At 41.6% G+C, this 60,721-nt stretch overlaps 2 pseudogenes across 2 annotated transcripts; both read right to left on the bottom strand.

The window, feature by feature from the left end:
- Positions 1-7,700: 7,700 nt before the first annotated feature.
- On the bottom strand, positions 7,701-36,228 carry LOC309633821 (F-box/WD repeat-containing protein 12-like; annotated as a pseudogene). Its single transcript has 6 exons — positions 36,052-36,228; positions 33,434-33,543; positions 25,417-25,580; positions 24,851-24,967; positions 22,117-22,322; positions 7,701-7,835 (listed from the first exon to the last, which is right to left on the bottom strand). The product of its transcript is annotated as an F-box/WD repeat-containing protein 12-like (transcript).
- Positions 36,229-37,489: 1,261 nt separating this feature from the next.
- On the bottom strand, positions 37,490-46,901 carry LOC309632880 (cyclin-dependent kinase 20-like; annotated as a pseudogene). The gene is made up of 9 exons (XR_014249579.1): positions 46,383-46,901; positions 45,918-46,072; positions 43,606-43,794; positions 43,239-43,360; positions 42,986-43,048; positions 42,127-42,250; positions 41,525-41,680; positions 39,656-40,053; positions 37,490-38,042 (listed from the first exon to the last, which is right to left on the bottom strand). The product of XR_014249579.1 is annotated as a cyclin-dependent kinase 20-like (transcript).
- Positions 46,902-60,721: the final 13,820 nt, after the last annotated feature.

Below are 60,721 nucleotides of genomic sequence, written 5' to 3'. Positions count from 1 at the left end.
GCTGAAGAGGAACCTGTCCTTTTGTTTCTTCTGCAGTAGTGGACTCTCACTTTTCCAACTCCATCCTGAAATCACATCTGCGAAACCCTTCAGAGAAGAATTTGTAAAATGTTAGCCAACAGAAAAGGTATTATAGTAATTCACTTCTCACTGTAGTAATACTTCCAATCTGAAATCAGTTCTAAGAGGTCTCACAGGAGAACCATTAAACTGCTACCAGTCAGTTGTTCATTGGGCATTTCTATGAAGTCGAATTTCTAGGAATTGGAGATGCGGTGAAATGAACTATGGTACTACAGCTATCATTATCTCATGACCGTTATAAATAAAATCAACTTAAATGTGCCTTTACTAGTGTGAAACGTAGAAAAGTTGGCATTTTAAACGAAAGTATGTAACTTTCTGACAACAGTCATATCTGACTAAACAAAGTGCTCTATTTCCAGACCATACCAAATGCAAGGTTTACATCTTATTGCTGGAGTAGAAGGAATGAGCATCTGTATTATCATCTCTCATTCTTATGGGAGAAGGCAGGTCTCTAGTCGACCTTTTCTCCTCCCCCCCATCTCAGGATCAAAAATTAAGTTTCCCTGTAGTTGTCACTGTCAATGCTGGCGAGAGTCATTTCAGTAAAATATAACCTTATTTTATTAAATGTTGAAAAAAGTAGCCCTGTGAAGAGAGCCAGAATCCATTCCACAAAATTTCTGCTTCTTCTGGTCTACTCATGAATTTCTTCCCTTGCCCAAGTAAGTCAAGAAATTCTTATGAAATTGCCCTGACACTAACAGAAGGAAAACTGGAAAATTCACAAATATGTGCACACTAACAACACACTCTTAAACAACGAATGGGCCAAAGAAAAGATTGCAAGAGAAGTTAGAAAATACCTTAAGACAAATGAAAACAAAAACATAAACATGCTATACCAAAACTTAATGGGATGCAGTGAGATAAGTTCAGAGGGAAATTTATAGCTTTAAATGCCTACATTAAAAAATATCTCAAATCAGTCACCTAACTTTGCACCGTAAAGCACTAGAAAAAGAAGAGCAAACTAAACACAAAACTAGTACAAGGAAGGAAATAATAAATATTAGGGTGGAGATAAATAGAGAATAGAAAAACAAGAGGGAAAATAAATGAACCAAATTTATTTTAAAAGAGCAACAAAATTGACAAACCTTTAGCTAGAGTGACCAAAAAAGAGAAAAACTCAAATTACTAAAATCAGAAATGAAAGTGAGGAAATTACTACGGACCTTAGTACTAACGATAGCACTGAATTGTACTCTTAAAAATGGTTAACATGATGAATTTCATTTCATGTAAATTTTACCTTAGTAAAAAAGCCTGTATTTGCGTGGATTCATACCTGGACTCTCTGTTCTGTTCCATTGATCTACGTGTCTATCATCTCACCATTACCACACTGTCTTAATAACTGTGACTTTACAGTAAGTCTTAAAGTCAAATTTTTTTCTTTTCAAATTTATTTTGGCTACTCTAATTCCTATGACTTTCTATAAAGAGTTTAAAGTTAACTTGTCAATATATACAGTGAGTGATGCTGGGATTTGCATTGGAATTGTGTTAATCTATAGATCATTTTTTAAAGAATTGACATTTTAACTATATTGAGTCTTTCAATCCATGAGCATGATATATCTCTCCATTTATTTAGATTTTTTAGACATCCTTTGATTTCTTTCATTAGCTTTTTTTAGTTTTAAGTGTACAGCTCCTGCACATTTGTTAGATTTATATCAAAGTATTTCCTTTTTTAAAAAGAAGCTATTGTAAATGGTATTTAAAAAACAGATTTGGTTTCCTATTTTTCATTAATATTATATAAATTACATTTTAATTTTTGTGCATTGACCTTTTATTATGCAACTTTGCTACATTTACTTATTCATTCCAGTAGCTTTTAAAATAGATTCTGGAGATTTCTACTTTAACAATCATGTCATCCTTTCCAATCTCTAAGCTTTTTTCCCCTTGCTTTATCACACTGGCTTGTCAACCAACCTATGGTGTTGAATAGGAGTGGTAAAAATATATAATCTTTGCTTTGTTCTTGATCGTGGGGTAAAACATTAAATCTTTCACTACTAACTATGATGTTAGCTACAGAATTTTTTTGTAGATGCTTTCTATTCCTAATTTACTAGAGTTTTAATGTTGAATGGATGTTGAATTTTTCAAGTTCTTTTTCTGTATCAATTGATATAATCATGTGGTTTTAATTATTTTAGTCCAGGGGTCAGCATACTGTGACTCACAGGCCAAATCCTGCCCATTGACTGTTTCTTTAGAGGCCACAAGCCAAAAAATGATTTTTTCACATGTTTAAAGTATTGTAAAAAGAAGAAGAATATGCTATAAAAACTGTATGTCACCCACAAAGCCTAAACTATTTACTATCTGGTTCTTTACTGAAAAACAATTGCCAAATCATCCTTTAGTTGATTAATATAGTGGATTGCATCAATGATCTCTGTCTGTTTAAGTAGCTTTGCATCACAAGAAAACCCCCACTTGGTTGTGATGTATTATTCCTTTTATAAATTTCTGGATTTAATTTGCTATAATTTTATTAGAAAATTTTATGTCTATTTTCATAAGGGATATTGATTTGTAACTTTCTTACAAGGCCTTTTAAGGCTAATACTAGCCTCAGAAATGAGTTAGGAATCTCTCCTTTTCTATCTTTTAATTTGAAAATATTTTCTTAAGAAGCTCTATTTATTTTATATTCATAGGAAAATTGAGGAGACAGTATAAAAGTTACCCCCTGCCCCAACACACACACAGCTTCCCCCACTACCAATGTCTCATACCAGAGAGTACATTTGCAGGTTATTTGATAATCAACCTACATTGACACATCATTATCACCAAAAGTTCATCAAGGTTCACCCTGTGGGTTTTGACAAATGCATAATGACATGTATCACCATTATAGTATCATACAGAACAGGTACACTGCCCTAGAAATCCTGTGTGCTCTACAAATTTATTTATTCCTCCCTCCTTCTGAACCCCTGGAAACCACTGTTCTTTTTTACTGTCTGCATAATTTTACCTTATCTAGAATTTCATATATTGGAACCATACAGTGCGTAGCCATTTCAGATTGTCTTCTTTCACTTAGTAATAGGCATTTAAGTTTCTTCTATGTCTTTTCATGGCTTGAAAGCTCACTTCTTTTTAGTGCTGAATAATATTCCATTGCCTGGATGTTTCACAGTTTATTTATTTATTCACTTAATGAAGGACAACTTGGTTGCTTTTAAGTTTTTGCAATTATGAATAAAGATGCTATAAACATCCACGTGCAGGTTCATAACTTTTCAATTCCTTTGGGTAAATGCCAAGTAGTGCAATTGCTGGATCATATGGTCGGAGTATGTTTAGCTTTGTAAGAAAGTGCTTAACTGTCTTCCAAAGTGGTGGTACCATTTTGCATTCCCACTAGCAATGAATGAGAGTTCCTCTTGCTCCACATCCTTGTCAGCATTTGGTGTTGTCAGTGTTACAGATTTTGGCCATTCTGATAGGTGTGTAGTGGTATCTTACTATTGTTTTAATTTGCAATTTCCTAATGACATATAATGTTGAGCATTTTTTGTATGCTATTTTGTTATCTCTTTATCTTCCTCAATGATGTATCTGTTCAGGTTTTTTGCCCATGTTTAAATCAGGATGTTCATTTTCTTATTATTTAATTTTAAGAGTTCTTTGTATATTGTGAATTACAGTCCTTCATTGGATAAATCTTTTGCAAATATTTTCTCGCAGTCTGTGGCTGTTTTCTTATTCTCTTGACAGTGTCTTTCACAGAGCAGAAGGTTTTTCTTTTTTTTAATTTTTATGAGTCCACCTTATCAATTATTTCTTTCACAGACCATACCTTTGGTGTTGTATCTGAAAAGTTATCACCATACCAAAAGCCATCTAGAATTTTTCTGTGTTAACTCCTAGGAGTTTTATAATTTTGCATTTTATATTAAGGTCTATCATCCATTTTCAATTAATTTTTTTGAAAGGTCTGTCTCTAGATTCTTATGTTTTTTAATATGTGGCTGTCTAGTTGTTCCAGCACCATTTGTTGAAGAGAGTGTCTTTTCTCCATTTTACCGTTGTATTTCATCAAGATCAGTGATATTTTCACAGAAATATAGTGATATTTATGTGAGTCTCTTTCTGGGCTCTTTATTCTGTTCCAATGGTCTATTTAACTGTTCTACCACCAACACCACACTTGGTTACTATAGCTTTATTGTAAGTCTTGAAGTCAGGCAGTGTCAGTCCTTCTGCTTTGTTCTTCTCCTTCAATACTGGCTATTCTGGGTCTTTTGCCACTCCAGATATACTTTAGAATCACTTAGTTGACATCCACAAAATAACATGCTGGCATTTTAATAGGGATTGCATTGAATCTATAAATCAAGTTATGAAGAACCAACGTCTTGACAAAATTGAGTTTTCCCATCCATGAACATGAAATATCTCTATACTTATTTAGTTCTTTTTTAAATTTGTTTCATCAGAATTTTGTAGTTTTCCTCATATAGATCTTGTACGTATTTTGTTAGATTTACACCTAAGTATTTGTGTTAATGTAAATGGCAATATGTTTTTAATTTAAAATTCTACTTGTTTATTGCTGGGATAAGGAAAGTGTTAACCTTTTGTACATTAACCTTACATCTTCCAAATTTGCTGTAATAACTTATTAGTTCCAGAAATTTTGTTGTTAATTCTTTTGTTTTCTATATAGACAATCATGTCATCCATGAACAAAGATAGTTTTATTTCTTCTTTTACACTCTGTATAACTTTTATTTCCCTTTTTTGGTATTATTGAGTTATCTAGAACTTCTGGTATGATGTTGAAAAGGAGTGGTGAGAGAGGACATCTGCCTTGTTCCTGCTTTTAGTGGAAAAACTTAGTTTCTCATCATTAAGTATAATGTTAGCTATCGATTTTGTATAGATGGTCTTTATCAATTTGAGAGAGTTCCCCTCTATTCCTAGCTTGCTAAGAGTTTTTATCAAGAATGAGTATTGGATTTTGTCAAATACTTTTTCTGTATCTATTGATATGATCATGTGATTTTTCTTCTTTAGACTGTTGATGTGATAGATTATATTAATGGATTTCCAAATGATAAACCAACCTTGCATACCTGGGATAAATCTCACATGGTCATGGTGTATAATTCTTTTCATACATTTTTGGTTTTGATTTGCTAATGTTTTGTTGAGGATTTTTGCATTTGTGTTCATGAGAGATATTGGTCTGTAGTTTTCTTTTAAAGACTATCTGGTTTTGGTTTTAGGGTAATGCTGGCCTCATATAATGAGTTAGGAGGTTTCCCCTCTGTGTCTATCTTCTGGAAGAGATTGTATAAAATTGGCATAATTTCTTCCTTAAATGTTTGAATTCACCAGTGAACCTATCTGAGCCTGCTGCTTTCTGTTTTGGAAGGTTATTAATTGTTGATTCAATTTATTTAATAGATACAGGCCTATTCAGCATCTCTTTCTTCTTGTGTGAGTTTTGGCAGATGTGTCTTTCAAGGAATTACTCCATTTAATCTCGGTTATCAAATTTGTGGCCATAGTGTTGTTCATAGTATTCCTTGATTATCCTTCTACTATCCATGGGATCTGTAGTAATGTCCCTCCTTTATTTTGGATGTTACTAATTTGTATTTTCTCTCTTTTTTTCTTAGTTAGCCTGGCTAGAGGCTCATCAGCTCTATTGATCTTTTCAGAGAACTAGTTTTTTTTTTTTTAAATTGAAGTATAATTGACCTACAACACTATGTTAGTTCCAGGTGTACAACATAGTGATTCAATATTTCTATACATTAGAAAATGTTACTATGATAAATCTAGTTACAGTACATTACTATACAAAGATATTACAGTATTACTGATTATATTCCACATGCTGTACATTTCATCCTCACAACTCATTTATATTGCAGCTGGAAGTTTACACCTCTTAATCTCCTTCACCTATTTTACTCAACCCCCCCACCCCCTACCTTATGGCAACCACTATTTCTTCTCTGTATCTAAGAGACTGTTTCTATTTTGTTCATTTGTTCATTTGCTTTGTTTTTTACATTCCACATATAAGTTAAAATCATACATCATTTTTCTTTCTCTGCCTGACTTATTTCACTTAGCATAATAACCTCTAGGTCAATCCATGTTGTCACATCAAAATCACAAAAGATCTCATTCTTTTTTACGGCTGAGTAATATTCCACTGTGTATAATATACCACATCTTTATCCATTTATCTATTGATGGACACTTAGGTTGTTTCCATATCTTGCCTCTCGTAAGTAGTGCTGCAATAAACATAGGGATGCATATATTTTTTCTAATTAATGTTTTTGTTTTCTTTGGAAAAATACCCGAAGTGGAATTGCTGGATCATATAGTAGTTCTATTTTTAACTTTTTGAGGAACCTCCATATTGTTTTCCATAGTGGCTACACCAATTTGTACCACCAACAGTGCACAAGGGTTCCCTTTTCTCTACATCCTTACCAACACTTGTTATTTCTTGTCTTTTTGTAATAGCCATTCTGACAGGTGTGAGGTGATATCTCATTGTGGTTTTGATTTGCATTCCCCTGATATTTAGTAATGCTGAACATCTTTTCATGTGTCTGTTGGCCATATGTATGTCTTTGGAAAAATGTCTATTTAGGTCCTCTGCAAATTTTTCAATTGGTATTGGGTTATATGAGTTCTTTTGGGTTATATGAGTTCTTTGTATACTTTGGGTATTAACCCCTTATTGGATATCATTTGCAAATACCTTCTCCTATTCAGCATGCTGTTTTTTTCATTTTGTTAAAAGTTTCCTTTGCTATACAAAAGCTTTTTGGTTTGATGTAGTCCCATTTGTTTATTTTTGCTTTTGTTTCCCTTGCCTGAAGACACATATCCAAAAAAATATTGCTAAGACCAATGTCAAAGAGTGTACTGACTATGTTTTTCTAGATGTTTTATGTTTTCAGGTCTTACGTTTGAGGCTTTAATCCATTTTGAGTTTTTTGGTTTTTTTTTTTTTTTATGGTGTGAGAAAGTAGTCCAGTTTGATTCTTTTTTGTGGAGCTGTCCAGTTTATCCAACACCAATTAGTGAAGACACTATCTTTTCCCCATTGTATATTTTTGCCTACTTTGGCATAGAGGAATTGCCCATATAAGTGTGGGTTTAATTCTGGGCTCTCTATTCTGTTCTAACGATTTATGTATCTATTTTTGTGCCAGTACCATACTGTTTTGATGACTGTAGCTTTGTAGTATAGTTTAAGATCAGGGAGCATGATACCTCCAGCTTTGTTCTTCTTTGTCAAGATTGTTTTGATTATTCTGTGTCTTCTGTGTTTTCATACACATTTTAGAATAATTTATTGCAGTTCTGTGAAAAATGCTGTTGGTATTTTGAAAGGGATTGCACTGAATCTGCAGATTGCCTTGGGTAGTATGGTCATTTTTACCAATATTAATTCTTCCAATTCATGAACACAGTGTATCTTTCCACACAAAAGACCCAAATAGTCAAAACAGCCTTGATAAGAAAACAAAAGTTGGAGGTATCACGGTCCCTGATTTCAAACTATACGAAAAATATATATCATATATATATATATATCATCATCAAAATAGTATGGTAAAGATGGATCTTTTCAATAAGTGGTGCTGGGTCAATTGAATATCCATATGAAAAAATAAGTGTGACCTGACACTTACCTCATACCATACATAAAAATCAATTCCATATGGATTGCATACCTAAATGTGAAGAAAAAACAATTAGGCTTCTAGAAGAAAATCTATGAGAACCACTTCATGACACACATCCAAAAGCTGAAATCTAAAACATGGAAAAAGCAAGTGTTGGTATGAATGTGGACCAACAGTAAATCTCATACACTCTTACTGGGAGCATAAATTGGTCCAACCACTTTGGAATACTGCTTGGCAGAGTCTACTAAAGCCAAACACATGCATATCCTATGACCCAGCAATTCTGCTCCTAGGTATATATCTATCAGAAATATGCACATTTATTTACCAAAAGACATGTACTAGAATATTCATAGCACTAATCATAATAGTCCCAAGCTGGAAACTAAATACCTGTTAAAACTGTTGTGGATAAATGAGTTGAGACACAATAAAGTACTATGCAGCAATGAGAATCAATTACCTATAACTACATGTAGTATGGATGAATCTGACAAATAGAATACAAAGGAAAATAAAACTACAGTTGACCCTTGAACAACATGGGAGTTAAGCCATGTATAACTTATAGTCAACTCTCCATATCCCTGGTTCCTCTGCATCTGCAGATTCAACCAACCACCGACTGTGTAGTACTATACTATTTACTATTGAAAAATACCCACATATAAGTGAACCCACAGTTCAAAGCAGTGTTGTTCAAGCGTCAACTATATAATATACCACATAACATACTATATGATTTCACGCATGCAAAGTACCAAAAAAAGCAACATTAATCTATGTTCTCAGATGTCAGGATAGTGGTTACTCAGAGAAGTTTGAGACTACAAGGAAGCTGAGAGGGCTTTGGGGGTTCTGGCATTGTTCTCTTTCTTGATTAGAATGCTGGTATCATGAGTATGACCAGATAGTGATATTTCTTTGGGCTTTATGCATGCAATATTGCACTTTTCTGTATGTACACTATTTGTCAATAGAAAGTTTTAAAAATGTTTTCACATCATGGATGTGTCATAATGTATTCAAACATTTCTGTACTTATTGGTCATTCCATTTGTTTCAGATTTTTTCTTCTACAAATAATGTAAAATAAACATCTCCATACATATTTTATACATATTGGTCCCTTTTTTTTAAAACATCTTTATTGGAGTATAATAGCTTTACAGTGGTGTGTTAGTTTCTGCTTTATAACAAAGTGAATCAGTTATACATATACATATGTCCCCATATCTCTTCCCTCTTGCATCTCCCTCCCTCCTACCCTCCCTATCCCACCCCTCTAGGTGGTCACAAAGCACCGAGCTGATCTCCCTGTGCTATGCGGCTGCTTCCCACTAGCTATCTATTTTACGTTTGGTAGTGTTTATATGTCCATGCCACTCTCTCACTTTGTCCCAGCTTACCCTTCCCCCTCCCCGTATCCTCAAGTCCATTCTCTAGTAGGTCTGTGTCTTTATTCCCTTTTAAAGAAATAAATTCTTCGTATATTAAGTGGTTTAAGTCTCCACACTAATATACAATATACGTGACATTTCTTCCAGAAAAGCTGTAAAAACTCAGATTTTCATTTTCACTAGCAATGTTTATATTTTTCCTCTTATATGCTCATTAGAATTTTTTCATGTCTTTTTTCAGTGTGTATATTGAGTTCTTATCCTCATTTATAATAGATTAAGTCATTTTGCTTTCCTATATGTTGCAAATACTTTTCCTAATATAGGTACTCTACATTGAATTTGTTTATAGTAGACTTCTGATAAAATTTATGGTGATTTAAAATATGTCCACAAATACTCTGATACCATTCCCTTGAAGAGATGGAGTTTAATTCCTCTATCTTCATCATGGACTGGACTTTAATGACTTCCTTTTAATGAATAGAATGTGGCAAATTGACAATGTTTGACTTCTGATACTAGGTTATGAAAGGCATTGCTCTCTTCTCTTTCTCTCTTGAATCATTCACTCTGGAGGAAGTCAGCTGTCATGTGGTAAGGAAACTCAAGCAGCCCTGTGAAGTGGCCCACATGGTAAGGAGCTGAGGCCCCCAACCAACAGACATGTGTGTGAACTTTCATGGAAGTGGATCCTCCGGCCCCAGTCAAGCCATATGACTACAGCCCTGGCCAATGGCTTGACCCCAAGGCCACCCGGCTAAGACACTCACAAAGGCCTGGCCTTCAGAAAATGTGTGAGATAATAAGTATTTGCCTACTTAAACTGTTGAATTTTGTGGTAAATCTTTTTACAACATATAAGTAATATATAATTTAAAAATTTTTATTGTTAAACACAATGTATGTGCAAAAGCAAACAAAACATAGATGTACAATTTAACAAAGTATTATAAAGCAAACACTAATGTAATTACTACTCAGCTTAAGAAATTAAAAATTGCAGGTCCCCAAAAAGAATATGAGTGTTCTTTCATGATCAAAACCCTCTTGCTCCAGTTTATGTGCAATCACAATCTTGATTGTCATAGTGATCATTTCTCTGCTTTGCTTTATGATTTTATCTCCTATGTTTACATCTCTAAACAATACAAGTTAGTTTTGCTTATTTCTGAGTTGCATATAAATGGAATCTATGGAATCACAGATTTACTTTTTTATGCCTTCTTCTGTTCAACCTTTTGTAAGATTCATCAATGTTGTTGTATGGAGCTCTAGTTTGTTTACTTGCATTTCTGTAGAATATTTCCATTGTATGACTCTACTGCAGCATATTTATCCATTTTACTATTTATGAATACTTGGGTTGTTTCTAATTTGGGACTACTATGCTTGCTTTTATGAACAATCTTGTTCATACTGTCATGGTTCATGTGTGCATGAGCTTCTCAAAGTTATATATTCCTAGGGGTGGTGATAGGAATATCACCACTTTACCATTTAATAACAACTTGTTTTCCAAAGGGACGGATTAATATGCACTGCCTCCAGTGCTGAATGAGTTCTTGTTGTGACATATCCTCAACAACACTCATAATTCTAAAGGTTTTTAATGTTTGCCAGTCTGAGGGGATAGAGTGGTATCTCACCATAGTTTAATATGCACTTCCTTGAATAATAATGATTTTAAGTAAATTTTCATATCTTTTTGGCCATTTTTATTTTCTCTATTATGAAGCACCACCTATTTTCTATACATTGCCTGCCTTCCTATTGAATCAGAGATTTAAAATTATATGTTTAAATTTAAAAAAATATATATGTATATACATTTTAATGCTTTATTGTTTATAACTTTAGAAAATATTCTCTGACACTCATTACTTTATCTTTCAATTTTTAAATAGTGTTTTAATGTACAGAACTTTTACATTTTAATGTAGTTAAATTATAAATCTATTCCTTATGGGTAGTTATTTTCTGACTGCTTTAACCAATTTTATACCACAAAGTATATATATTTTTATATATAAAAAATATATATATTATATAATATATTTATATATATATAATTATAATATAAATGTATTTATTTTATATTTATTATATAAATAACATAATTATGATATATTTTATATTTATAAATATATCTAACTCTAATATATTATATATATAATACATACATATATAATTATATTACTCGAGATATATCATGTTCTTGGACTGGAAGAATCAACACTGTGAAAATGACTCTACTACCCAAAGCAATCTACAGAGTCAATGCAATCCTTATCAAACTACCACTGGCATTTTTCACAGAACTAGAACAAAAAAATCTCACAATTTGTATGGAGACTCAAAAGACCCTGAATAGCCAAAGCAATCTTGGGAAAGAAAAACGGAGCTGGAGGAATCAGGCTCCCTGACTTCAGACTATACTACAAAGCTACAGTAATCAAGACAGTATGGTACTGGCACAAAAACAGAAATATAGATCAATGGAACAGGATAGACAGCCCAGAGATAAACCCAGGCACATATGGTCACCTTATCTTTGATAAAGGAGGCAAGCATATACAGTGGAGAAAAGACAGCCTCTTCAATAAGTGGTGCTGGGAAAAATGGACAGCTACATGTAAAAGCATGAAATTAGAATGCTCCCTAACACCATACATGAAAATAAACTGAAAATGGATTAAAGACCTAAATGGAAGGCCAGATACTATGAAACTCTTAGAGGAAAACATAGGCAGAACACTCCATGACATAAATCACAGCAAGATCCTTTTTGACCCACCTCCTAGAGAAATGGAAATAAAAACAAAAATAAACAAATGGGACCTAATTAAAGTTAAAAGCTTTTGCACAGCAAAGGAAACCATAAACAAGACCAAAAGACAACCCTCAGAATGGGAGAAAATATTTTCAAATGAAGCAACTGACAAAGGATTGATTAATCTCCAAAATTTACAAGCAGCTCATGCAGCTCAATATCAAAAAAACAAACAACCCAATCCAAGAATGGTCAGAGACCTAAATAGACATTTCTCCAAAGAAGATACACAGATTGCCAACAAACACATGAAAGAATGCTCAACATCATTAATTATTAGAGAAATGCAAATCAAAACGACAATGAGATATCATCTCACACCGGTCACAATGGCCATCATCAAAAAATCTACAAACAATAAATGCTGGAGAGGGTGTGGAGAAAAGGGAACACTCTTGCACTGTTGGTGGGAATGTAAATTGATATAGCCACTATGGAGAACAGTACGGAGGTTCCTTAAAAAACTAAAAATAGAACTACCATATGACCCAGCAATCCCACTATTTGGCAGGTACCCTGAGAAAACCATAATTCAAAAAGAGTCATGTACCACAATGTTCATTGCAGCTTTATTTACAATAGCTAGGACATGGAAGCAACCTAAGTGTCCATCAACAGATGAATGGATAAAGAAGATGTGGCACATATATACAATGGAATATTACTCAGCCATAAAAAGAAACAAAACTGAGTTATTTGTAGTGAGGTGGATGGACCTAGAGTCTGTCATACAGAGTGAAGTAAGTCAGAAAGAGAAAAACAAATACCATATGGTAACACATATATATGGAATCTAAGAAAAAAAAAAAAAGGTTCTGAAGAACCTAGGGGCAGGACAGGAATAAAGACGCAGATGTAGAGAATGGACTTGAGGACATGGGGAGGGGGAAGGATAAGCTGGGACGAAGTGAGAGAGTGGCATGGACATATATACACTACCAAATGTAAAATAGATAGCTAGTGGGAAGCAGCTGGATTACACGGGGAGATCAGCTCGGTGCTTTGTGACCACCTAGAGCGGTGGGATGGGGAGGGTGGGAGGGAGATGCAAGAGAGAGGGGAAATGGGGATATATGTATACATATAGCTGATTCACTTTGTTATACAGCAGAAACTAACACCTTGTAATTATGCTCCAATAAAGATGTTTATAAAAAAAAAGAAATTAGATTTACTCTAAGTGCTCAAAACACACACACACACACACACAAAGAATTAATATGTAAATTTAGCAAGGCAGTTGAATACGGGTCAATATACAAAAATCGAATGCATTTCTATTTATATTTATACACAAATGATTTCTACATATGCTACATATAGTATACACAGAAATTTTTTTGTAAATACAAAACTATACATACCCCTATCTATTACTGTTGCGTTGCACCCTACAGGCCTGCAAGCCCTGCACTTGCCCAGCCTCGAGACCGAAGAAAGAGCCTGAAGTGAGCGACATAGACATCAGTGGTTTAATGGATGGAGGAGCTTACATGTCCTGGAGCAACACTCCACGGTGTGCGGCAGACAGCGGGCAGGACATGGTAGTAGTCTTTGCTCCCAGGGCTCGGGGAGGTCACCGGTTATAGGGGGAATTGACATCAGGTTGGCTCATCGGTTACCAGGGAAACAAGCAGAGGGGCACGTCCCTCACCGTCCCTTTGATAAGCTATCACCTTTGATAAGCTATCACCGTGGAGGTGCTCTGATCTAAAGATTAGAACAATCACTAGCTGGGGCCGGGGGCAAGTATGTATTAGGAGGGAAGGTTGGTGATGTGAGTAGTGTGTAGATGAAGGAGGACTGGTCGGGCAGGGGTTGTACAGCGAGCAAGAGAAGAGCCATCTTGGGTGGCTTGATCATACAATTATTTATGTATTTCTATCTATGCTGTATACTAGCAAAGAAAATATTGGAAAATCAAATTTTAAAATAACATTTAAATCGTATAAAAATACTTATGAATAATTTTAACAAAATATGTGCAAGCCCTGTTCACTTAAACCTACAAAACTTTGTTGAGAGAAATAAATGAAGGCCTATATAAATGGGGTCATATATGCCATGTTCATGGCTTAGAAGACTAAACATTAAGATGTCAGTTATCCCCAAATCAATCTATAGATTCAAAGTAATCAAAGTCCCAGTAAGCAGTTTTGTAGAAATTTCCAAGCTGACTTGACAAATTTTATGGAAATGGATATATTTTCCAAAAAAGAAAATGCTGGAGGTCACGACTTAACTGTAATCTGCGGGAAACAAGACCCTGTGTTACTGTCATGAGGACAGACAAACAGATCAGTGGAGACTGACCCACATGTTCAACATATAACACATATAACACATACAGTCATTTGATATTTTGACAAACGAAGGTGATGATATAATTTGATGAAGAAAGGATGGTCTTTCCTACAAATTCTGGATACCCATTTGTAAATAAAAATGAACCCTGACGCTGACCATGCACACAAATATAATTTAACTTGAAATGAGCCACAGACCTATATGTAGATCATCTTCCCAATAACCCGTGAGACGAAGTCACACAAAGCTAAGCCAAGGCGTCAAGGTGCTGGGTTCTCATTGGGGCCCCATTCAGGTTGTTGGCAGTCCAGGACATTGTGGCTACAGAACTAAGGTTTCCCTGCCTGCTGGCTGGTGGCAGAGACTATTCTTGTCCTCAGGCCCACCGACAGCCTGGCAGCCAGCACGTGAGGCCCCCGCACCCGTGAGTCTCTGACTTCCTCTTCTGTGACCAGTCAGAGAAAACTCTCTGCCTTTGAAGCACTCATGGAATTAAAGTGGGCCCGCCCAGATCATCACTCTTTAGCCAGGTAACAGAAATTTCTCGTGATGCTTGCAACTTTAACCATTTCTCCTTGAAATTCCACACATTTTTGTTCCATATATATTTTAGGCCATACTTTAAAGTGCATTCAAAATTAGCCTCGCTGTATCCTTCTGGGAGGCTGATCAAATTATTATTTTGAAATGACCCCTAAGATCTAGTAAAAACTTTGATCTTCCGGTCTTCTCGTCTAACATTACCAGCTGTGTGAGCTTGCTTCTGGTTGGCATCTCCAACGCCTATCATTTTCCCATCCTTTTAATTCCATCCTCCTTAAGTGTTCTGTTTTAGATGAGTCTTGTATTAATTTCCTAGGGCTGAAGTAACAAAACAGGGTGGCTTAAAAAAACAAAAATTTACTCCCTCACAGTTCTGGAGGCTAGAGGCCCAAAGTCAAGGTACCAGCAGGGCTCTGCTTCCTCTGAAGGTTCTAGTGCTTTCCTTGGCATGTAACAGCACACTCCAATGTCTGCGGCATCTGCACATGGCTTCTCTGTGTGTGTCTCTGTGCCCTCTCCTCTTCTTAGCAAGATACCGTTAGATTAAAGGCCCAGACTAAATCCAGGATGATTTCATCTTGAGATCCTTAACTAAATACATCGCAGAATAGGGAGGGTGGCAGGGAGATGCAAGAGGGAGGAGATATGGGGGTATATGTGTATGTATAGCTGATTCACTTTGTTATAAAGCATAAACTAACACACCATTGTAAAGCAATTATACTCCAATAAAGATGTTAAATAAATAAATAAATAAATAAATAAATAAATAAATAAATAAATAAAATACATCGCAGCAGCACCGTTTCCAAAGAAGGTCACATTCTGAGGCTCTGGGTAGACCTGAATTTTGGGGGGATACCCTTTTCCTTACCCCACTGGTGCATGTGTAAAGTCAGCAGTCTCCAAATCTGAGCCAAATTTTGTGTAGGGGGTTGATCCTGCCCCATCCTCCGACAGGGCAACCTCAAGAAAATCAGTGCTTCTGATACAAAACCTACCGACCTCAGCCCCGCACAACGCACCATCAAAGTGAAAGCTGCAGGCTACATCTGGGCCCTAGCGGTGACAGAGGTGATCACAGGTTCAGGTTCAGATCACAGGTGACTCTCTGTTCCCAGGTACGTATTATGCCTTGGGACGTGGAGGTAGCATCCTGCAGGCTCCACACAGCCACTGAAGCCTCCTTGCTAAGACAGAAATGACATCTTCAGGAGGAAGGCAGGCCTGGCCATCTGGTGCAGGAGGAAGTAGCTTCCTGTTGTCCTCAGACCCTTGCCACAGGCAATGACACTAGAGCAGGCTACCCTCTGAGTAGACAAGAAAGGGAAGTCTCTCGTGGTGTAGACAGCACTGACACTGTCCCATGCCACACAGCCCACCAGAGCACTGCTGCTGCCCGTACCTTACCAGGTGTCCCTGATAAAGGACAGACACAACAGTCCACACAAATGGTTGACCTTCAGGCTGTCATCTCAGTCACCTTAGCCCTTGATGCCCCAGCAAACAACCAGCATGTTTACACTCTTTGGCCATTGCCAGTGGCATGGCCATGTGGCCAGCCAATGCAGAAACTAAATTCTCATCCAAGCTTTCCCGTTTGGGAGGAAGACCTCAGGACCTCTTGCCCCCCAAACACCCCAAATATAAATGATAGTCACACATGTCTGCACATAGCACGCACTCCTATCCCCTTTGGAGACCCAGACATTACCAACAGTGACCAAGACTCTCATTTCACTTTAAAAACACACAACACCAAGCTCTTGAGCAAGTCATTCAAGAGAACTTCCCTTCATCTGCCAATTTAGAACGCAGGCCTCACAGAGGACCATATGGCCTACTTATACAAGTTCAGGTTCGGGGAAATGAAACATGCACCTGTCAGTCATCAAACATCAGAAATGCATCATAATAACTTACTCCATTTTTGATGTTTGACAGCTGATAGCCTTTAAGGACCACCCCCCTCTCTTACCCCAGGGCAAGCTGATAAGAAAGGGGCACCTGCAGAGAATTCACACCAGTAAACCCTGGCCCAGGGTAAGAACCCCACCTCCCAAACCACAGGGAAAGCCAGAGTCAGTAACTCCTCCCTGCTTCCTCAGGCCATTTCCAGAGCTGCCTCCTGGGAGCCCACCCTGCTCTCCCAGCAAAGTCTCATTATGTGAAAAATGGACCTTTTCACTCCCACTCGCTGCATGTGTGGCATCATCAGTCTTGATAATGAGAACTAAAATGTTGCCTGCCATATCAGTAAACAAAGGATGTTGCAGCCATCAAGCCATCATATTACAGCCACCGGAGGGTGAGCCCTAAGGGAACCCAGGATGTAGACAAACGGGCTGCTCACTGCCAAACCCTCAGCCACTGCCACACCCCCTGGTTCTGCCAGTGTACCCTGAGGAAACTCAGGATAAGAATACACAGGATACTGGCCCCAGATATTGAAGGTGCATATCAAAGGAATGATTTCAGTGAGCCCAGGCTCTTGCATCTTCCCCAACATAGAAAAGTGCTAAATTCCATAACTTGAGAAATCTGGTTTTCTTTTATTAACAGTAATCTTTTGATGTTCTGACTACCTGGTCTTTTGTTGAGAATCTCCTATATATCCTGGCTCCCCACCCTTGCCTCTTCGGAACAGTTTCTGCAATGTCATCTGAGATGCCATGTCCCGGGCCTGAAGTCCTCAGAAAGTCCACCCAATAAAACATAACTCTCAACTTTTAGGTTGTGCATTTTTTTTTTTTCAGTCAACAATAACCAAGCCACATTTTGGGTCAGGTTGATCCTGCCCCCTATGGTGCAACCACAAGACACATTCATCTTCCTCTTATGATTTAGAAGCTATATGCTGTATACTATTCTTCTAGGAGTTAGACGAGAGATTACTATTTGCAGCCTGCCTTATAAAGTATACTGCTAATTGGTACATTTAATCTTCTCCGACAATTCAAGGAGCTTAGACCTTTTAGTTCCTCATAAACCTCCCCTAGCCTAAATGCTAAAGTCATGCATTTTATTTCTACATATAGTTTAAAGTCCACAAGGCATTGTTGTTGCTGTTTTATACAGTCAATATTTAGATTTCCTCATATTTACCACTGTTGCTGCTCATCGATCTTTCCTGCTTCTCTGACATTTCGTCTGTGATCATTTTCCCTCTGCCTGAAGAAGTCTCATTAGTATTACACGAAGGTCATTTTACTTCCTCTCGCTGCTATTAAATACATTTTTCTTAGTCTTCAGTTATCTCAGTTCACTCTGATGGGTCTATATGCAGATTTATTTTTATTTACCCTGCTTGGGGTTTGCAGGGCCTTCTTGATTCCATGGAGTACTGTCCTTAGTCTATTTTGGAAAAATATCTACCATCATCTCTTCAAATGTTTCCTATGCGTCCCTGCCTCACCTACTCCTAGGATATAAAATAAAAAAATACTAAAATTTTTTCATGGATTCTTTATGGCCTCGCCATTCAAAGTGTGGTCTATGACCTGATAGCATCAATATTCTCAAGAAGCTTCTAAAAACTCAGCATCTCAGGCATCCCCAGGGATCCACTGAATCAGAATCTTCATTTAAACAAGATCCACAGGTGAGTCACATCCCATTCAAGTCTGAGAAGCACTGGTCTCCATCTCTCAGCCTCTCTTCCACATTTACCACTCCTCGTCTCCCCATTCCATTGTAGATAATTACTTTTATCTTCCAGTTCACTAATTCTTTCATACTCTTAACTTCTTAATTGATGTATATAATACACATAGAAAATTGCACAAGACATAAACATAAGAGCTCAGTACATTTTTACAAAGTAAATATTCATGTCACCACCGAAGTTAAGAACACTGCCAGTGGCCCAAAAGCTCCCCCCACCCACCCCAGACTTTTGTGGGATTCAACTGTCCACTCTGCTATTAAATTCATCCGCTGAGTCCTAACGTTTGTTATTCAGTTTTGCTACTCCAGAATTTCTTTCTACTTGGTTCTTTTCCAAATCTGTATGTCATTTTTCACGGCTTTAAGTTCTCTGTTGAAATTTATCTCCTTGAGCATGGCAACCACAGGTGTGCTAGTGTTTGTGTCTATTAACTACAATATCCAAATCCCCTGGGGCTCTACTGACATTGTCAGCTGTTTATCCTGCAGGTTCTAGTTCATGTTATCTTTTTTTCTTTTTTATGGAGTATAGTTGACTTACAACATTGTGTTAGTTTCAGCTGTACAGCAAAGTGATTCAGTTATACATATACATATATTCGTTCTTTTTTACATTCTTTTCTCATACAGGTTATCACAGAATATTGGGTAAAGTTCCCTGTGCTATACAGTAGGTTCTTGTTATCTATCTTATATATAGTAGTGTGTGTATTCGTCCAAAGCTCCTGATTTATCCCTCCCCACCACGTTTCCCCTTAGGTAACCATAAGTTTGTTTTTGATATCTATTAAGTCTGCTTCTGTTTTGTAAATGGGTTCATTTGTATCTTTTTTTTTTAATTAGATTCCACATATGAGTGATATCATATGGTATTTGTCTTTGTCTGACTTACTTGACTTAGTATGATAATCTTTAGGTTTTAGCATCCATTTTGCTGCAAATGGCATTATTTCATTCTTTTTTTATGGCTGAGTAATATTCCATTGTATATATGTACCACATCTTCTTTATCCATCCCTCTGTTGATGGACATTTAGGTTGCTTCCATGTCCTGGCCATTGTAAATAGTGCTGCAATGAACACAGGGGCGTATGTATCCTTTCGGATTATGGTTTTCTCCAGCTATATGCCCAGGAGTGGGATTGGTGGATCATATGGTAGCTCTATTTTCAGTTTTTTAAGGAACCTCCATATTGTTCTCCATAGTGGTTGTACCAATTTACAGTCCCACCAACAGTGTAGGAGGGTTCCCTTTTCTCCACACCCTCTCTAGCACTTACTGTTTGTAGACTTTTTGATGATGGCCATTCTGACAGGTGCAAGGTGATACCTCATTGTAGTTTTGATTTGCATTTCTCTGATAATTAGTGATGCTGAGCATCTTTTCATATGCTTTTTGGCTATCTGTATATCTTCTTTGGAGAACTGTCTGTTTAGATCTTCTGCCCATTTTTTGATTGGGTTGTTTGTTTTTTTGACATAGAGCTCCATGAGCTGTTTGTATATTTTGGAGATTAACCCCTTGTCAGTTGCATTATTTGCAAATATTCTCTCCCGTTCTATGGGTATCTTTTTGTTTTGTTGATGGTTTCCTTTGCTGTCCAGAAGCTTTTAAGTTTAATTAGGTCACATTTGTTTATTTTTGTTTTTATTTTCATTACTCTAGGAGGTGGGTCAAAAACGATATTGCTTCAGTCTATGTCAAAGAATGTTCTGCCTATGTTTTTCTCTAAGAGTTTTATAGTGTCTGGCCTTACATTTAGGTCTTTGATCCATTTCCAGTTTATTTTTGTGTATGGTGTTAGAGAATGTTCTAATTTCATTCTTTTACATGTAGCTGTCCAGTTTTCCCAGCACCACACATCAAAGAGACTGCTTTTTCTCCACTGTGTATTCTTTCCTCCCTTGTCATAGATTAATTGATCATAGGAGCGTGAGTTTATTTCTGGGCTTTCTAACTTATTCCATTGATATATATTTCTGTTTTTGTGCCAGTACCATACTGTTTTGATTACTGTAGCTTTGTAGTATAGTCTGCAGTCAGGGAGTCTGATTCCTCCAGCTCCATTTTGCTTTCTCAAGATTGCTTTGGCTATTCGGGGTCTTTTGTATTTCCATGTAATTTTAAAAAAACTTTGCTCTAATTCTGTGAAAAATGCCAATGGTAGTTTGATAGGGATTGCACTGAATCTGTAGATTGCCTTGGGTAGTTCATATCATCTTACCTCATGTGCCTACTTATCTCTAAGTGAGTGCTGAACACTGTATTTGAAAAGAGAGGCCTTGGGAGTTGTTAACCTTCTCCAGAAAGGATTTTCATTTACTCCCAGCCAGTAACTGGGCAGCTGCAGCCAGTTCAGGGACTGTTTACTTTCAGACCACCCTCACTCTTAGGCTGAAACTTGATAACCCACCCAACCTAAGAGGATTCACAGGGCTCCATTCCTTGGTGGCCCTGCAGTCCAACTTTTGTCTACTTGGCTATTAAGCTCTGCTCAGCCCCTTAGCTTTGTAGTAAACATCTCCAGGGCAAAAGCAGCCCCATTGTTAGGCTCAGCACTTTGATTTCTGCCATCTTCTGAATCTTGGCCTAGAAACCGTTTGCTCTTTTTAGCTCTCTGACTTGATATATATTCTAATTTTTCTAATTGTCCTTCACTGACAAGTATGTGTGAATCATGTGCTCTACCAGTCCCAGGAGAGAAACTTAGTGGCTTCCTCTTCACCTACACAATATATTCTCAAATTGCTCTGGAGATGTTAATTACACTTATTCCAAAGTCTTCTTTAAACAACTAGAGTTGTTTATGTGAAATCTGTTTCATCAGGTTTTACTTTTTTTGTTTACGAGCTTAGTTCTTTTACAGAGTTAGTTCTGTTTACATATGAAACTGTTCCTGGATGTCTGCTCATCTTGATATTTGGGATGCCAGTTTGCCCACACTTGCAAAGACCTCCTTCCCTCCAGGAGGAGGATACTGCCCCCAGGTGAAAGCTACTTCCTCAATCTGCCAGCTAACACCCACTTTTGCCATTTCTCTCTGGCCAAATGCTCCCTCCCAATGCCCAAGAATCACCTCTAAAACAAATGTCCTGGCAGCAGAAGGCCTTCATCATCTGAGGCAAATGCTTGCATTCTGTCGAACATGCCTCAGTTTTCCTTTGAGTTGGGCCCTCGTGGAGACTTGAAAAGGGGGAAAGAAGGGTGAGAATGCAGTAGTGAGAAGGAACTGCAAGGGGAAGAAAGACTATGAGTAGGACCAGGAGACAGGAAAGCAGGGGCCCGTGGACAAGAAAACACAGGCAGCCCACAGGGCTGGACCTCACTCTGAAAGGGTGAGAGGCTGCAGAGATGGGGCCAAGGAACAGGCTGTGGCACACTAGAGCCGAAGGGGGATGAGGAGTCTGCCCTCCACATGGCAGGTAAGGAGGAGCTTGGGGGACCGAGCAGAATTATGTGGTCACTTGATCTGCCATGTGGAGGGCCTGGCTTGAAGTGCCACCTGGCACAGTGGTCTGGTGCCAGGTCCACAGACCCTGGGAAACAGCAGAGGTTCCTGAGAGCTGGGTCACTCACCAGCAGGAGGGGGCCTTCTGGAAAGTCACAGGCCTCCAATGAAGACGAGTATGTAGGCAGGCAGGAGGCTTGCTCACACCCGTTCTCTGCTTTCCATACTTTGATCAGTCCCTGCTCGTCCACGGTGACAACCAGTTGCCGCTGAGGGTAAGTCACCAAATTCACCAGAGCTGCAGGCTGTAGAGGGCTCGACAGATCTCCGTGCCCTAGGCAACAACAAAATTAATGTAACAACTCACATAGGGCCCATTTATTTCCTAAACACTTATTATTTTCATTCATTCGACCATCACCCAGTGCACACTGGGGACATGTAGGTGTAAAGGATATGATGCCCATCCTCACAGGCCGCACAGCATGGTAGGGAACACAACACAGAAGCAATGTTCCACCAGAGAGGAGACAGGTGTGTCCTGGAGGAGAGCAGTGGCTGAGCGTGGGTGTTGAGACTGCCTGGGGTTGGTGCCATTGCAGGGGGATTGAGGGTGGGGTTCTTCATGTGCACTGGGCACAGGATGTCTGAAGCACTCCCAGTGGTTACCTATGGCTCAACTGAAGAAGGCTGGGCAGGGAGGCAGGACCCAACACTACCCACCCTGCCCGGGATCTGGGCTGTGCTTGGGACCCAGGCTGTGCTGGGGACCTGGGCTGTACTCAGGACCTGGGCTTTGCAGGGCTGCATAAAGTGAACTTCCACGTGGAACGTCTCACTTGGTCCCCAAGGAACCCAGGTTTACAGATAAGCTAATTCAGCCTTGTGGTTGTAAACAGTTTCTGTTGCATATCTGCAACTGCCCTGCTCAGAACATGCCCTTCCCAGTGGTGTACCCAGCAGTGCCACCGCGGGCCAGGCCTGGCGAAGGCCCATGCCCTGTCACGGCCATTAGCACAGAGGAAAATGACTGGTCCGAGATGGGCTGATTCCCAGATACATGGTCTCTCCCAGGATTCTGAAAGCTACAACAGCGAGGTAAAGAGCCCGGGTCCAGCAGGCCCACGGCACATTAGGATAGGGCATCAGAGAACCAATCCTCTAATTACTGTTTCTGAGTTTCTCAGAGTTGCCACATGGGGTTTCTTTCCAATTTGGAGTTATTATGGTTCTTTTTCTATCAGGTGTTATCATGTTAGCATGATCTTTTTCCAATCATGATATCCCAGTATTCTTCCATTCTTTTCTTTCTTCCCCCTCACATCAACAAATCAACAGTTGATTTCTGTTGCTTAAACAGCTAACAAGACTATTACTAGTAGGAACTTGGCACCGGTGACTGGGTCATGTCAACTAGGTCTCGGAGAATACACATTATTCACCAGTGGCTAGTAGTATGGAAGTGGGCAAAGAAGCAGTGAAACTCCCCTTCCCATTTCAGAATAGAAAGTAGCAACCAGGGGAACAGAGCGCAGAAACAGGCTACATACTGCATGACTCCAACAAAATGACTGAGCTTTCTAAAAATAAAATAAGATTGGAGATGTGTTCACAAAGAGGATTAAGGTTGGCAAGCCAGGCAGAATGGGTGCAGAGGGGTCTAGCCCTGTCTAACAGTCCCACACTGTGACCAACGGACCACACTAGAGTTCAACAAACCACAGCCTGCAGCCAAACCCAGCCCACTAACCATTTTTGTATTTTCGTTAAGAAAAAAAAAATCAAAGAATATTTCATGACACATGAAAAAAACAAGAAACTCACATGTGAGGGTCCATAAGTACAGTTTTATTGGAACACAGCCACTCCCTTTTTGTTTACTTCTTGTCTACAGCTGCTTCTGCATTTCAGCCACATAGTTAAGTAGTTGCAACAGGACCACGTGGTCTGCAAAGCCTAAAATATTTGCTCTCTGGCCCTTTACAGAAAAGGTCTGCCACCCCAGCACCAAAGCTCTTTATGTGCAAGTCAAGACCTTTTTGTTTTGGCAACTATGGAACCTCCCAGCCTTCAGGTCTTCTTCCTGCCCAAGAGCCCCTCATCTAAGCCTGTGTGGTCTCATGTCCACAGCCTAAGGTGGGTCTCTTTCAGGGCAACACAACTGCAATGAAACAGAGACCAGCCACCTGCACCCATCAGTCACCAGAGACCTTCACTCGAAATTATAATGTCAAACATCACTGTATATGAGGAAAATAAAGCACGTGGAAAAGAAAAAAAAAACATGATAAACAAATGAAAAACTGACCATGGAGGAAAGACATATGATGCAAATAACTGTATCCTTTAAACAACAAAAAAGAGCAATCAGAGAATATGAAAATGGATAGGAAAGCTTTTTAACAATTAGTACCAACCAAGTCCAAAATACTAATCAAGTTATCGAGGTTGTAACACTTAAGTTTGCAAGTGGGGTGAGTAAAAGCTGCATTATCTGGGCAAAACCACCCAGAGGCTGGCATTGGCTCCAATGTGGACATCACAGAACTGGGCATGGCAGCTGTCATCCCCTTGCATAAACAGCCTCCATCAGGCACTGCAAAAATGCCCATCTCCCTGAGGCAGGACAGCAGAGAGTCAAGGGCATTTGCGATCAATCAGACTCAAGTCTGAAGTGTGACCTGGCACAGCGACTGAGCCTCCTGCAGCTCAGATTTCTCATCTGTACAATGGGGCTCGCACTCCTCACCTCACAAGTTGGCTGTGATGCTTAAAGAGAATAAAGGCAAAGGGCCTCGCTAAGACTGAGGACATAGCAGCATCTGGTCACTTCTCCTCCTGGCCCCCTCCTGGACAGCTCACCTCTTGCAGATCCCAGGCACACACGGTGCCATCTGACGACACGGTGCACACCACGGACTTCTCCCGCCCATCAAACCAGTACTCTGGTTGAGATGTAGGCCAGCTCATCTATCTCTCCTGAAAGAGAACACAGACTTGCCTTAAGCACACACATGGACGCCTGGCATGTGAACATTCAACTTGGTGAAGGGGAGGCAGGCAAGTCATTCCTCTTCTCTCTCAGGAGCATGACAGGTGCTGATTCTGGGGACAGTGGTGGACAGAAAGAGCTGGGACTTCAGACTTACAGTTTGGGCATCATGCCCAGGACTGCCTACCACCCACCAGCCATGTTACTGTGAACAACAGTTACAACATCCTTATCTCTTAGTTTCTGTTTCTTTCTACTCTGAAATAGATGTAATGATCTCTGTGAGGATCAAATGATAACACAGGTATAGAACATAGCAGGGTATGTCCTCATTATGTGGCATTTTCCAACTAATTGGCTGAAAAACCAAATCCCTAGAGATCTGACCAGGGAAAGAGTGGGAATGCACAGAGTTACCACCTTCCCCACCCCGTACCTTTGTGCCCAGCAATGGCTTTGCAGATAAAGTCCTTCTCTGGCCACCCAGATTCCATTCGGAACTCCAGCTCGGATCAGCAGAGATAGTACTGTTTCCATGTCTGTGTGCCCAGGGTCGTCTGGGAGGCTTTACAGGAGGACCAGCGTCTCAGACACAGCTGCCTGAAACAAAGACCCACAGTCCCAGGCAGAAAAGGAGTCATTAGAAGGTGTTTTGGCATCAGTAGGCCTAGCTTTGATTCCCAGCTTCACCATCTACTAGCTTGGACAACTCACTTTGCCTATGTAGGCCTCAGTTTCCTCCACTGTTAAATGGGGATAATGATATGACACTGAACGAGTGCTCACCACATGTCGGGAATAGGTGCTTTTCGTGTTTCCAGTCAATCTATATAACAACCCCATAAGGTAGGTCCTCATCTCCATTTTAGACATGAGAGAGAGGTTAAACAACTAACCCAGGGTCATGCAGCCTTGGTCATGCAACTGGAACTCAAGAGTCTGCATTTTTTTGAAGCCGCCAACTATTGTTGAACTATTTCTCCCTTCAATTTTGTCAGCCCTTCATGCATTTTGTTGCTTTGTTATTAGGTCCATTTACATTTATAATTTTTAGATCTTCTTGATGGATTGATCTGTTTATTATTATAAAATATCCTTCTTTGTCCCTAGTAACACTTTTTGTCTTAAAGTCTGTTTTGTCTGATATTAGCATAGTCATTCTAGCTCTCTCTTGGTTGCTGTTTGCATGGTATATGTTTCCATTCTATTATTTTCAACCTGTATCTTTGAATCTAAAGTGTGTCTATTGTAGACAGCATATACTTGGATATTTTTAATCCCTTCTGCCAATCTCTGCCTTTTCATTGGAGTGTTTAATCCATATATATTTAATACAACTACTGATAAGATAGGCTTTACATGTCATTTTGCTTATTTCTATGCATTTTTCCTTCTATTCCTCTATTACTGCCTTCTTTTGTATTAAGTATTTTCTTGTGTCCTATTGCCTTGTCATTTCTTCAACTGTATATTCTTTTAGTTCTTAGTGGTTGCCTTGGGGATTACTGGATAAAAATCTTAATTTATGACAATCTAGTTTTGATTAATATCAACTTAATAGTATCAAAAAACTTAGCTCCTGTGTAGCTCCATTTTATGCCCCTCTCATTCATGCTGTTATTGTCATACAGATTACATCTTCATACATTATGTACCCAATGGAGAGTCACAATTATTGTTTTATGCAGTTGTCCTTTAAATCACATAGGAAAAAAGGAGTTACAAACAAAAGAATTCATTTATGTTGCCTTTTATATACACCCATATGGTTACTTTACTGGTGCTACTTCTTCACGTGGATTCAAGTTCCTGTCTAATGTCCTTTCATATCAATCTGAAAGACTCTCTTTAGTATTTTTTGTAGGGCAAGTCTACTAGCAACAAATTCTCAGAGCTTTTGTTAATCTGGGAATGTCTTAATTTTCTCCTTCATTTTGCTAGATATAGAATTATTTATTTATTTATTTGTTTATTTATTTATAATCAGTCATCAATTTTATACACATCAGTGTATACCTGTCAATCCCAATCGCCCAATTCAGCACACCACCATCCCCACCCCACCGCGGTTTTCCCCCCTTGGTGTCCACACGTTTGTTCTCTACATCTGTGTCTCAACTTCTGCCCTGCAAACCAGTTCATCTGTACCATTTTTCTAGGTTCCACATACATGCGTTAATATACGATATTTGTTTTTCTCTTTCTGACTTACTTCACTCTATAGGACAGTCTCTAGATCCATCCACGTCTCAACAAATGACTCAATTTCGTTCCTTTTTATGGCTGAGTAATATTCCATTGTATGTATGTACCACATCTTCTTTATCCATTTGTCTGTTGATGGGCATTTAGGTTGGTTCCATGACCTGGCTATTGTAAATAGTGCTGCAATGAACATTGGGGTGCATGTGTCTTTTTGAATTACGGTTTTCTCTGGGTATATGCCCAGTAGTGGGATTGCTGGATCATATGGTAATTCTATTTTTAGTTTTTTAAGGAACCTCCATATTGTTCTCCATAGTGGCTGCATCAATTTACATTCCCACCAACAGTGCAAGAGGGTTCCCTTTTCTCCACACCCTCTCCAGCATTTGTTGTTTGTAGATTTTCTGATGATGCCCATTCTAACTGGTGTGAGGTGATACCTCATTGTAGTTTTGATTTGCATTTCTCTAATAATTAGTGATGTTGAGCAGCTTTTCATGTGCTTCTTGGCCATCTGTATGTCTTCTTTGGAGAAATGTCTATTTAGGTCTTCTGCCCATTTTTCGATTGGGTTGTTTGTTTCTTTAATATTGCACTGAATGAGCTGTTTATATATTTTGGAGATTAATCCTTTGTCCGTTGATTCGTTTGCAAATATTTTCTCCCATTCTGAAGGTTGTCTTTTTGTCTTGTTTATGGTTTCCTTTGTTGTGCAAAAAAAAAAAAAAAAAAAAACGGAGCTGGAGGAATCAGACTCCCTGACTTCAGACTATACTACAAAGCTACAGTAATCAAGACAATATGGTACTGGCACAAAAACAGAAACATAGATCAATGGAACAAGAAAGCCCAAAGATAAACCCAGGCACCTATGGTCAACTAATCTATGACAAAGGAGGCAAAGATATACAATGGAGAAAAGACAGTCTCTTCAATAAGTGGTGCCAGGAAAACTGGACAGCTACATGTAAAAGAAGGAAATTAGAATACTCCCTAACACCATACACAAAAATAAACTCAAAATGGATTCGAGACCTAAATGTAAGACCGGACACTATAAAACTCTTAGAGGAAAACATAGGAAGAACACTCTTTGACATAAATCACAGCAAGATCTTTTTTGATCCACCTCCTAGAGTAATGGAAATAAAAACAAAAATAAACAAATGGGACCTAATGAAACTTCAAAGCTTTTGCACAGCAAAGGATATAGAATTCTTGATGACAATCTTTTTCTTCCCACACCTTCAACATATCAGCACACTCCTTTTTGGGCTCCATGGTTTTTTATGAGAAATCAACTGTTACTCTCATTGGGGTTGTCCCATACATGATGAGTTGCTTCTCTCTTGATGCTTTCAAGATTCTGTCTTTGGCTTTCAAGTTGGATTATAATGTGTCTCGACATGGAACTCTTTTGACTTTATCCTACTTGCAGCTTACTGAGCTTCTGGATGTATAAATTAACATTTTTCATCAAATTTGGGAAGTTTTCAGTCATATCTTTAAATACTTTCTACTTTCTTTCTCCTCTCATCTGGAACTCCCTATTATCTGTTGCTTGCATGCTTGATGGTGTCCCACAGGTCTCTTAGGCACTATTCATTTTTCTTCATCTTCAGCTTCATTGCATTCCTCAGACTGGATAATCTCAACTGACCTATATTCCAGTTTACTGATTCTTTCTTCTGCCTGCTCAAATCTGCTCTTGAATTTTTAATTTGATATTGTACTTTCCTACTCCATAATTTCTGTTTAGTTATTTTTTTATAATTTTTCTTTATTAATATTCTCTATTAAATGAGACACTGTTCTCATACTTCCCTTCAGTTCTTTTCACGTGGTTTCCTCTAGTTCTTTGCACATACTAAAATAGTTGATTTAAAGTCTTTGTCTAGTAGGTCTGATGCCTGGGCTTCCTTGGGGACAGTCTTTATTGTTTGCTTTGTTTCCTGCATATTAGCGACACTTTATTTCTTTGCATGACTTATAACTTCTGTTGAAAACTGAACATTTTAAATAACATAATGTAGAACTCTGGAAATCTGATTCCACCCCACCCCCAGTTTGTTATTATTGCCGTTATTATTTTTGGTTTGTTTAGTGAAGTAACTCTGAAAAGTTTCTGAAGTAACTCTGAAAGTCTGTATTCTTTGTTATGTAGGGCCACTTATGTCTCTGCTCAGTTAAATTAATGTGCAGTAATGAGAGGACAGAGATTTCCTAAATTTCTGGAACCACTAAATTTCCTAGTCATTGCCAAAGGCTCTATGTGCAGGTTGGGGCATGTGTGCAACACTCAGCCAGGCAGTTGACTTCTCTGCCTTAGTCTTCACTTCCTGCTTCCACAGAACCTCAAGGTTAACCAGAGGTAAAAGTTTAGAGCCCTTTTATATCTGCCCTGAGTTAGCACACAGCCCTGCACAAGCACTTGGCCTTCTAGATTCCTAGGAATGTGTTGGAGCTTTCCAAAACCCCTAAGGACATCACATTCCCAGCTTTTCCTTTTAAACTCTTTGGTTAGCCTATTGTTTCCTTAACTATCATTCATCAACTCTGATTAAAGACTAATTAAAAAGTTAATCAATTCTCTTTAGTTGTTTTGACAAATGCCCCAAGGTAAAGGTTTTTCACATTGGATGAACACCAAGCAAGGTAAAATAAAGACAGCTTACACGTGAGCTCTTCCAGGAAACACCAGACAGGTCGAACAATGACAATTCTCTGGGAATAAGGCTTTGAAGAATCTCTCATCCCATTCTTACCCTTCCAGTGACTGCGGCTCCTGCTTTCACTGTGATTGTGAACTGTTGGTATTCAAGGCTAACACAAAGCTGGAAGGTTGTTATGGGAACAGGGCAAGTGAACACTTGCTGCTCTTACTGAGAATAAGCCATTTTTTTCTTGAATAAACATTTCCCAGACTACTGTAAGTCTCTGGTTAATTTCCAGAGTTCTGTAAAAGTTGATTTTGACAATTTATGCCAGTTTTCTCATTGCTTTTACGGAGGAGAAAATTTTCAGAAGTCATTAATCCACCATTTTCCAAGAGTCTGCATCCTTAACTTGTATGTATCAATAACTACTGTCAATTCTATGATAGCAACTCGCTTATAAGGTTGTTGAAGATAAAACATTAGCTCATCCACACTATGGAGAATACTGAATCCCCACCTAGTCTGTGGACCCCAAAGTGAGTGAGACATGGTCCTTGCCCTATGAGTACTCGCAGCTGGTGGTTAGGAGGATAAGTAAAACTAAAATTCTGGAGAGAATTGCTAAGTTTCAGAAGGGGCAGCCTATGGTGCCATGGGAGTAAAACACAAGGAGAGTGAACATCTGGGAGAGGATTAGGGAGGCCTCATGGACAAAGGCTTTCAAAATTTACAGTCACCAGAGTTGATACAGCATCAGAGGACTCCAGTCATATCTCACAGAGGAGAAAAATGAGGCTGGGTGGGAAATAAGTAGCTCACAGCCCATGGTCCCAATAAGTACAACACAAAGAGTTTCTCTCCATTCAAAGCCTGTACACTCACTGAGCACCTATGTGTCAGGCTCTGTACTAGGCACCAGTGACCTTCTAACACACTGTGAAGGATCCAGTGCTTATGTTGGATATGGGTTTTCCTGTACCCACTGAAACCCTGTTCCTTCTACCAGAAGTAGCATACTCACAGCCTGCAGACAGAATGGGCATCCAGTTTACCTTGTCTGGCCTGCATAGGATTGGCCTATGTGAACTAGCTGCCAATACTTAAAAATCAAGAGATTTCACATACTAATTAGGTAAAAGAAGACGATCTAACTATACTGAAATCAAATTCTCACCTGGAAAAATTTATCTGGGGCCACACAGAACAGTACTCTTCAGACAAGAATGAGCTTTCAGGGAATTCCCTGGTGGTCCAGTGGTTAGGACTCTGTGCTTTCACTGCTGAGGGCCTGGGTTCTATCCCTGGTCGGGGAGCTAGGATCCTGCAAGCCGCATGGCACAGCCGAAAAAAAAAAAAAAAAAAAAAAAAAGAATGAGCTTTCAGCTCCACCGTGGCCTTCACCATCCCTTTTATCTCTTGGACTAAGAGGCTGAGTATCAGCTGCCTCACATCATCATTCTTATGTTGTTGATTTTCTTTTAGTTGAAATAATCAGAAAGGGAAATTTCTTGTACCCATATCTCAACCTAAACAGTGTGAAAATAAAAGCTAGACTAAGAAGATAATGTGGTTTAAGAAAAAGGGGGGATAACATTTCTTTGTGGAAGTGAAGTCTATTTCTACATATTTAAGGCCATTATACATCAAACCATAAGTAGGAACCATGACCAATATTCAGAAGAAATAACACCAAGTGATTTGACCAAAAAAAGGGCAGACTGTCAACAAGGCTAAAGTGTGCACATGAGTAAAGTATGAGATAAGCCTCTGAAATACAAGGATGTATCAAGTGATAAAACACCATGGCACCAAAACCTTTCAGATAGCAATTAACAGCAAAACAATCTACTGTACACAAACAAAAAAAAAATATTTGTACCTTAAACAAAAGCAAATATTTGCAATTTTCTTTTTAACCAAAAATCTAACACATAGTGTGTTAAAGAGATGGCAGAATTTAAAAGGTCATGAAGCATTTTAAAGAAGTAACTTGCAGTGTTTTAAATTAGAATTATAGAGTACATATTAAAAACATATGACCGGTTAACCATGTTCATTTACTGTGTCCGTAAGAGTTCCTATGGGCCTGGAGAGTTTTGGGGCCTAGTACCCATGACAGGTACAACATTAGAAATGACACGTGCATGTGACGATGCTCCTGGAATGCTGTTGCAGTTGTCCCAGTTCCAGAAACATAAACCCAGTGTTTTTTTTATGAACATGGGTCAAGGATACCATCCCAAAGAATGACTGTATGCTAAAAAGAGTTTAGCACCAAAAACTATAAAATAGTAATGAACCGAAAACCCATTCGTGACTTGGCTTGCAGACAGCTGAAGAATCTGCTTGAGGAACCTGGAGGTACACACAGTATGGTAACACATGTATGTATGTGGGGGTTAGGTGATAAGCTGCACAAGAGATTTTTTGAACTGCTGAAAGAAATATATTGCTTATGTTACTCAAAGGGAAATTCCTACCCCAGCTTATCCTACCCCAGCTTAAAGATGAGAACAAAGACTAGGGTTTAGGGTTGGCATCCTACCCATTCCAACTGTGAGAACTGCCCTCCAAGGGCTTCCACAAATAGTTACACCAATCTATGAGTCAACTCATTTATTTCTAGTGACACAATGTCTTTGAGAATCACATTTGGCAAGACATTCTCTTGTCCACTTATCTACAGAGAAATCAATTTCCAGAATTGAATGTTCTATCTAGAGTACATCCCCCAAATTGTAGAGATAAAGACTGAAATCCAATAAAAGTTCCCTTACTTCAAAATTGACTAGAGATTAACATCATTTTTCTAATTAATATTATTAGCAATAAAAAAAATGAATAAAAAGCAACAAACAGTGCAGTATGATACTGAAAAATAAATATGGCAAGATTGGCATTCCACAATTCTCAAATATATCAATTCACAGTTATTCTAAAAATAAAAACCATCAAGCAAAGATTCCCTCCATGTTTGGAGGAAACTTCATGTGAACAGTTGTTTTCCATCAGGAAAGACTAAAACTAAATATAGCTCCTAGTTGATAGTCAAGGCTATATAGTCTGTCCTATATTCTGCAAGAGGCAGAAGATCTGACACTTACCTCTTGGGACAAAAGAAAAGATGTCAGGTTCCAAAGGAGGAATGAACAGAAAAGAAAAATTTAATAATTTAATGATTAAAATATTTTTTATTTTCTACTTTTAATTTTTTGAATTTTATTTAAGTTCTAATATCAAACATGCTTATATAACTATGTTGTTACACCAAAGTTGAAATCAAATAAAAGTGGTTTATTTGTCTATTGATTTGTCTATCAGCCAGCTGCATTCAATTTGCTGTACATTTCTGCCCCTGAGTTTGGTACCCCCACCTACATCAACCTCCACTTGATTAACAAAATCGCTTATATTTCAATATACTATAAAAAAAGTCTCACACCCCCAACTAGGGAGGAGTCTCCTGCTGGTAAGGGCTGTGGATTGTCCCTTCTTGTCTACTTAACAGAAATGCAGTGAGTGCTGAAAAGTACACCCCTCTCTCCTTTGAGGGATACTCTCCTGAGCAGGCCTGGCTCTTCCTCCACTCACCTCCACAGTTCCTTGGTCCTTGAAGCCTCATTCCAGACCCAGAAGAGTAGCTGGTCAGTCCACATGCAATTAGTGCCTAGCCTGCCAGGCCCTGTGGAGGGGACAGAGAGCTAAATGAGACCCAGTGCTTGCACTCAAGAACACTCACCCTGGGGAGTTAGAGACAAATTCAGACCATCAAATAAAACACACCAAATAATGAATGACAAAGGAGAGAATGACCAACTCAGTTGGAGCCAAGGGGTTCAGAAGTAACTACTGATAAACTCCTGAAGGATGAGTAGTTATCCTCTAAGAAAACGGCTGAAGCATTTCAGGGAGAGAAAGATCCGCTTGGGCAAAGATTCAGAAGTATGAAAAAGATGATGAGTAAGTTGCCTTAATCAGAACATAGAGAAAGGAGCTGGAGACAGGCTTAGACCAACTCTTGGAAGTCAGAAGGGCAAAAACAGTGAGAAGTCACTTGAGAACTGTGAATGGAAGAGTGGCAAGTCAAACTGTGTTTTAGGCTGCTATGAGAAGGAAGGACTTGGAGACTTCCCTGGTGGTCCAATGGTTAAGAATCCGCCTTCCAATGCAGGGGGCATGGGTTGGCTACCTGGTCGAGGAACTAAGATCCCACATGCTGGGGCAACTAAGCCCATGCACGCTCTAGAGCCCATGCGCCACAACTAGAGAGCCCGTGCACTGCAACGAAAGATCCCACGTGCCACAACAAAGATCCCATGTGCCGCAACTAAGACCCGATGCAGCAAAATAAATAAATAAATATTTAAAAAAAAAAAAAAAAAGACTCTGAGCTTCCACTGTAGGGGGCACAGGTTGGATCCCTGGTTGGGGAACTAAGATCCTGTAAGCCACGTGGTAGGGCCAACTGAATAAAAAAGAGAGAGAGAAGGAAAGACTGGAAACGAGGGCAGAGCAGCAAGACCCATAAGAAGGCTGCTGCAATGGAGTAAATTAAGGCTCTGGCTAAAGGGATGTCCCAGAGATGCCAAGGTGGAGGAACAGAACTGCTACCTGGGGAGGGCACACAGGCCGTATTCCCACAAACTGCTCTCTGCAGAAGTATCTGGAAGAGGCTCAGGTGGCCCTGGGAAGGGATCACAGTACCCTGCCTCCCCCTCCCTCAGGCCCACACCTGCATCCTGGAACTTCTTGGCCTCTCCAGCTGGGCCACCCTGGGTTCTGGAGCCTATACAGCTTCAGTAGAAACCACTCTGGAGCTTTCTGTGGCCCAGACCTACTGAGGGTCCCAGCCAGATACGTGGCTTTCCAGGCCCTGGCAGAAATAACAACCACCCTGTCTGAGCCCAGGTTCCTACTTCCACAGCCCTCACTCACCCGAGATCAAAGTTTCTCAGTCCTTAAGAAATCTTTTTGGCTAGTAGGAATGTAAAGTTGATATTTTGCAATAATCAAACCAGGTAAGAAGATTTCCGCATTCTTTTTTTCTATAGCTCCCAGTTCAAAACCCAACTGAGATGTTCTTACTTCCCTAACATAAAATTATAATATGTAATATAACCTGCAAAATGGGTGTTACCCACCTTGGAGAATGCCTCTGTTAGATGCTGATCTTCATGATGACACTGTGAGGCAGGGTTTATTGACCTCATTTTACCTAACAGGGAAACCAGAACCTGGAGAAGTTGCTGCTATCAAAGGGTAAAAGGCACCTCCCTTTCAAAATCTGCTGGGAGACTACCTGGGTGACCTCAGCCAATGCACTCTCGGCACGATACTCACTTTCCCTATTGGTTGGTAAAAATGGGGATAACAACCCAGTATTTTACTTGATACATTTAAGTTATAATTACACAATTCAGGTAAGGGTCTGTTTATTAATCTTTTTGTCAAATGAGATAATAATGTATTTTAAAAGTAAAGAAATTCATTTACTCAACAAACATTTACTTAGAGTACACTAAATATCAAGCCATACGCTGAGTGTATACACACAGTGATCATACAGTGGTTATACACACAGTGATGCAAGAGACAAAAGAATGAGTCTAGCGGGGGTGGGGGGGAAGCAAACATTTAACAAGCACAGTATGTGATCATTTAGTCACAGTTGTGCTGAGTAAGAGCACAGAGGAGGAAGAGCTCGGAGCACAACAGGGGCAGAAGCGCAGATCAGACTAACGCACTAAACAGGCACTTAGGGAGCACAGCCAGTACAGGAGTTCGACTGGCTGGGAAGGGACAGGCGGAGCCCGCAGGAGGAGGTGCCACTCACAGGGAGGGCACGGCTTTCCAGGCAGGCCCCAGAAGGGAAATTCCAGAATATTCCAGAAGAGGTGGGATCCCTAGGCCAATCTTAGGGGTGAACCCTGTTCACAGGTGCCCAGTGCAAGCCAACCGCGCAGGGGGCTCTGGACACACCGACAGACGGAGGAACAGAGGGATAAGAGGTTTTCAGAGCAACCCCTTCATAGGTCGCCGAGGTCGCCACCCCGGGGGCCAAGAGCGTCCTCTGCAGATCGCGGATTCAGGGCCGTCCGACGCCCCCTCCCAGATTTGGGAAACGGAGGCTCCGAGGGGACGGGCCGACCATGGACACGCCAGTGACCAGGAGCCCAGCCCTGCCTCCCGCCTGGGACAGGACGCGCTACCTTATCCACCTGGGCGACGCAGAGCATGTCTCGGGCCTCCAAGAAGGAGAAGACGTGCAGCAGCTCGGGCAAACCCATCTGCGGCTCCACGGCGCCAGCCCCCGTGGTTGCCTGGGTCGGGCTACGCCTTCGCTGCGCTTCCGCCCCCGCAGGCCGAGCCCCGCCCGCTCGCTTCATCCTCGCCCAGCCTCCGCGCTTCCGTTCGGAACACCCACTTCTACTAATCCGCTCACCAGCCCCGCTTCTACTTGGCCTTAGACTGGCTTCTAACCCTTGTCCTGACATTCTCTGAGACCCTCGCCCACCCCCTTATACTGACATTCATCCTCGTTCTGACCTTCGCCCTGACCCTCACGCGGGACCCTGTGGTGCCCCTGAACCCAGCACCTCCCGAGCCCTTGCCCTGGTGCTGGCCCTTATCCAGACCTTGACCCTCTTCCTCAACCTCGCCCTAATCATCACCCTTGATTTCATTAGCATCTGACATCTACCATACTCCTGTCCCTACCCTCACCTGACCCTGACTCACCCTAATACACACCTTCATCCTGAGCTTTGCCCTAGCCCTGACCCTGGCCTTCACAATCACCTTCAGAATGACCCTCAGCCTCCGTCTTACACTGGCACTGGCCCTTGCCCAAGCCCTGGCTCTAACCTGGTACTTCCCTCATCAGGGCCCCTGCCCGGGCTCTCACCCTACCTAGCCTTAGCCCCAACCCTGGACCTCACCCTGGTTTTGGTCGTGGCCCTGGCCAAGATCAGATCAGAGTTAGTGTAAGGGTGAAGGTCATGATCAAGCTCAATGTCAGAGCAGCCAGGGTCACAGTCAGGATGAGGGTAAGATCAGAGACAGAGTGATGAAGATCAGAATCAGCGTGAGGGTGAGTGTCCAGTTCAAGGTAAAATTCTATGTCAGGTTAAGGATCAAGATAAGACAATGGTCAGGGTCATGGTGTCAGAATCAGGTTCAAGGACAAGATCACTATGAGGGAAATTTTAGATCCAGGGTTAGGTTCAAGATCAAGTTCAAGATCAGTGTGAGAGCCAAGGTTAGGATCAAGTTGAGGCTCCATTAGAGAGGATCAGTGAGAGGATGAATGTCAGGATTAGGATGATGGTTATTGTCAGGGTGAAAGTAAGATTGAAAGTTGGATTCAAGTTGACAGTGGATGTCCAGTTCCGTGTAGGATTCAGGGTCAAGGTGAGGGTGAGGTTGATGTTCAGGATTAGAGTCAGTGTCAGGTTCAGGGTCAAGATCAATGTGAGGTAGTGTCAGGGTCAGGGTGAGCATGATGGTCATTGTGAAGGTCAAGGTCAATTAAAAGTCAAGGTGGGTCCCTTTTCTATTGCTGCTGGAAGGAATTAAGTCCTCCTCCTCCAACTCTCCCTCCCCCCAACCCCCATTACATTGGCCCAATCTGCATAATCCAGGACACTCTTTCCATCTCAAAGTCTGTACGCTTTAATCACATTTGCAAAGTCCCTTTTGTGTGTAAGGCAATGTATTCATAGGTTAGGACATGGGCATCTTTGGTGGGGGGGGGGACATTATTCTGCTTACCACAGAGGGTCAGAGTTTGGTTTATAGTCAAAATCAAGTTCAAGGTTAAGTTTCAAAGTGAGGATGGGTCAAGATGAAGGTGACGATCAGGCTGAGGACGAGTCATCATAATAATGAAAGTCAGTGTCCGTGTGAAATTCAATTCAGGGTCAGGGTCTAGATTAGGTTCAAGGTCATGATGGGATTAGGGTGTCAATGGTGACAGCCAAGTGTGAGTCCATGTTCTGTGTGAGGCTCAGCATTAGGATGAGGACCCAGGTCAGGATGAAGTTGAGGTCTAGGTCAAGATGAGGGTCAGGATCAGGATCATGGTCAGGCTTGGTGTGCAGACTAGTTTCAGCTTGAGTGTACAGTGTAGTTCAGCATCAAGGCGCAAGTTCAAGGGCAGGGTGTGTCAGTATGATGGTCCTTGTCAAGGTGAGGATTCAGTCTAGGGGCAGAGTGAAGTTGAGGGTCAGAATCAGATTGAAGGTGGTGAGTATCTCATTTATCACAGTATTCACAATCAGTGTGAGAGAAGCTGTCATTGTCAAAGATAAGTCAAGCTCAGGGCAAGTGTCAGGGACATGTTAATGGTCAGGATCAGGATCATAATGAGCATCAAGGTAAGAGGAATGTCAATTAGAGACTCAGGGTTAAGGTTAAGATGAGAGCCAAGTTCATGGACAAGGTTTAGTTCTAGGTCAAACGGGGTCAGAGTTTGGGTGAGGGTCAGAGTCAATGCCAAGATCAAAGCCAGGCATGGGTGGGGAAGGGGCTGGCAAAGAATTGAGTGAGGGTGAGAGTCAGTGTATATGTCAGGGTCAGGGTGATAGGGTCAGGTTAAGTGTAAGGTTTAAGGTAAAGGTGAGGGTCAATGTCAGGGTGGAGTAAGCGTTAAGAGTCTTTGTGAGTGGAACTGGCTGAGGGTCAGTGGTCAGGGTTTGGGTACAGACTTGCGTTCATAAGAAGGTGAGAGACACCAGAAATTGAGCTAGACTGAAGCTTAGAGTCTACAGATGTGGCTGGACAAACAGGCAGAGGCCAGATCCTTAAAACATCTTTAAAGACATATGGGACACTCAGACTCTTCCCTGAAAGCAACAACTAGAGTTTACTGTGCTGTGCCCTCTAGGAGCTTGGAGAGCAGTGACTGTGGCACTGTTAGTCACCTCTGTGACTGCAGTGCTTACAGAATTTTAGCCACATGAGCACAAAATGAATATTTTAAGAATACAAGATTGCTAAGAATAAGTTTCTCTGACTTATCTCTTTTTATCTATCTGTGAACCAATACCACATTGCTTATTTATTACAGCCCTATGATAGTCTTGGTATCTGATAGGGTAAGTCCTTTCATCATTTTTTGCCTTTTCTTCTGCTTCTGCCTCCTCTTAACCCTTTCATTTCCGCATATATTTTAGAATTGGCTTACCAAATTATTTAATAAGAAAAACAAGAGCCAGTTCAGATTGTATTGGGATTTACTGAATTAACAAATGAGTTCCAGGAATGTCTGTCTTCTTATTTGCCCAGTATCTCTGAGTAAAGAGGAGGCCCATGTGGTCCAGGCTCACCCGTATCCTGAGGGTGATGTTGGTAAACCAGCTTAAGGTGTGGAGGGTCACTTATTGGGTCCCCAACTTGAGCCATTCCTGGCTCCTGATTTCTGCCAACTCACCTCCAAAAGGGAGCTCTGTCACATGAAGCACCTAGCAATCTCCCAAGACTAAAGTCGCCATGAATGGGGCCACTTTCCCAGTGACCACAGGGAAGCAAGGGCCAGGGGATGATGCTACCTCAGCCACTTCCCTCAACTGGAAAGGAAGAGGGGCATACGTCACGTAGAACTACCGGGCGTTTTTATAATAAATCTCAAAAGTGAACTAGTGTTTAATGTCTCTGAGAACAAAATCAAACCACACTTTCCGTCCCACTTGGATTTCCGACATGAGGACATCCTACACTCAGCGCTCCCCCAAACGGCTCCACCAGGACTGCCCCTGACCAGGAAGGCAGCAACTAGAGAACCAGCCCCATGGCAGGCACGGCAGCGGAGCTCACCGCCTCCTTCTGATGGATCTGTTACCAGCAACAGACGGGAGGCCGACAGCACAGGCCGAGGGTCCCCTCTGCTGAGGCTGGATGGCCTGGCCAGGAGCAGGACCACTGTGGTCGAATCAGGCCGGAGCAGAAGAACAAGAGGCCTGGCTTGTCCTGGGGAGGGAAGGGGGGGACACGCCTGTGGGGCCTGGCCCAACGTCTCAGCGTCCAGGATGAAGGGCCGAATCAGCTCCGGGTTCAACAGCGACTCCTCGAGAGGCCGGTCCACGTGGAGGTCATGGACGTGGGGGGGGTCCTGGGGGGGCCTTGAGGGCAGGTCCCCCTGGGCGCTGAGGAATCGGCAGCTCCGAGGGGTGGGCAGGCAGGGGAGCTGTGAAGAAGTACTGGTGCAGGAAGGCCTGAGGGTAGCAAGCAAGGGGCAGCAAAAGGAAACTGGTCACTTCCCCGTCCCAGCTTCAGCCACTTCCCTCCGAGGAGGAGATGTGAACATTGCCCTGGAGAGGATTTTTCCTTCATCTGCTCATCGTTCAGGTGACTCCAACACCTCGGAGTGCTCACTGTTTGAGCACTGCTCCAGAGACAGGAGATGCAGCAGTAAACAGAACAAAGAGCTCTGCCTTCAAGTTTTCCACATAGTGAGGGGTGGGGGTAATAAACACGATAAAGAAGTAAGACAAACAGTGCATCAAATGATTAGTGCTGTGGGAAAGAGAAAGTATGAGGGGGGGATGAGGAATACTGGAGGGGCTGCAGGCCTGAAGAATGGTGAAGGGAGGCCCCTGGGAGGTGGCGCTCAAGCAGAGACCTGAAAGGTGAATGAGTGAGGCCTAGGGACAGAAATGCACAGACCCCCAGGACATGGAGAAGCCCTGGGGCCCGAGGGGAGTGAGCAAGGGGAATGGGAGCTGGCAGAGTCACAGAGGTGATGGCCCCAAATGTGTGATGGCTGTGGGCCACTAGGACCTGGCTTCTCCTCTGAGGGAGCCCCAGGAGGGCCCTGCAGGCGAGGATGCGACAGCCTACCTGGACAAGGTCCCTCTCTTTGCCACGTGGAGGAAAGACTAAATGGGCAGGAGAAGCAGATTCTGGGAGGCAATGGGGGGGGGGCGCTTAGAATGGGGGCAGCAGCAGGGGGCTGAGAGGTGGTCAGTTGGCCTCAGTACACTCTGAAGGTGCTGCTGACATGGGAACTCGCCAGGGGTATGTGTAAACACACACTGCTAGTGCCGAGGGCAGGGAGGGGAGGCTGCCATGAGGCCAGATGGATAGATACACCTGACAGAGGCCCTCACACCATCAGCCATCAGCCCATGGTCCTCCCCTCCTCTCCTGCCTTCTAGCCATGACCCACCCCTCCTGGGTCCTCCTCTCCAGGCCTCTGCTCATCATTTCTCTTGGGAAAACAGCTCCCCATGCTTAAACCTGCCCTTCTCCAGGAAGCCTTGCATGACCCCAAAGTCAGTCCCAACATCCCTCCCCTCGGCTCCCACAGACTGACGGCCCTGCCTCACCACAGGGTGGAGACCCCACAGGCACAAGCCACGTCTGTTCACTCTGGATCAGGGTCCAGGACAATGCTCAGCACGTGCCAGATGCTAGTAAATTCTTGTTGAAGGAATGAAGGGACGAAGAAGTGAGTCACCAATAACCCAAGACTCGCTCTTCTGCGACGTGTGCATGCCCTTCTAATGGGCCACCCCTGGCCACCTGCCCTCTAGGGTCCACTCAGGAGAGGCACACCTGCCCTGCACCCTCCTAAACCTGGCTCCAGGGGTTCTGGTCCCAGCCCATCACAGGTTCTGAGAATCTCAACCTGCCTGGTCAAAAGGACACGGACGAGGAGGGTCAGGGCAACGGGTGTCACCCTACCTGGGAGGCTGCAATGCGCTGGCGTGGAGGGTAGAGGAGGAAATGCCCCAGCAGGTCCAAGGCCTGGGGAGAGGCATCGGGCAGCACCTCCTCCAGGGGCACGGGAGCCTGCTCCTTGAAGGAGATCTTGTTGTAGTCAGGCAGGTCCTTGATCTCCTGGAGGAGAAGGGGGTCCATCAGGGCCGGCACCCACCCCGCCAGCCCCCTTAAGGTGTCAGTTCTCGCTCCCTGTCACCTACCTGCTCCCATTCACTCATCACTCCCCCATCCATGCACCCCTGCTCACATGTCACTCATGACATCACGTGCTCACTCAGTCCTTCAGTGCTTCCTCTACATCTCAGGCGCCTGCTCCATGCCCAGCTCGGTTTGGATGCGTGTGTGCTGGGGACGGGTGGGAAGGGATAGAGCTTGGGCCCTGGCCCTCGCACCTCCAGCAGGGCAGGGGAGGAGGAGACCCCACGCTGGGCCAGGACCGAGGTCCGGCAAGTCAAGGAGGCATGGGGCCACGAGAGAGAAGGTGCGGGGCAGGGGAGTCACTAGCTATTGGGGTAATAGAAGCCACCCGCCCCCACCCCTTCCCACTGTAGGCCCCTGCAAACCGGCCAGACTTGAGGACTGGGGGTGCCCAAGATTCGAAGCACACAGCAAAGCTGTTCAATGTCATTCTCCCCTGGGAAAAGGGGGGACCCGTTCAACAGCTCCCCCAGGATGCAGCCCACAGCCCTGCAGATACAGAACCCAAACAACTCAGAGATCTCACACCATGGAAACAGATCTCCCCACACCAGCACCCACACCTCACACTGTGGTCAAGATACCCACAAAGTAGCCTTCAGGCTTCATAGCTAAGGATACAGATCCCCAAACAGTCAAAGACTTCAAGCCTAGAACACAGAGCATATCCCCCTCTCCAAACAGCTCTCAGGCCTCAACTCTGGAACACACATCAACCCCTCAACCGTTCTGAGACTTCTCAGAGCCTCACATTCTGGGACACACTGCCACCTCCTCCCATTCTGGGGCAGACTCCAAAACGGCCCCCAAATCTCAAACTCTTAGGCATATACAAACCATCCTACCCCAAATAAAGGTTCAGGGCCTTCATATCCAGGGACCCAGGCCTCTAGATAGCTCAGGAACATTGCATCCTGGGATATCACCCCCTGCATAGCAGCTTAGACGCCCCATGCCTCGGACCACCTCCCCGACCTCAGCCCAGAAGCTTCCTACTGGGACAACCACTCTGATCCCACTTGACCCCTCCCAGCTCAAAACTGTCATGGGGAGGAACACTGATCCCAAACTCCTCAGAGATACTCTAACCAGGGGAGACACCCCCATGGCAACCTAGAGCTCACAGCAGGAAAACCCGCAAATGGCTTAGAGACCTCAATGCCCAGGAGGAAAAGGTGACCCAACGACCCACACTCCCCCTTGCCCAGCCCATAGGCGTCTCACCACAGGTCGACACCCTGATCATACTGGCGGGCACCATACAGGAGCTCAGGGGCTCGGTACCACCTGTGAGAGGAGGGCAGGTGGTCACAGCCAGGTCACCGGTCTGTCAGGAAGCTGCCTCGGAAGGTCATCCTGGCCCCCACACCAGCCCCAAGAGCACTGTTTGGACAGAAGGTCCAGAAGCATCTCTTCCCAGCAGGAGGGTTGGGGCCTGTCTATTGCCAGGTCCTGCTTGGGAACTGGTCCTCCCTACCTGGTGGCCACCTGGTGCGTGTAGAGACGGCTGCCATCTGGGGAAAAGACCCGGGCCAGGCCAAAGTCCGCTCTCTTGAGCTGGCCCGAGGCACTGATAAGCAGGTTGGCTGGTTTCAGGTCCTGAGAGCACCCAAAGAGGCATCAGTTCCTCCAGAGCCCCCACAGGACCTCGGGACAGGAGGACTTGGCAGGCTGGGCACCCAGGTCAGCGCAAGACCTGACCTCCTCCAGGGCCCCAGCCCTGGCCTCCTACCCATAGGCCCTGCCCCCTCTGTCCCTTTTCTAACCATGCCTTTCATCAAGGGCTGGCCTACCCACAGCCCAGCCACTCCCCCGGTCCCACCCCAGCCCATGCTGGAACTGACCCGATGTACAATGTTGTTGGCATGGCAGAAAGTGACCCCCTTGAGCAGCATCTGCAGGTAGCTCTTGACCTGCGCCTGGGTCAGCGGCCTCTGGGCGTGGCGCACCACCTCAGCCAGATCTGACAGCATGAACTCGAAGGCCAGCACGAAGCCTGCGCCATGCGGGAACACGGCCTTCAGCTGTACCACCTGCAAGCGGGGCATCCCGTCAGCCTCCAGACTCACATGGCTCAGACTCTCTCTGGGACCCTCAGCCCTTGCACCAACAGAGGACCAGGCAGGCAGAGATGGTGGCATGAGATCTGAGCTCAGAATCAGGGAGCTTGGTGATCTCTTGCTTCCCTCTCCCAGGAGAAGGCGAGTCCCTACTCTAATGCTCCAGTAAACACTCAGGGAAAAGGAGGTCTAAGAAAGGCGACTTAGGGCAGTGTCTGGTCCCCCACCCAGCCCACGAACTGGAAAATCACCTGGAAACACACACACACACACAGGTGATCACAACTCCCAGCACTGGGAGAGCAGGAGACATGTCACATATACTTCCTGAGGGCCCACGAGGTCACAAGGGCAGGCTGCACAGTAGTGAACAGGAGCGAGGGCTGGTGGGTCCCGAAGGACTTGAAGGAGCTCAGGGGACAAATGACTGACAAATGACCAAACAACAAACGTATAGGGTGTTTTGATGGAGATTCTGATGAAGAAAGAAGAGAAGGCATCTGGGAAGGAGCTCTGGGCCAGGGGACAGCAAACACAAGGCCCGGAGGCAAGAACAGGAAGGAGGCCGCTCTGTTCTGCACTCCTGGAGCCTAGACAGTGCTCATCACGGGCGAGACACTTAAGAAGTTGTGAATGAAAAAAGAGGCTGGAGCGGGGTGGAAGCAGATGGTGACAGTTCTTTCGGAGTGAAGAGAAGCCTCTGGAGCTTTTCAAGCCAGGGAGTGGATGATTTCATGTACATTTTTTGACTGTGGAGTGGAGGCAGTGGCGGGGGGCGGGGGGGCAGGGGAGCCTGCTGTAGTTGTTCTGATGAGAGGTGAGGATGGCCTGGGCCAGGGTAAGATCTGGAGTGTTTTAAAGATAGACTCTTCAGGCCTGCTGATGCACAGGACATGGGACCGTATCACCAGCTTCCTATGGGCCCTCCACCTCTCCCACACACAAGCTGTCAGCAAAGCCCTTTTACTTTCCTCAAAAAACAAGAATGGCCATATTGCTGTTTTTCTGATGTTGAGGGTAGTAGACACTCATTTTACAGATTGGGACAAACAAATACATTCAGATAATACCCAAAATTATAATGAAAAAAACAGCAAGAGAAAAATCCTATCACCTACAGTCAACCTTAGGAGTCTATTCCACCAGACTTTACAAGAGACATGGCACACACAGACATGTATTCGTATATATATACAAAATATTTTCATACAAAACCAAGATGACACACACAGTTTTATAACATGCTTGTGTCACCCAATATATCAAGGACATCTCCAGAGAATAAGAAACAAGTCAGAGTATCACCCACCCTTAGGTGGGTGGACCTACCCTTGTCACTTCCCAGGAAGTTAAGCACATCCTCTACTCAGGACATGGACAAGAGAGAATACCACAAAGAGAATGAAACTGGGTGTGTGAGGTGTCTCTCCTCGTGTGCCCACAGCCCCTCCCAGGCCTGTCACAGCACAAAACCACGCCAGATGGGCGCTGTAGCCTTTGTCCATCTCCCCTACCACACTTCAGTTCTCAAGAGCAGGGTAGGGGCTGGTTTCTGTGTTGCCAGTAGCCAGTAGAGGGTAGAGTCTATGGGAGGCCCCAGTGTTAAACCGTCCTGATTCTGCGATCAGACCTGGGCCAAAGCCTCCACAGACAAGCGGAGCAAGCTGAGCACCCGTAAGCTGGTGGCTGCGCCTCCTCCCCTGGCCTGAGATAGGGAGAGCCTGAGCGTGCCTGGCGGAGCAGAGGACGAAACTCAGAAGGACAATATACATAAAGCAGTTAACCTGGCATGCAGAACATAACAGGAGCTCAATAGGTGGCAATTATCATTATCATCAGAAATCACCAAGTGTTTTGAGAAAAAAGGAATAAGTTAGTGAATGAGCGAACGAGTACGCGAAGAAATAAGCGAGTGAACGACAGGGAATGAATGAGTGAAGTAACTGAGTGAATGAGGGTGAACAACAAGTGGAGAAAAAAGGGAGTGAGTGAGGGGTGAGGAAGCAAATGAGTGAACAGAGTGACTGCAGGACCTCAGAGTGGGAGTGAGTGGAGGAGGGCAGGAATCAGCACCTCAGAACACCAGCCCCACTCACATACTGACTGTCCTCGATCTCCTGCAAGGCCTTGATCTCCCGCAGGGCCTTGTTGGGGATGCCATCCTCCAGCCGCCGCAGGGCCACCTTCTTGAGGGCAACGATCTCTCCAGTCTGTTTGGGACAGGACGCAGACACTGCAGGCCCATCCCCGGCTGGAAAAGGGGATGCGACGCCGAGGCCTGAGGCCCTCGTGGGGTTGGGACGCGCCCCCCACCCTGGGCTGGAGGGAAATCAGGGCCAGCAGGCGCAGCGCTGAGCAAGCAGCTCAGAGACATCCACGCCACCCTCCTAGGGGGCACTCGCCCGAAGAAAGCACCGCTGGTTGCTGGACGGCCTCCACTCAAGAGAGCAAAGGAGGCGGGAGCATGCCACGAAAAGCTGCGGGAAGGCAGGAGCCCAAGCGTGGGTCGGGACAACGGGTAGATCTCAATGGAACCGAAGGAGGAAGGGCTGGGTGCTCACCTCCACGTGCTTGGCCTTGAAGACGATGCCGTGCGCGCCCTCCCCAATGCGGCCCAGGATGCAGTACTGCTCCATAGCCCTCTGCCAGACACCCGGACCCTCTGCAATCACAGCCCCTCCCCGGCACCCGTACCTTTCCGCATTAGCCCGCCCTGCCTCCCGCGCCCAGATGCGGCTGCCTAGCAACGGCGCAGGAAAGAGCGCAGAAGCCGGGAGGCCGAAGGCAGCTACAGGCGGCGTCCAGGCCTGTCTGCGCCTTCCCCTAGGCCCTCGCCATCACGCCTCAGTGCGCTTCATTCGGCGGGAATCACCCGTGCACAGACCGTGCCAGCGGGAGCGAGAGACACCGCCGACCCCTCGCGGCACTGCCGGGCGTCACGTGACGAGTGACGCCAGGTTACGCAGAGGGGCGGGGGCATGCAGCCAGCGAGCAAGGCGGAACAGCCTTGGGAGCGGGCTACATAGGCGGGAGGGTGGAGCCGCTCTCCGGGGTGGAGGCGGGGCACTCAGCGAGGCGGGCGGGGCACTTAGCGGGGCGAGCGGGGGCACGGGGCGGGGCCTCACAGCCGGGGGCGGGACCGCGGCACCGAGGGCGTGGCCGAAAGGTGACGGGGAGGGGCCAGCTGGCTACTCTGGCAGGCCAGGGTACCCTCGCCCCCATACCTAGAGGTGCAAGCTTCCACCTGTGAGAACGTACAGGTGCCATTTCCACCTATGAGCCCCAAAGCCAATGATGACTGAAGCGAGACGGGTTCGGGTCTGCATTGTGGAGGGAGCGTCAGTTGGCAACATGTAAAGACAACGTTTAAAGAGTAAAAAGTCTGACCCAGAAAGTCCATGTCTAAGGGCTTCTCATGAGGAAACATTTGGAGGAATTTGCAGCCTGAGTGATTTTTAAGAAGTTCATGCCATGAAAGGATGTTGACAAAAAAACACAATTAGCTTTTTAAACTTCTGAAAAGGTGCTCAATCTCATACACAATGAGATAAATGTAAAATAATCTACAATTTTCCATCTTTGGGATAGCTAAAGATCTCAGATCTAACAGTCCATTTAATCTTGGAGAGGCAGCAGTGAGTGGTGGCGTGAAGCAAGATCTTAATTCCGTGCCCAGGAATTGAACCTGGGTAGCCTAGATGAAAACCAGGAATCCTAACCACCACCCCTTGGCTCTTGCCCCCTGTGAAAAATGCATTTCTCATGGAGGCAAAACTGTAAAAACAGGTACAAAGTTTATTAATAGAGACACAGCACAACAACAAGTGGGAGAGCACACAGAGAAACAGTTTGTTTAGTTAAGATAGAAGCAAGGCAGAGATGCACACCTGGAGACAAAGGGTGTGGGTGTCCTCCCTAATGAGGAGGAGCACAGTAAAGAGGAGGTTAAGTCATTTATATAGGGCAGTTCTTCTGGGTCTTTGTGTACCTTTGGCCAATTATCTGGTTTCCTTTTCCACACCTGACCTGCCCTAGGACCCTCCCCAACGTGCATGTGCAACTTTTTTCCAAGATGGATTACAGCCCAGAGGCCTATGGGATGACCTTAGCATCACATATTATGGGGTGGTGCCCCCTCCCTTTTGACTCCCAACGAGCCTTTCTGCACATGTGCCCCAAGGGTGGGAAATGTATGACCCCTTGATCTTTTCACAGGGTTTAGTCCCACTCTGTCCCTGCCATAAAAATGTCCAGTGTCCAGTTATTTACCCTATTTCTGTTGCTGGTTTTTATACTGAGGTGCACATCTCAAAATATAGACAGGAGTCCAGTCATAAATATGTAGTCCTGGAGCCCATTTATCTCTTGCTTCAGGAAATGTAAACAGGGGGCTGGTTATGAATGTCCGGCCTGGAGCACAACTTCTTCTCACCCCAGGAAGGGCAAACAGGAGGCCAGCTGTAAATGTCTAGCCTGGAGCCCCTCTATCTCCTGCCTCACATTGGCCATGCTGTGGGAAAACAGGAGCTTTCATATATTGCTGAAGCATTGGCACTGCTAATCAAATTACATCTGCATATCCCCTTGGACCCAGCAAGGTCTCTTCTAGAAGTACCTCCAACAGATATATTGCACACAGCGAAATGACATGTTCAAAGTTATTCATTGAAGCATAGTTTGAATAGCAAAAGATTAGAAACACCATAGATGCCAATCAATAGCAGACTGTCTAAATTCTGATACACCCATCAAATGAAAAATTATGCTCACTACCTTAAAAATGAACAAGGATGCTTTTTTATTACAATAATAGGAAGATTTCTAAGATGTATTGTTAAGTTAGAAAGGCAAGATGAAGAACAGAGCATATACAGTACCGCTAGCCGTGTAAAAAGAAAAGAAGAAAAGAATATAAAGAATGAATTTTTGTGCATTACAGGATATCTGGAAAATACTCTAGATTTCATGACTGTGCTTACCTGGTGAAGGGACTGGGAGGGTTGTGGACAGGGTAGGAGGCAAATGTTTCACTGGGGCTCTTCGTATTCTTTGAGATGTGAACTGTATAATTTATTAATTCTTTAAAAAAGTAAGAATTTTCAGGCTCAGAAATTCTACTCTGTTCTAACAACTTCAGAAGAAGGCCTTGATGTCCATACAAAGATGTTCACCCTGTTTGATGATGGCAGAGACCAGACAATAACCCAAATATCCCATGGAAGAGTGGCTGAATAAGTTATGAGAGTAACTTAGAATGACATGCTTTACAGCTATTATAAATGGTGAGGGTAGACACAGTGGTGGAATTGGAAAAGATGGTCTTCAAAAAATAGTACGGGTCATTTGAAAAGTCATATGAGGAAGAAATGTCTATTGACCCAAATCTGAAATCATAAACGAAAACTGATTCCAGATGGACTGCATACCTAAATATAAAGGTAAACAATGAAGCTCTTAGAAGAAAACATGATATCTTAATGACTTTGGGTTAGGTAAGCCTTTTCTAAATAAGGTTACAGAGAATACTAAAAGGGAAATAAAAATTAGAAGTCGGACTTCGTCATTAGTAAGAACATCTGTTCATCAAAAGAAACCATTTAGAGAGTGAAAAGCAAAGCCACAAAAAGGGACATGGTATCGTAACACATGTATCTGACAAAGCACTCATATCCAGAACTTATAAAGAACTCTTACAAAATCATAAAGAAGAAGCAAACCTTCAGAAAAATTGGCAAAACCTGTGATAGACACTTCACAAAAGGTGATACCCAAATGGCCCATAAGCATTTGAAAAGGTCTGTGCTAACTCCACTAGTCATCAGGAAATTTCAAATCAAAACTGTAATACAATATTACTATAATCACCAGAATCATTCCACTCCTAGGAATTTAACGTGGCAGAAATGTGTAAATATATATATATATATATATATATATATATATATATATATATATATATATATATATATACATACACACACATATATATTCACCAGAAACACACAAGAATATTCATAGCAACACTCTTTTTAATAGCCCAAACCTGGAAACAACCCCAAAGTCTATAGTAAAATAAATAAATAAATTGTGGGATTTTTACCCAATGGAGTGCTACACAGCAATGAGAATAAACAAACCATAACTACTGGCAACAACATGGATGAATCCCAAACACAATGTTCAGCAAAGAAACTTGACAGAAAATAATGTAAAATGGTGCATCTGCTACGGAAAACAATATAGCAGTTACTCACAAATTAAAAATAGAATTACTCTGTGATCCAGTAATTCCACCTCTGGGTATATATCAAAAGAATTAACAGCAGGATCTTGAAGAGATATTTGCACACCCATTTTCCTAGTAGCACTGTTCACAATAGGCAAGAGGAGGAAGCAACCCAAGTGTCCATAGACAGAGAAATGAATAAACAAAATGCAGTATATACATGCAATGGAATACTATTCATTCTGAAAAAGGAAGAAAATTCTGACACTTTCTACAATGTGAATGAATCTTGAGGACATTATGCTAAGTGAAATAAGCAGGTCACAAAAAGAAAAATACTGTATGATTCCATTTATATGAAATATGTAGAGACGTCAAATTCATATCAACAGAAATTAGATTGATGGTTACTGGGTCCTGGAGGGAGGATGAAATGAGGTGCTGTTTTTTAATGAGTATAGAGTTTCAGTTTTACAAGATGAAAACTTCTGGATATTGGTTGCACAATACTGTAAATATACTTAACACTATTGAAGTGTACACTTAGAAATAGTTCAAATGGTAAATTTTATATGTGTTCTTTTCCACAATTAAAACTATTTAAATAAAAAAAAATTTTAATAAACAGAATATGAAGGGCTGGTAGGAAAATAGCAGTAGATCTAACATCTAGGAGAGGAGGAAGAGGGCAAGGCTGAAAAATAATATTTGAATAAATAATGACTGAAAGCTTCACAAATTTGGGGAAAGGCACAACCTACAGATTCAAGAAGCTGAGTAAGAATAAGCCCCCAAACATCATAATGCCCAGAAACAACATAATCAAATTACTGAAAACTAAAGGAAAAAAAAGCAAAAAAAAACAAAACAAAAAACAATAAAAACCTTCCTGAACACATCCATAGATAGATGACACATTGCCTCCTGGGGCAGATTGTCTCTAATTCCTGTGATTTCTCATTAGAAGCCATGGAGGCCAGAAGGAAATAGCACATTTTTCAAGTGCTAAGAGAAAGGAACTGTGAACAGAATTCTATATCCAGTGAGAATATCCTTCAGAAATGAAAGTGAAATGAAGACACTCTCAGATGAAGGAAAACTGAGTGAATTTGTTGCCAGCAGACTTAATTTGAAAATTGCTAAAGGAAGTTCTTGAGACAGAAGGGGAATGATAACAGAAGGAAACAGGGAATGTCAAGAGTAAAAAAGAAGAATAGAAAGGGTTAATATTGGTGAGGATACTAGATTATTCTCCACTGAGGTTTTAAAAATTGTTTGCTATTGAAAAACAACAAAATATATAGCGTTGTTTGAAGTAGTTCTCAGTGTATTCAGATAACATTTAACACAAACAATATTTAAAACAGAAAGCAAGAAACTGCTAAAAAAAAATCAGGATACAAAATTAATGCACAGAAATCTCCTGCATTCCTATACACTAATGAAGTAAACTCTAAAAGTGAAATTAAGGAAACACTCCCATTTACCATTGCAACAAAAAGAATAAAATACCTAGGAATGAACCTACCTAAGGAGACAAAATACCTGTATGCAGAAAACTATAAGACACTGATGAAAGAAATTAAAGATGATACAAAAAAGAGGGAGAGATATACCATGTCCTTGGATTGGAAGAGTTAACATAGTGAAAATGACTATACTATCCAAAACAATCTACAGAGTCAATGCAATCCATATCAAACTAACAATGGCATTTTTCACAGAACTAGAACAAAAAAATTCACAATTTGTATGGAAACACAAAAGATCCCAAATAGCCAAAGCAATCTTGAGACAGAAAAACAGAGCTGTACCAGTCCCTCCCATCAGGAAACTTGCAAAAACCTCATAGATAACCTCGTCCACCAGAGGGCAGACAGCAGAAGGAAGAAGAACTACAGTCCTGCAGCCTGTGGAACAAAAACCACATTCACAGAAAGATAGACAACATGAAAAGTCAGAGGGCTATATATCAGATGAAGGAATAAGATAAAACCCCAGAAAAACAATTAAATGAAGTGGAAATAGGCAACCTTCCAGAAAAAGAATTCAGAATAATGACAGTGAATATAATCAAGGACCTCGGAAAAAGAATGGAGGCAAAGATCGAGAAGATGCAAGAAATGTTTAACAAAGACCTAGGAGAATTAAAGGACAAACAAACAGAGATGAACAATGCAATAACTAAAATGAAAAGTACACTAGAAGGAATCAATAGCAGAAAAACTGAGGTAGAAAAACGGTGAGTGACCTGGAAGACAGAATGGTGGATTTCACTGCTGTGGAACAGAATAAAGAATAAAGAATGAAAAGACATGAAGACAGCCTAAGAGACCTCTGGGACAACATTAAATGCAACAACATTCGCATTATAGGGGTCCCTGAAAAAGAAGAGAGAGAGAAAGCGCCAGAGAAAATATTTGAAGAGATTATAGTTGAAAACTTCCCTAACGTGGGAAAGGAAATAGTCATCCAAGTTCAGGAAGCACAGAGAGTCCCATACAGGAAAAACCCAAGGAGAAATATGCCGAGACACATAGTAGTCAAATTGGCAAAAATTAAAGACAAAGAAAAATTATTGAAAGCAGCAAGGGAAAAATGACAAATAACATACAAGGGTACTCCCATAAGGTTAACAGCTGATTTCTCAGCAGAAACTCTACAAGTCAGAAGGGAGTGGCATGACATACTTAAAGTGATGAAAGGGAAGAAACTACAACCAGGATTACTCTACCCAGCAAGGATCTCATTCAGATTCGATGGAGAAATCAAAAGCTTTACAGACAAGCAAAAGCTAAGAGAATTCAGCACCACCAAACCAGCTCTACAAGAAATGTTAAAAGAACTCTCTAAGTGGGAAACAAAAGAGAATTATAGGACCTGCAAAAACAAACCCAAAACAACTAAGAAAATGGTAATAGGAACATACATATTGATAATTACCTTAAATGTGAATGGATTAAATGCTCCACCCAAAAGACACAGGTTTGCTGAATGGATACAAAAACAAGACCCATATATCTGCTGTCTACAAAAGACCCACTTCAGACCTAGGGACGCATACAGACTGAAAGTGAGGGGATGGAAAAAGATATTCCATACAAATGGAAATCAAAAGAAAGCTGGAGTAGCAATACTCATATCAGATAAAATAGACTTTAAAATAAAGAACGTTACAAGAGACAAGGAAGGACACTACATAATGATCAAGGGATCAGTCCAAGAACAAGATATAACAATTATTAATATATATGCACCCAAAATAGGAGGACCTCAATACATAAGGCAACTGCTAACAGCTCTAAAAGAGGAAATCAACAGTAACACAATAATAGTGGGGGACTTTAACACCTCACTTACACCAATGGACAGATCATACAAACAGAAAATTAATAAGGAAACACAATAGACCAGATAGGTATAATTGATATTTATGGGACATTCCATACAAAAACAGCAAATAACACTTTCTTCTGAAGTGCGCAAAGAACGTTCTCCAGGATAGATCACATCTTGGGTCACAAATCAAGCCTCAGTAAATTTAAGAAAATTGAAATCATATCAAGCATCTTTTCTGACCCAAATGCTATAAGATTGGAAATCAAATACTTGGGAAAAAAGGTAAAAAACACAAACACATGGAGGATAAATAATACGTTACTAAATAACCAAGAGATCACTGAAGAAATCAAGGAGGAAATGAAAAATTACCTAGAGACAAATGACAATGAAAACACGACGATCCAAAACCTATGGGATGCAGCAAAAGCAGTTCTAAGAGGGAAGTGTATAGCAATAGAAGCCTACCTCAAGAAAGAAGAAAAATCTCAAATAAACAATCCAACCTTACACCTAAAAGAACTATAGAAAGAAGAACAAACAAAACCCAAGGTTAGCAGAAGGAAAGATATCATAAAGATCAGAGCAGAAATAAATGAAATAGAAACAAAGAAAACAATAGCAAAGATCAATAAAACTAAAAGCTGGTTCTTTGAGAAGATAAACAAAATTGATAAGCCATTAGCCAGACTCATCAAGAAAAAGAGGGAGAGGACTCAAATCAATACAATTAGAAATGAAAAAGGAGAGGTTACAGCAGACACCACAAAAATACAAAGCATCCTAAGAGACTACTACAGGAAATTCTATGCCAAAAAAAATAGACAACCTGGAAGAAATGGACACATTCTCAGAAAGGTATAACCTTCTGAGACTGAACCAGGAAGAAATAGAAAATATTAACAGACCAATCACAAGTAATGAATTTGAAACTCTGATTAAAAATCTTCCAAGAGACAAAAGTCCAGGACCAGATGGCTTCACAGGTTAATTCTATCAAACATTTAGAGAAGAGCTAACAACCATCCTTCTCAAACTCTTCCAAAAAATTGCAGAGGAAGGAACACTCCCAAACTCATTCTATGAGGACACCATCACCCTGATACCAAAACCAGACAAAGATACTACACAAAAAGAAAATTACAGACCAAAATCACTGATGAATATAGATGCAAAAATCCTCAACAAAATTCTAGCAAACAGAAGCCAACAACACATTGAAAGGATCATACACTATGGTCACATGGGATTTTCCCAGGGATGCAAGGATTCCTCAATATACTCAAAGCAATCAATGTGATACACCATATTAACAAACTGAAGAATAAAATCCATATGATCATTACAATAGATGCAGAAAAATCTTTTCAAAAAATTCAACACCTATTTATGATAAAAAAGCTGCTGAAAGTGGGCATAGAGGGAACCTACCTCAACATAATAAAGGTGACAAACCCACAGCAAACATCATTCTCAATGGTGAAAAACTGAAACCATTTCCTGTAAGATCAGGAATGAGACAAGGATGTCCACTATCACCACTGTTATTCAACAGTTTTGGAAGTCCTAGCTACGGCAATCAGAGAAGAAAAAGGAGTAAAAGGAATGCAAATTGTAAAAGAAGAAGTAAAACTGTCACTGTTTGAAGATGACATGATACTATACATAGAGAATCCTAAAGATGCCACCAGAAAACTACTAGAGCTAATCAATGAATTTGGTAAAGTAGCAGGATACAAAATTAATGCACAGAATTCTCTTGCATTCCTATACAATAATGATGAAAAATCTGAAAGAGAAATTAAGGAAACACTCCTATTTACCACTGCAACAAAAAGAATAAAATACCTAGGAATAAACCTACCTAGGGAGACAAAAGACCTGTATGCAGAAAACTATAAGACAATGATGAAAGAAATTAAAGATGATACCAACAGATGGAGAGATATACCATGTTCTTGGATTGGAAGAATCAATATTGTGAAAATGACTATACTACCCAAAGCAATCTACACATTCAATACAATCCATATGAAAACACCAATGGCATTTTTTACAGAACTAAAACAATAAATCTTAAAATTTGTATGGAGACACAAAAGACCCTGAATAGCCAAAGCAGTCTTGAGGGAAAAAAACGGAGGTGGAGGAATCAGAATCCCTGACTTCAGACTACACTACAAACCTACACTAATCAAGACAATATGGTACTGGCACAAAAATATAAATATAGATCAATGGAACAGGATAGAAAGGCCAGAGGTAAACCCACGCACCTATGGTCAACTAATCTATGACAAAGGAGGAAAGATATACAATGGAGAAAAGACAGTCTCTTCAATAAGTGGTGCTGGGAAAACTGGACAGCTACGTGTAAAAGAATGAAATTAGAACACTTCCTAACACCATACACAAAAATAAACTCAAAATGGATTAGAGGGCTTCCCTGGTGGCACAGTGGTTGACAATCTGCCTGCCGATGCAGGGGACACAGGTTCGAGCCCTGGTCTGGGAAGATCCCACATGCCGCGGAGCAACTAGGCCCGTGAGCCACAACTACTGAGCCTGCGCGTCTGGAGCCTGTGCTCTGCAACAAGAGAGGCCACGATAGTGAGAGGCCTGCACACCGCGATGAAAAGTGGCCCCGCTTGCCGCAAATGGAGAAAGCCCTCGCACAGAAACGAAGACCCAACACAGCCAAAAATAAATAAATAAATAAATAAATAAATAATTTTTAAAAAATGGATTAGAGAGCTAAATGTAAGACCGGACACTATAAAGCTCTCAGAGAAAACATAAGAAGAACACTCTTTGACATAAATCACAGCAAGATATTTTTGATCCACCTCCTAGAGTAATGTAAATAAAAACAAAAATAAACAAATGGGGCCTAATGAAAGTTAAAACCTTTTCCAAAGCAAAGGAAACCATAAAGAAGACAAAAAGACAACCCTCAGAATGGGAGAAAATGTTTGCCGATGAATCAACTGACAAAGGATTAATCTCCAAAATATATAAACAGCTCATGCAGCTCAATATTAAAAAAACAAACAACCCAATCAAGAAATGGGCAGAAGACCTAAATAGACATTTCTCCAAAGAAGACATACAGATGGCCAAGAAGCATATGAAAAACTGCTCAACATCACAAATTATTATAGAAATGCAAATCAAAACTACAATGAGGTGTCACCTCACACCAGTTAGAATGGGCATCACCAGAAAATCTACAAACAAAAAATGCTGGAGAGGGTGTGGAGAAAAGGTAACCCTCTTGTACTGTTGGTGGGAATGTAAATTGATACAGTCACTATGGAGGACAGTATGGAGGTTCCTTAAAAAACTAAAACTAGAATTACCATATGACCCATCAATCCCACTACTGGGCATATACCCAGAGAAAACCATAATTCAAAAAGACACATGCACTCCAATGTTCATTGCAGCACTATTTACAATAGCCAGGTCATGGAAGCAACCTAAATGCCATCAACAGACGAATGGATAAAGAAGATGTGGTCCATATATACAATGGAATATTACTCTGCCATAAAAAGGAACGAAATTGGGTCATATGTAGAGACGTGGATGGATCTAGAGACTGTCATACAGAGTGAAGTAAGTCAGAAAGAGAAAAACAAATATCGTATATAAACGCATATATGTGGAACCTAGAAAAATGATACAGATGAACCAGTTTGCAGGGCAGAAATTGAGACACAGATGTACAGAACAAACGTATGGACAGCAAGGGGCAGAGCAGCAGGGGTGGTGGTGGTGGTGTCATGAATTGGGAGATTGGGATTGATATATATATACTAATATGTATAAAATGGATAACTAATAAGAACCTGCTGTATAAAAATATAAATAAAATTCAAAAATTCAAAAAAAAAGAAAAGAAAATCGGAGCTGGAGGAATCAGGCTCTAGGACTTCAGACTTTACTACAAAGCTACAGTAATCAAGACAGTATGGTACTGGCACCAAAATAGAAATTTAGATCAATGGAACAGGATAGAAAGGCCAGAAATAAACCCAAACGCATATGGTCACCTTATTTTTGATAAAGGAGGCAAGAGTATACAATGTAGAAAACACAGCCTCTTCAATAAATGGTGCTGGGAAAACTGGACAGCTACATGTAAAAGAATGAAATTAGAACACTCCCTAACACCATACACAAAAATAAACTCAAAATGAATTAAAGACCTAAATGTAAGGCCAGACACTATCAAACTCTTAGAGGAAAACATAGGCAGAACACTCTATGACATAAATCACAGCAAGATCCTTTTTGACCCACCTCCTAGAGAAATGGAAATAAAAACCCAAATAAACAAATGGGACCTAATGAAACTTAAAAACTTTTGCACAGAAAAGGAGACCATAAAGAAGACGAAAAGACAATCCTCAGAATGGGAGAAAATATTTGCAAATGAAGCAAGTGACAAATGATTAATCTCCAAAATTTACAAGCAGCTCATGCAGCTCAATACCAAAAAAACAAAAAACCCAATCAAGAAATGGACAGAAGACCTAAATAGACGTTTCTCCAAAGATGATATACAGATTGCCAATAAACACATGAAAAGATGCTCAACCTTCACTAAGCATTAGGGAAATGCAAATCAAAACTACAATGAGGTATCATCTCACACCGGTCAGAGTGGCCATCATCAAAAATCTACAAACCATAAATGCTGGAGAGGGTGTGGAGAAAAGGGAACCCTCTTGCACTGTTGGTGGGAATATAAATTGATACAGCCACTATGGAGAACAGTATGGAGGTTCCTTAAAAAACTAAAAATAGAACTACCATATGACCCAGCAATCCCACTACTGGGCATATACCCTTAGGAAACCATAATTCAAACAGAGTCATGTACCACAACGTTCATTGCAGCTCTATTTACAATAACCAGGACATGGAAGCAACCTAAGTGTCCATCGACCGATGAATGGATAAAGAAGATGTAGCAAATGTATACAATGGAGTATTACTCAGCCATAAAAAGAAACGAAATTGAATTATTTGTAGTGAGATGGATGGACCTAGAGTCTGTCATACAGAGTGAAGTAAGTCAGAAAGAGAAAAACAAATACCATATGCTAACACATATATATAGAATCTAAACAAAAAAAAGGTTCTGAAAAACCTAGGGGCAAGACAGGAATAAAGACACAGATGTATAGGATGGACCTGAGGACATGGGGAGGGGGAAGGGTAAGCTGGGACGAAGTGAGAGAGTGGCATGGACATATATACACTACCAAATGTAAAATAGATAGCTAGTGGGAAGCAGCCACATAGCACAGGGAGGTCAGCTCAGTGCTTTGTGACCACCTAGAGGGGTTGGATGGTGAGGGTAGGAGGGAGATGCAAGAGGGAGGATATATGGGGATATATGTATATGTATAGCTGATTCACTTTGTTATCAAGCAGAAACTAACATACCATTATTGGAATAAAGCAATTATACTCCAATAAAGATTTTTTTAAAAAAAGAAAAATAAATAAATAAAATATTAAAGACAGACTTTCAAAAAAATAAAAAGAAACTTCTAAATAAATAAATAAATAAATAAGGTCTACATGAGCCAACTAAAAGAGCTTCCAATGGCTAAAGCTGAAGCAATTTGACCAATAAAATAAATAATTTAGTATTGGGTTATAACCCAAAGTATAAAATTAATATCCATGAATCCTTATTAATAAATAAATGAGTAAGAAAGAAAGGAAGGAAGGAAGGAAGGAAGGAAGGATAATAGAAAGTATCCTGTACAGAAGAATTCCAAATAACTTATATAGATACTCTGCTCTCAGGAGGTGCAGTATAACTCCCCACTTTTTAACTGTGGGCTGTACATTGTGTCATACTGTCAAAGAGGACAATATGGAAAGGGAATAAACAGACTATACAGCGAAGAAATTTGACAGGAGTCCACCTCAGCCAGGAGACTAAGGTCAACAACACTAGGGATAAGTCATGTTGATAGTATGTGCCATTGATATGTGAAGAGAATGACACTTTACATCTGTGGTCTTCCTCCCCAAATCCTATAACATCCATCTAATCATGAGGAAACATCAGGCAAATCCCAAATAGGGGACATTCTACAAAATAGGTGACCAACACTCCTCAATACTGTCAAGGTCTTCAAAACCAAGGAAAGTCTGAGAAACAGTTCAGCCAAGAGGAGCCTAAGGAGACTAAATGTACCTTGGTATCTTAGATGGAATACTAGAAACAGAAAAAACACTTTAGGTAAAAACTAAGGAAATCTAGGGACTTCCCTGGTGGTGCAGTGGTTGGGAGTCCACCTGCCAGTGCGGGGGATAAGGGTTCAAGCCCTGGTCCGGGAAGATCCCACATGCCGTGGGGCAGCTGGGCCCGTGCGCCACAGCTACTGAGCCTGTGTTCTAGAGCCCGTGAGCCACAACTGCTGAGTCCATGTGCCACAACTACTGAAGCCCGTGTGCCTGGGGCCTGTGCTCCGCAATAAGAGAAGCCACCGCAATGAGAAGGCCGTGCACTACAATGAAGAGTAGCCCCCGCTTGCTGCAACTAGAGGAAGGCTGTGCACAGCAACGGGGACCCAATGCAGTCAAAAATAATAAATAAATAAATAAATTAATTAATTAATTAATTAATTTTAAAAAACTAAGGAAATCTGAATAAAGTGTGGACTTTAGTCAATAATAATGTATCAATATTCATTTATTAATTGTCATAAATGTGCCATACTAATACAAAATGTTAATAGAAGAAACTAGATGTGAGGTATATGCAAGCTGTATTATTTTTGCAATTTTTTCTGTAAATCTAAAACTATTCTAAATTTTAAAGTTTCCTCTAAAAATATATCATTAGAACAGTAATGTCATTATTGTGATTTCTGTGATTAATATCATTAATCACAGAAAGCTGGAGTGGTTATATTAATGTGAGACAAAATGGACTTCAGAACAAAGAAAATTACCAGCGTCAAAGAGAGAGATGATAATGATGAAAGGGTCGATTCACTAAGAAAATATAATCCAAAATGTGTATGCACCAAAAAACAGAACTGATAGGACTGAAAAGAGAAGCAGACACATGGTCAATTATAGGCAGGGATTTTGACACGCATCTCACAGTCATCGATAGAACCACCAGATAAAAGCAGCACGGGTATGGAAGAACGACACTATCAACAAAATGCCTACAGTATTTTGTGTAGATGTCGATAGACTGATTATCAGATTTTGTGGGAAGGCAAAGAAACTGGAACAGTTATTTTTAAAAGTTTTGAAAATGAAGAATAAAGTTTGAAGAGTCACCCTACCCAAATT

Source organism: Balaenoptera borealis, assembly GCF_965194805.1.
Source record: "Balaenoptera borealis genome assembly, chromosome: 8".
NCBI lineage: Eukaryota > Metazoa > Chordata > Mammalia > Artiodactyla > Balaenopteridae > Balaenoptera > Balaenoptera borealis.
This window is presented reverse-complemented; position numbering and strand designations above follow the sequence as displayed.